Source organism: Phaseolus vulgaris, chromosome 9 (genome assembly GCF_051622355.1).
Source record: "Phaseolus vulgaris cultivar YP4 chromosome 9, ASM5162235v1, whole genome shotgun sequence".
NCBI lineage: Eukaryota > Viridiplantae > Streptophyta > Magnoliopsida > Fabales > Fabaceae > Phaseolus > Phaseolus vulgaris.
In genome coordinates, this window is record NC_143506.1 from 19,118,537 (window position 1) to 19,190,625 (window position 72,089).

A 72,089-nucleotide genomic window follows, 5' to 3' on the forward strand; every position below is an offset into this window, starting at 1 on the left:
GTGCTCCAATGCCAAAATCAAAATTGATATTAGTTAATTATCAGATAAATTCACTGTACTTACCTCTTGGATTGATCACCTATTTATAACGCCTTCTATTCTAATATCTTCCTTCCCTTTCATTTGTTTTCTTCTCATTTCCTACATCCACCCTCACCTGATTTCGAAACTCCCTCAACTCTTCCATATACATAAACTTTGATACATGCTGCCTTAACTCATCAAGGTTTGTTGTCGGTTTTTTACAAAGGCTATCGATGAATAGTCCCGACCTTAGTGTTGTAATGATATGATGTATAGTGATCTCCGGACTAAGATTTTGAATACTCAACACTACTTTTCCAAAGCACTCCATGATATTCTCAACGATTCTCCTTTTTCCTGCCTTAGGCTATCGATGAATGGTCCCGACCTTAGTGTTGTAATGATAAGATGTATAGTGATCTCCGGACTAAGATTTCGAATACTCAACACTACTTTTCCAAAGCACTCCATGATATTCTCAACGATTCTCCTTTTTCCTGCCTTATATTCACCAAGGCAATTGATATAAGATGATGTGGCCGGTTTGTAGCAAATTGAGCTCCAATCTTTTCTACTAAAGTGTTAAAACAATCGATAGTAGAGTGAATTTATCTGATAATTAACTAATATCAACTCTGACTTTGGCATTGGAGCACCTTTCAGATACACGCACCCATCTGTGAGAGGAGACCGAGACCAAGAACCGAGAGATCCAGTTAACCGAGTCCAAAGAGTAAGAGTCTACAAACCAAGCCCAAGCCCAAATCAAAGGAATAATAGACCGAAAGCCCAAACCGAGAGAGAAGACCGAGAAGTCAGCATGTTCAGAAGAAAGAAGACGATTGTTTCTAGACTGTTACAAGAACATATTCATATGCTAGTTACATCACATGATCCTAACATACACAACATAAATTATGATTGAATAACATTCAATACGAGTTGATAAAAAATTCCTAGCACTTTGAGTCCCCAAAAAAATTCTGGCACTTCGAGTCCACAAAAATATCCTGACAATCCTAACACTTTTGATCGAAAACTAATTCCTGACATTACTAGTGAAAAAAAAAATCGACAAAAAGTGCAAGTCGAAAAAAAATTCCTGGCACTACTAGTAAAAAAAACGTGAGTCGAGAACTAATTCCTGGAACTATCACTTGAAAACAAATGCCTAACATTGCTAATCGAAAACAAGTCAAAAAAATCTTGGAACTATCACTAAAAAACAAATGTCTGACACCGCTAGTTGAAAACAAGTCAAAAACAAATTCCAGGCATTGCGAGTCGACAACAAATTCGGCATTGATTGTAAACAAAAAGTTCTGGCACAGCCAATCTAAAAACAAACTACTGGCATTGTTAGTGGGCAAAAATTTCGACATTACCAGTCAACAAAAAGTTCAGACATAGCTAATGGACAAAAATCCTAACACTTCCAGTCCACAAAATTTCTAGCACTGCCAATCGACCAAAAATATCATCAAAAATTGAAAAAACAAATTCCTGGCATTACTAATCGTCAAAATTCTTTGTACAACTAGTTGACATTCGTAGTATTATCAAGTTGAAAACATTCCTTTCATGCCACCTTAAAAAATTCCTTTCACTACTAGTTGAAAAATTCCTAACACTGTTAGTCGACAAAATTTCTAACACTGCCATTCGACAAAATTCTTGGCAGTATGAGTCAACAAAAATTTGTTGGCACTGCTGATCAATAATAAATATCATGGCACTACTAGCCGACAAAAAATTCATGGCACTATCAGTCGACAAAATTGTTGACACTAGCGACAAAATTCCTAGCACTGTGAGTTGACAAAATTCCTGGCACTATAAGCCAAAATTAAACTAATCGACAAAAAAATCTCAAAATATATGGCTCTGCGAGTCAAACTTTAAATGGGTTGACCATTCAAAAGGCATAAGAATGACTCTTTGGGTTGACATAAAATGTTTTGATTGTTTCATGATGTTTTATGGAATATGAAGAGTTTTTTTTTCTGATGAATCGTGCTCCTAGCTCAATTTGTAATTTTATTATTGAATTAGTAAAATTTTAAGGTAATTTAAATCAAGGGAAGACGATAAGTAAGATTAGGACTTTAAATCGATTAGACAACTTCCATCATCATTTATTGGTTTTTCACTTGACAAACCTCTTTACTTGTCTACTTGACTTAAGATAAAGAGACTTTGTATCGATAGTTGGTCTAATCTCTTATTAATAGGAAATATATATCTAAAGTTTCTTATATGACCTATTAATTATTAACAAAAAGATTCAATAAAAATTATTCAAAATCTTAGCCAAAAATAAATAAATATTTTAATAGTAATACTTGAAATGTAAAATATAAACTTTAAAAATTAAAAAATATTAATTAAGATTCAGACAATAACAATAAACTAGCTATAAGTTATAAATATATCCCTCAATATATAAGCAAGGGATTTACATGTGCTATTTAAACCTTTTAAGCAAAAGAGTTTCTTATAATAGTGTAAATTATTTTGGGAAGCTTCGTGAAGACTTTTTGTAAAAGGGTTTGGGTATTACTCAAATACCCTTATTTATTCATTTTTATTATTTGTTGATAAAAAAAATAATAGTGTAAATTATATCATCCAATTACATCATGTAGGTAATTTATTGAGTTTAACAATATACACTAAAAAAAAATTATTAAATAAAAGTTAATTTTAAAGATAAAAAATAATTAGTCACTATATTAACTAACTAATTTAGAGAGACATACAGTATAATATGTTTTTGATTGGAGAAGTACAGAGAGCATGAGTGAAACACGGTGAGGTTGAGGGTTTTCCGGTGAGGTAGAAAGCAAGGTGAGGTTGAGGGTTTCCGGTGAGGTAGAGAGCAAGGTGATGGCTGATGTATCGTTTTTCTTCACTAACTTCCCTGATCATTTCTTTGAAAGGGACCTGTGGAAAGTTTTTCAAAGATGGGGAAGAGTTTTGGATGTCTTCATATCCAGAAAGCTCAATGCAAGGAAACGGAGGTTTGGTTTTGTCAGGTTCCAAGGAGTGAGTGAACGACGCCCTTTCTCTGGAAAGGGAGTTAGATGCTATATGGATTGGTACTTGGAAGTTACGGGTGAATATACCCAAGTACCGGAGGAACGAGATGATAAGGAATGTTCGGCATGACAATCAGAGACCGGAGCGTCCTAGGAACATTTGGAAGCCGAAGGTGCAGCAGAAACAGGAGGCATCCTATGCTCAGGTCGTCTCGGGAGTTTCAGTAAGTGGTTTAAAGGAGAATGCGAGTCTAACTAATTTTACTCTGGAAGAGATTTCTTCCTCTTGGTTAGAAGGTTGTTTTATTGGGTGTATTAGGGACCACTCATGCATACAGACGATCAAGGAAAGTTTTGTCTTGGGAGGCTTAAGCATTGTGAAGTTACGATTTCTTGGGGAGAGATTTGTGTTGCTATCTTGTGATGATGCTGGTGTTCTTAGGAAACTTATTTTGGATAATAAAGCTTGGTTCGATGGTTTGTTTCTGTCGGTCGTCCCTTGGGATGGTGCGTTTTGCAGTCACAGATAGGTTCATCTGGGTTCGTTGTAGAGGTATTCCTCTACAGTTCTGGTGCTCTCAGTGTTTTATTAATATAGGGGCTCTGGTTGGAGAAGTGATTCAGATTGACGAGGCAACTATGGAGAAGGAAGTTCTAGAGTTCGCTCGTTTTCAGGTGAAGGTTCCCGTCGCTAGCCCAGTTAGTATGGTGTTAGATGTATGCATTAACGGTCTCCCTTGGAAGGTGCTGATTGAAGAGGAAGTAAGTGCCCTTGACCTTGAGATTAAAAACCTCTTTGGCAAGTGGGATGGTGGGTGCTCTGAGGAGGACTCAGAAGCTGGGTCAGAAGATGGTGGAGTGAGAGGAAGCCTACGTGATTCAGTGGGCTCCGTGGTCGATGAAGTTCTTGGGAGTGGTGAGGGCGAGGAGGTAACAGTCCAATGTAAGGAGGATGTGGTCTCTTTAGGTCAAAAACACCAGAAATACGGATCTGAAGGGCCTCAAGAGAGTGTAAGAGGTGTAGTAAATGAGGTAGTTGGTGGACTTGCGGAAAACGAAGCTACATTTAATGGAGAAGAGGCTTTTGGTTTAGAGGCTTGGCCAATGGTTGAGAGGGGTTTATTACGTATTAGCGTGGGCAATGAAGAAGCATGCGTGACCATGAATAAGGGTGCAAGTCACGAAGAAGAACATGTAGTAAATGTGGTGGGCCCCTTCGAGAATATTCACCCTGGGATTAATGGAGAAGAAGCGAAAAACGAAGCTGTATTTAATGGAGAAGAGGCTCTTGGGTTAGAGGCGTGGCCAATGGTTGAGAGGGGTTTATTACGAATTAAAGTGAGCAATGAAGAAGCATGCGTGACCATGAATGAGGGTGTAAGTCACGAAGAAGAACATGTAGTAAATGTGGTGGGCCCCATCGAGAATATTCACCCTGGGATTAATGGAGGAGCAGCGGAAAACGAAGCAGCATTAAATGTGGAAGTGGCTCATGTAGTGGAGGTGGTTGAGAACGAATTAATGGGTGTTAAAGCTGCTAATGAAGGCGTGACCAACTCTTTAAATGGAGTTCACGTAGAATCAAAAAAGTTGGTTGGTTCAAAGGTTGGTATTAATGAGCAGGGGCATATAAGGAATGTTGTGGTTGTTGGTGACGAAAAAGAGGGAGAGAGTGGGTCAATGATGGCATGTGGTTTGCCCCCATTGAATGTGGAATGTTCCACTCACATTCCCAGCATTAAAGTAGGGCATGCAAAAAGCCATCCTGGCTTAAATAAGGCCATTTCAAACACGTGGCTGGAGGAGTTTGAAGAGAGTCTCGGTGGTGTTGGTGCTTTGGACCACGAGGAAAGCGTGGGCTGGGTAGGAGATTCGGTTAGGCTAGGCCCAAGGTTGGGAGAGTTGGAACAATCTGGTGTGAGGGAGGTAGGAATGGGTGACGTGGCATCTATAGACCATGGAATAAGTGGTGAGATATTAGGTCATGTGGTAGTAGCTGACGGAGGAAATGTGCAGGGATTGGTCAGTGGTCAGAAGAAGGGCATTGAAGGTGTTCTGTTGGTTATGGAGGGGAAGGGTTTAGATAACCCTTCAAGGTCCTTTGGTGGGACGGAGGCAAACAACTCCTTGCTCCTCGTTCCCAGAAAGGGGTCGAATCTAGAAGTGGATAAGTCTGTCCTCTCAGATTTCCTATGTGACAATAATAATCTGGTTGATGTAAGGGTGGATCAGGCAATTTTTCTGGTTCAACAACCTACTATGAGAAACGATTCTCTAGCCATGTCTGACAGTGCAATTAAAAATTGCAACAGAATTTTTTGGGTGAAAAATGACGAGAACGAAGCTTCTAGTGTGTGGAATGTTGGTAAAGAAGCTGGGTATTCCCACCCTGGGCGAGAAAACTTAGTTATCAGTAGTCTACAAGCTTTGACGTCTCGGGATGGTCGCAAGGTGAGGAAGTCAAGGGGGAAACAGTCAGTTTGTCGATGAAGATAATTAGCTTGAATGTCAGAGGGCTAGGAGGCACTGTGAAAAGAAAGTATTTAAGTAATTTGATAAGCAAGGAAGGGGCGGATATGGTGTGCTTACAAGAGACAAAGTGCTCTGAAATTAGTAGGGAGAAAGTATGTCTTATTTGGGGAAATAACGATGTTGATTGGATTGAAAACAAAGCGGTAAACAGCGCTGGAGGGGTTCTTACGATCTGGAACAGTACGACTTTTCAGATAATTAGTTTTGTCAATGGAAGGAATTACTCTATCATTGAGGGCCTTTGGAAGATAGGCAATGGGTTACATGTCTCCATCGTGAATGTCTACTGCTCTGGCTCCCTACGGGAGAAGAAAGTGATGTGGGGAGAGATCATTGGGTTCAGGTCGAATCAACTTTCTAAGGCCTGGTGTGTTGTTGGAGATTTTAATTCAGTTAGACGACAAGAGGAGAGGAAGAGTATGATCTCAGTGATAGATTATTTTAGAGAAATAAAGGGATTTAATGAATTTATAGAAAGATCTGAGTTGGTAGATATCCCGCTGGTTGGTAGGAAGTTTACTTGGTATAAGCCTAATGGATTGGTAAAAAGCAGAATTGACAGGGTTCTTGTGTCTAAGGAGTGGCTCGAAGCTTGGCCACTTTGTCAACAATTCGTCCTAAACAGGTCAATCTCGGATCATTGTGCAGTTGTCCTTAAGCAAGTGTTTGTTGACTGGGGTCCGAGACCTTTTAGGAGTTTGGATGTCTGGCAAAAAGATAATAGGTTTAAAGAGTTTGTGAGATTGAAGTGGGAAAACTTTGATGTTCAAGGAAGTGGAATTTACGTCTTCAAAGAAAAGTTGAAAAAGCTTAAAGCAGAGTTGAAAATCTGGAACAAAGAAGTGTTTGGAGATGTGAACCTTGCTAGTGAGGAGTTACAAAGGAGGATTAATGAGTTAGACGCACGGGATGATGATAATGGTTTAGAAGAGTAGGGGTTTGTTGGACAGTGTGCTGGTAGCGAATGAGGTGCTGGAAGAATATAGAAGGAAAAAGAAGAGTTGTGTGTTCTTCAAAGTTGACTATGAAAAAGCATATGACTCGGTTAGCTGGGAGTTCCTATATTATATGTTGGAAAGATTGGGTTTTTGTGCTCAATGGATTCGATGGATAAAGTGTTGTTTAGAATCTGCTTCAGTCTCTGTATTAGTGAATGGCAGTCCAACTGGGGAATTTACTCCTCGGAGGGGACTTCGTCAAGGTGACCCGCTTGCTCCGTTCCTCTTCCTTATAGTTGCAGAAGGGTTGGCTGGGGTGTCTAGGATGGCTGAAGAGAAGAATTTGATTGATAGTCTGGAGGTTGGAAGAGATAAGGAGAAGGTTAGTATGTTACAATATGCTGACGATACATTATTCTTTTGCGAAGCGAATACCAAAAGTGTTTTTAATATTAAGGCTATCTTGCTTTGCTTTGAGCTCGCTTCTGGGCTTAAGGTGAATTTTTTAAAAAGCAGTATTGGCGGGATGGGGTTGGATCAATGTTCGCTTCAGCGTTTTGCAGCTACTCTTAACTGTAAGGTGATGGTAACTCCTTTTGTCTATTTAGGGTTACCGGTAGGAGGATGCCATAAGCGCAGTGTTTTCTGGAACGGGGTGTTAGAGAGAGTTCAGGGCAAGCTGTCGAGGTGGAAAGGCAGGTGTTTGTTGATGGCTGGGAGGATCTGTTTGATTAAGTCAGTCCTCTCCTCAGTTCCGTTATTCTTTATGTCCCTATTCAAACTGCCATCTGGGGTGGTTGACAAGTTAGTTCGGATCCAAAGAAATTTCCTTTGGGGGTGGGGTTCTGACAGAAGGAAGATTGCTTGGGCCTCTTGGAATAAGGTTTGCGAGCCTCGGGACTACGGGGGTCTTGGAATCATTGACTTAAAGACTTTTAACCTGGCCCTGCTAGGCAAGTGGATTTGGAGGTGGGGGTCGGCCAAGGGAGGTTTGTGGAAAGAGATTCTTGACTCTAAATATGGTGGATGGAGGAATTTGAGAGCGGAAGGTAAACCCTGTAGGGGTTCTCTTTGGTGGAGAGACTTGAAGGAGGTTTGGGCCTCGGTGGGCTGGGGCAGAAGTTTTGAAGATGGGGTTGAGTGGAAAGTTGGTGATGGAGGAAATATTTCATTCTGGGAGGACAGCTGGTTGAATTGTGGTGCTCTGAAGGGAATGTCTCCGAGATTATATTCGCTTAGCACGGCTAAAGCTGCTAAGGTGGCCGAGTTCGGGAACTGGTTTAATGGTGTTTGGATTTGGCATTTGTGCTGGCGTAGATCCCTCTTTGACTGGGAGAAGTTGTTGGAGGAGCAGTTGAGTCAGTTGTTGCAAGGGGTGAAGATGGATGTGGGAGGGGTGGATAGCTGGATCTGGAAGGCTGAGGGGTCTCAAAGTTTTACTGTTAACTCAGCTTATAGCAAGGTAAGGAGGGTTAGTGATGGGGAGTCCTCTCTGACCTACTGTAGGTTGTGGAGGTGTAAAGTCTTGCCTTCTGCTGTATTCTTGGCCTGGAGAGTTTTGGAAAATAGGATTGCAACTAGGGTTAATTTGGTAAGGCGCGGGATGGTGGTTGAAAATCCTGTATGTTGCTTGTGTGGGAAGGTCGATGAGTCGTCGAGTCACTTGTTCGCCGTTTGTGACTTTGCTTGGAGGGTATGGTGCCTTTGCTTTGAGTGGCTTGGAATGTCGTTCGTAATCCATTCGGATCCAATGCAAAATTTTATTCAATTCAGGTTGAGTCAGACATCTGTTTCGGTTAATGATGTTTGGGGGGCAATTTGGGTTGGAATTGTGAGTGAAATTTGGAAGCATAGGAACTCGGTCGTCTTTAATGGAGGAGTGGCAGATGCGTTAGAAGTTTTTGCCTCAGCACAAGTAAAGGTGTGGTCTTGAATTGCTGCAAAGTCCCGCGAAGTTTATTTTTCCTATCCCTGTTGGGTTCTGGATCCTTTGGCCTGTATACGGCTGATTCGGTAAAGCTAGTTAGCGCTTGGTTTGGTTGGTCTTTTGACCGGCGATTTTGGGTGTCGAGTTAAGAGTTAAATTGTATGTGTGTTTGTAAAAGGGTTGGACCACCCCTGAAGTGGTTCTCATTTATTGATTTTTTATTGCTGATAAAAAAAAAAAACTAATTTAGAGAATAAAAAATTATTCGTATTTAAAGTGATTTTTATTATTAATAAAAATTTATAAATAATTTATAAATAATTTATAAATTGGTATTTAAATTAGTTACTAGGTTTTAGTTATTAATATTTTAGATTCTAAATTAATTTCTAAAAGACTAATAGAGACTAATTTAAAATATAAGATAATAAGTAACTAAAATCTTGGTAACTAATGGTTAGTACCAATTTAGAAACTATTTTATAATTTTTTTATTAATAATAGAAACTAGTTTAGATTTCAATAATTTTTTTAATTTATAAAATAGTTTCTAATTCATTCAAATAGTAACTAATTATTTTGGTTTCTAAAATTAGTTTTAATTTTATGAGCTTAGTGATAATTACAATCAATACAATTTTTTATATTTTTCATATTTCGTACAACGTTAAAATTTTGCAGAAAAAATTATAAAAAAATTAATTTCTTGTAATTTTGTTACAGAAAAAATCTCACAATTTAAATATTGTAATAGGGATAAGTTGAGAATAAAAGACTGTGTATAAAAGTTAAGCTTTTGAAAAAAATACTTCATTGTTTTTCTAGTTATTCCTCCACAGTTGGGCATCATATAAGGAACCAAAACCTAGTTCAACTCAGGTTAGGATAACATGGCAGATATATAACCAAAAGGGCACTGCTTTGTGTTTTACTTTACCATAGTTACAATAAATTGAAAAGGAAATCGACCCAAGTTCACTGAAAGTGTATTTCGTTTTTCGAAGGTGTAGAGGTTGATGTGATCTTTGACCCAGCACATTAACGAATTAGAGACAAACCAGGTCTTATGGTGGAAAAAAAGTTGAAATTGCAGACAAAAGTAAAGTATCTTTTAGATTCATTACTATAGAATCACTACATCGCTACTTTCATTTGACTAGATTTGAACAAAGCAAGATCTGTGTAACCATTCTATTTGCTACATCGGATTAAGCGAAAGTCACAATAATTGGGGTATCAGTAAGCATTTTCAGCTAAGCACAAGTGCTGCTACATGCTCAAAGTCAATGATTAAATATTTCAATCCTCATTTATTTTCTCACTATAGTTTTAATTCTAACTCCAACTCAACAACTCCAAGTGAACGTTATAAGTGGATATATTCTCTAAGCAGCATTTTCAAATTAGATGTTCACATCTTGTTTCACTACCTCACTACAGTACCTATGTATTCTTTTCACTGTAGCGTACCATGCTTGGTTTCACGCTCAAGAATGACCATACCTTTCATACTAGAACTTTTGTAATGCATGGGACAATAGCACTAACCCCTTTTCTCCACTTTGAACTCAACAAATTGTGTCAAGTGGGTGGATGTATGCAATATCCGATGGGTTGCACGTGGAGCCAATACTATCATCAACTACATTAAAGTCTGAAAACAAAAGCCAGCTGTCTTTTATGAAAGAAGCATTCATGAAAATTGTGTTTGTTGTGATCTACTAAGTAAGAAAAGTAGAGAAAAATCCCAAGACATTAACAATTCAAACACTTCCTACTACTAAAGAAGAAGACTTTAGCAAAAAAATCAGAAGAAAAGGGGCTTTTTTGACTTGAAAGAATGAAGCCAAAGAACCTTTTGCATGGTCTCCGAGGGCTATAATTGAAATCTTGGGGGGCTTTTGAGAAAAACAAACATTGCAGCAGATCATATCCATGCCAGCCAGACTTAGCTGGTTTGCCCCTCATAATGTCAGCTAGTTTTATATTTTTATGCTTAGACTCATCTTTACTGATGGAATCTTCTAACTGTGGAAACCCTCCAAGAGTTCTGATTGAACAAAAGGGAAAAAGGATTCTTGCATAACCATCATTACTTAGAGGCCATAGCATGAGAGAAAAATTGTTCAAAAGAAAAGGAGGAAAAAAAAAGGCAAAATTTATTAAAAAAAGGGAACTCTCAGCACTATCATCATAACATGGAAGGAAGGTGGGTCACCAGAAAGTTTGTGGTCTGGCCTGGTTGGGAAGATCCCCAATGTACCACCACTTTACCTTATAAGTGGAAAGCATGTAGTGCTTAATCTCACTAACCCAAATTAAGATAAGGATTACTCAACTTATTATACCATGAGAAAGAAGAAATCTTAAGAAATGTATTTGGTCTAGGGTACATAATTATGGGATAAAATCTCCTTTCCCCTATATCCTGTTCTCTGTACACTCCAGTGGAATTTTCACTTTCCTTATTTTTTTCAATTAAATATTTTAATTAATCACTTTTTTCTCAACTGTCTATTAGTTAAAATACACAGGATAAAATACAGTTTTTATTTATTTTGTATGAAGCCACTATTAAACTGGAGGTACAGAAAAGGTTAGGAAATAGGGGTGATTAATTTGGATAATCATGATGGGCTTAGCATGCGTTCATATATGTAACAAGAGAGATACAATTAGCAAAAAGAACTAGATGAGTTGTTTGAGTATGATTTAAGTTTGTTATGTATGAAAGGAGACCAAGCAGTGATTATGAATGTACAGGAATCATAGATTCAAACTTGCATTATCAAGAAAACAAAGAAAGGGGTCTCGTCCCCCAGAAGCAAAAAATCTAATCGATGTCTTTTATCAGTCCTATAATCATAACTTGGCGAAAGGTGATTTACAGTATATATGCATTCAAACCTAAAAAGAAAAAATGCGTCGCCTTATCATTGTCATTGTATTTAATATCAAAAGTTTCTGTTCAATGTCTGTCTGCTGGTTAGATTTTGTGATTGTATTATTATGACAATCACAACATTGAATGTGATTGAATCATTAGGTCGCAGCAATACCAAATGCAGGGTATATTTTAGAATAAACCATTTTCTAAATTATCTCTTTTTGGAAATTGCGTTTAACATACACCAACAAGATAAAGAATAGTGAAGCATTTGAAGCCAGTATTGAAATGTTCAATGAGTTGGTTGTTTCGCTGTCAAACTGAGTTTCTGCATGCAACTTTGAGTTGCGTGATTGTATGCCTATTGGTATAGTGCAATTGTTTTGGTTTGTTTTTCGGCTCTATACTGTGTAGTAAATTCTTGAAAAGAGTGTTCTGCAAGAGGACAAAAGATATCATGAAACCAGTATTGAACAAATAAATGGTGGTCCCAGAAAATAAGTGTAATTGTTGGGGTTCCACTCTATTGTAAAGATGAAAGGAGCATTCACTTTCCGATTTCTGTGATCATCAGAAACTCTTTTCTTCCATTTCCATATGGGGTTGGCATATACTGTGTTTTCCTTATTTTTCAAATTAAGTTCCAACCCTTTTTTTCTTACAATATCCCTTTCAAGATATAGTCTTGTGTTTCGGACTCACATGTATATTTAAAATATAAATAAATTTCACTACTTTCATTTATTATATAAATATTATAGTTCTTTCTTTTATTGATAAAATATACTTAATATTTATTGTAGTTCTTTCTTCTTTGATAAAAGAATAAGTATTTAATTATATTAAAATTGAAAATGAAATTATTAATCACAATATTATTTTAAAATATCACATTAAATATATCTTACACTTTATGTTGACGTTTTAACAAAATAAAATAAAATAAATTAGTATTAGAGATAAGATGTTTACGTTTAGAATGAATAAAACGCTACAAGAAAAAATAGTTTTAGTGAGAATTTATTTTTATATTATTTAGGGTTAAAATCTCAATTAAGTCATTTATTCAGGGTTGTAATTTTGTCCCTTAAACCATCCATGAGGAACATGTTCCTCGGGGTTTTTTTACCATCTCTAACAATCCTCCTAATTTCTCTCTTCCACCGTTTTTTTTATCGGCAATAAAAAATAAATAAAATAAAAATAGAACCACTTCAGGGGTGGTTCAACCCTTATACATAAAAAAGCTAAACCAGCTCCAACTAACGCCTTCCAAAAACCAGACCAACTCTTCTACCCCTTACAAAACCAAGCAAAAAACCTCAAGAAACTAACCTCGTACACTCCAAAGGAGCCAAACACCAATTAGAATAAGAAAACGAAACTAATCGGGAATTTGTTGAAACCCAAGACCAAGCCTTTACCTGTGCCAACGCAAAGACCTCTTTCTCGTCTGCCACTCCTCTATTAAAAATTATACGATTCCTGTGGCTCCAAATCTCACTTATAACCCCAACCCAGATCGTATTCCAAGCAACCAGACCCGTCTTCGAAGGTAAGCACAATCTAAATTGATCAAAGTTGCACCTTGGTTCAATATGAGTCACAAACTGGATTCCTAGCCACTTAAAACATAAACACCAAACTCGCCAAGCAAAAGAACAACCAAAGAACAGATGGCTACTCGACTCCTCCTCCTTCCCGCACAACACTCTCTCTTCCACCGTAGACACACTCCTATCCGTTACCAGCGCAATGACCGCCAACGACAGTCCTAGCAAGGAATCACAATTCAGCCACACTTATGTCTATTATATCTAAGGAGAAAAAATACTAAATAAGACATTATCTTCTTCTTACTTCAATATTGTTTCTTTCATCACCTTACTGCCCTAACTTGTGTCACAAGCCAGTGTTACCTAGCTCAGCAACAATTGGTGTTTATCAATACTTTATATATCCTAAATAATTGCATTATCTAGCAGATGTGGACTTCAAAGTCATGTGTGTTCTTGACCAAAGATTGCAAGAACATATTGTAAGGAGAAATTAACTTTATTACCTCCCACTTTCATAGGGAATTAATTATTAGATGCATTTTAAAATAAAAGCCTTAATTTAAAATGTTTAAAATTATGAGAATTAAATATTAAAAATTATAACTAAAACTAAAATTGCACATAAAATATACGTACATCAAATGATAAAACAAAATAAGTCAGGTTTTTTTGAAGTATGAGCTCGTAACAAAAAAAACTAGGAATTATATAAACAACGTACCATCAATCATAAAAAATATGCAAATACTGTTGAAATACATATTATCCAAGATTAGTTGTTGAAATACTTATTATACAAAGTTATTTTTTGCCGAGTTTTCAAAATAAATTTTTTAAACTTTAAAAGCCTTATTTGTAATGTGAAGTTACACTTTCAAAATGTTAGAGAATTTAGTTATAAAATATATTAAAACTATGTATTTTTTAATTATTTATTTATAAATAGATTTAATTATATTTATTTATAGGAGTTTGAGAAATTTAGAGTGTTTTATTGAGGTTCTACAATAAATCTTTGAATTTTAACGAAAGTTAAAAGAACCTCCGTTATTGTGCTGAGGAAAAACCGTAGTGAAAAAATGTAGAACTACACTGTAGCAGGTGGGCTTCAAAGCCAAGTCCATTGAGAAATGTCCCAAAAAGCTTTAACCAATACACCAGTCAAGTTTTATTATCATGTTATGATTATTACTATACTTATTAGTATGATTATCAATATTATAATACAAATTAATAACATTATTCATATATTTAATATCATTAATATTATTAATATTATTAATATTATTAATATTATTAATATTTTAAATAATATTAAATTTATTAATAGTATTTATATTATTTATGAATATTAATTATGATTTTAAATTATTCATATTTTAATAATATTTTTAATATTATGTATATAATTTTTATGATAATAGTTGGTTGGTAATACAGATCCGTGGGTGATAGTTCGTAGGTAATAGAGATTCATGGATAATAGTTGGTAGGTAATAGAGATCTGTGGGTAATAGTTGATATGTAATGCTGAATTTACCTATGGATTCAGAATTTGTGGGTAATATCCGTATGTAATGTTGTTCGTGGGTAATATTCGTAGATAATGCTGAATTTAGCTACAGATTCAGATTCGTGGGTAAAAATTCGTAGATAATACTGATTTTTGTAGTGTTTCTGGATAATGTTGTGTATAAAGGTTAAACTACCCCTTAAGTAGGCCAACATTTATTTATTTTTTCTGAAACAATAACAAAATCCTTGAATTTGCTAGATGGTCAAAACAAAAAAAACTTGGATTGCAATCTTCCAATTTGTTTTTGTTATGAAATTTAAGAAACTAATTCAAAGTATTTGTAATTTAAGAATTATTTGTAATATGGGTTAGTAAAAACAAAATCAAAATATAATTAGAAAATTGTTTCATTCCAAATAATCCTCATGCCAAAACACAAAACAGGATACTTGGAATTTTCAATTTATTCAAATTGCTTATATTTAAAAAAACTGAGAGATATTCACAATTTATTGATATTCACAAGATTTATGTAAACAGATTTGTTTAGGAATAGATTGATTTTAAAAAAAATTATTTTTGGAAAATGTTATTTTTAAAGATACATGTCAAACAAGGACAAACAATTATTGTGCAAATTTAAATCTTTTCATTTTTAGATATAAAATCTCTTTAATGAAACACAATTTGAGTATGAATTCAAAAAAAATTGTTTAACAATTATAATCAAAACATTCGTTTAAAACATTAATGAGACAGTCTGGCATGAACAAAATTGCAATACTTAATTTTTTTCTTCAAAAAATAACAATAAAATTAAATGGATCCATTTGAGAGGATGATCAAATCCTTTTATACCAATGCTTAGTATTTTATTGTTCAAATATATTTATTGTTATCGATCAGAAAATCGAAATATAAGAATATAAGTACAATATATGTAATCAGATCATATAATTGTTAGACCCTCTAGTATCACAACAGATTAGGGATTCAATAAATCCTTTATAAGATACTTTATTTCATAGGTAATATTTTATTTATTATATGAAAATAATTTTGACTTAAGTTTTAAAACAATTTTGAAGTTCTTTAGAAATTTCAACTTTTAAGAACCGGTTTTAATTTATTGAGATTTATAGTTTACATACTCTTCAGAAATAATTATATATTTTTCACATGTTTATAAAAAGACTCTAAACCTATACTTATTATGCAAAACAGGTGGTAAACAGTTAATGGGGTTAGACAAGAGTACACATGGGAACAAAAAGTGGAAGAAAACAGTCTCTCTACAAAAAGAAAAGAGATATCCAGCTGTTGGAAAAAGGCAGAGGCCATAGCTAAATACACAGGAAATACAAATTATATAGATGTTCCATTGCTTTCATATGATTAATTTATTAATCACATTCAATTTATTTACATTTACTTTTACACTCATCAGCAGTATGTCATGAGCATGCCCTTATAATATCAAGCAAACATTTCCCTAACAATCCCTTCATCAACAACTTACGCTAAACTAGAAACCTTAAACAAATTAAGGATTAAAACAAAAAAGGCAAAAAGTGAAAACTCAAATTAAAAAAAAAACGAGTAAATAAAATCTATAACCATATAGGTCAGCGGAATGCTCATCAGATTTATGGAAAATCACAGAGTTGAGGTTTGAGTGCTGAAACTCAGCAAAAAGTAGTTCTGTGAAAACTCTCTAGGGCTTTGAGTACATCTCTAGCGCATGGCCTTGCAGTGGGATCAGTTGTGGTACATTGCAGTGCCAGATTCATCATCTCAACCATGTCGTTCTGATAGCTCGATGCATCTCCACCTTTCATCACAGGATCGATCCACGTGTCAAGATGACAGTCAGAGTAACAATAACGGGCCCACTCCACAATACTCTTGTGCATGCCATTGCCTGTTTCTATGTCTATGGCGTTCCTTCCCGTCAATAGTTCAATCAGCATAACTCCCACCCCATATATCTCACTCTTCTCTGTCACATTTTTCCTCTCTCTTGCCTCTGAAAATGTAGAATCAAGTATCATACTCACACGGATCCAACAAGAAACATTAACTTATGTTATTTAGTACGTATGGCACAACATAAGACATTGTGGATATTATCATGAAAGCCTATAATCCTATATATGAATATGTGACCATCATGGCAACATGTTTTAGCTGTGTGGAAAGATCATATGGTATGTATATAAGCAATATTAGTAAGCTGTAAAACAGTGATTTAGTTTAGTACCTTGGGCAAGGTAGGGTGAAGAAGTGATGCCCTTGACATCCAAGCATGTCAGTATGGGAGGAGTGACCTTAAGGCGAGGGACACCTTTGCTGTCGATACTAACTATCTCCCGTGCAACCTCTCCCACCAAAACAATGGATGAAGCTCGAGAATGAAGGAATTTAATCGCTTTTGCAACGCCAACAGCAATTTTGCATCGTTGTTTCCAATTCAGACTGTTCACAATTTGGCTTAGTTTCTTACCCTCCTCGTGTTCGTACACCAAGTACCCTTTCTTCCCACACCTACACGTCCCAATAAGATTGAAGATATTGGGGTGATGAACCTTTCCAACTTTCACTGTCTCTTCCCACGTACTCATCGAAAGAGAATTCAAGTCACTGATTTCTATCACCATGAACTGCATGTCATTCTCCATGCACTTCCCCTCGTAGGAAACCCAGTTCCTTCCTTTGGAGACAACTGTTCCCTCTTTAACCGCAGACAAAACATGATCTACCTTCATCAACCTCGCTGCTTTGGAATAAAAAAACTGCACTTCCCAGGTTCCGTCTTCGTTTTCCACTTTTCGCACTTCCGAGAAGCTCTTTCTCTTATGAATATAAAAGACGAGTAAAGAAGCTGCTGCGAACGCAACCAATGCTAGTAGAAAACACAGCATGATGAGGAGCCAAGTTGGGTTCTGGTTGTTGCTTTTACACAGTGGCAACCCGCTTGAAGAGTCACCATCACGGTCACAAAGGTTGTTGCCGGTGACTGCACTAGCGTTGATGGCGAGGAAAGCCTCGGTAGAAGGTAAACTTCCACGAAAATGATTGTGCGAAATGTTGATCTGAACGAGAGACTCGGTGCTTCCCAAATCCTGTGGAATCTCGCCGGAGAGTTGGTTTTCTGACAGGTCAAGAAGGCCCAGAACCGGCATCTCGGAGAATTTCATCGGAATTTCACCATTGAGCTGGTTGTGATTCAAATATAAGGCCACGAGCTTCTTGCACGAGCAAATTTCTTCTGGGATGTTACCAAAGAGTTTGTTATAGCTGAGCTTCAATTCCACCAGCTCTGACAGGCTTTTATAACCTAGTGGAATAGAACCTGAGAATTGGTTGTTTGATAAGTCCAAGTCCTCGATAATTTGTGTCCCGAAAGAGCTAGGGATTTCTCCTGAGAAGTTGTTGTTGGCCAAACTGAGCATTTGAAGCGACGGCATGTCCCATTTTCGGTCATCGATCCTTCCTGAAAGTTGGTTTCCAGAGATATCCAAGAAGTATACCTGAGGCAGTGTGGTTAACTCCGATGGTAATTTCCCCGAGAACTTGTTGTCTTGGAGTCTAACTCGGCGAAGGCTTCTGCAAGAGGTTAAGCTCTTTGGGATTTCTCCTTCGAAATAGTTGGAGAAGAGGATCAGCTTGAAAAGAGTACCTGAGTGGCATATGTTATCTGGAATCTTCCCTGCGAGGTTGTTGGTGGAGAGGTCTAACACAGTGAGGTTGCTATGTTTTCCTAGCTCTTCAGGAATCTCACCTGTTAATCCATTTGACCATAGCTGAAGAACCTGGAGCCGAGGCAAAGATGCAACACCCTTTGGAATCTTCCCAGTGAAGTTGTTTGAGAAAAGGTGGAGAATCTCCAGTCTCTGGAGCTGAACCACACGCTCAGAAATCAAACCCGAAAGAGAGTTATCACTTAGATCGAGTGAAAGGAGCTTTTTGAGTTCGAAAATGGATTGGGGAATTGGACCACTCAGTTTGTTTTGATAGAGAAAGAGATATTGAAGCTCGGTGAGGTGTCCGAGAGAATGAGGAATAGGTCCAGTGAGGTTGTTGTAAACAAGGTCGAGATGATTCAAAGAGAGTAACTCTCCAATGCTACTTGGTATCTCACCTGAAAGGTTATTGTAGCCCAAGTAAATCCACTTCAAGCTCTTCATTTGGCCAATTTCTTGTGGTATCTTATCCACTAACTGGTTTGAAGCCAACGTAAGGTATTGCAAAGTGGTCATGTTGGTGATGGAATTCGGAATCTTTCCTACCAAAACGTTTCCTCCAAGATCAAGATACCTTAGGCTGGAAAGCAATCCAATTTGGTCAGGTATGTTCCCCGAAAACATGTTGTTGGAGAGATCCAGAGTTTCAAGGTTTGAGAAAAGCACGGAAAACAAGGGTTGAGGCAAAGAACCTGTGAGGTTGTTGCTGCTGAGGTTAAGGTAACGAAGTAGAGACAGATCATTGAGAGAGTAGTTAAAAGTAATTTCCCCAACAAACTGGTTATTGGAAAGGTCGAGTTTTGTGACGTATGGAAGTTGAAAAATACAGGAAACCTCGCCAGTCATGTTTTTTCCCGAGAGCACCACAGCGTTAACGTGGGAAGAGTTAACGTTGTTGTCGCAGGTGATGCCATGCCACCTGCATATATTGGCAGAGGAAGTTTCCCAGTTGGAGAGAAAGTGAAGCGGGTCATCGATGGAAGCTTTGAAGGATAATAAAAGCTCAACCTCTTGTGGATCTCCGTGGGATGAATGGAAGTAGAGCATGAACAAGAAGAGGCATATAAATGTAATGGATTTTGTCTTTGAAGATCCTTTGGCCATGTCTACACCTTCCTGCTGAGTTTTATTTTTTGTGAAGCAATTCAGTCTTCTATCTTCTGCCTTGGATTTATCTCCTCGGATCCCAAGCTGTAAAAGTGCATACATGATTAACGTAACTTTTTAATTATGTTAGTGATCAGTGATCAAAGTTCAATAGTATGTCAATTAAAATAATCATGGGCAGAGAGAAAAACATATATATTAAAGTATTATGAAATATTCTTTATTCTATGTGTGTGTGTTTTGGAAAAAGACAAAGGAATATATGTCTTCTTGTAACAAAAATGAAAAACATATATGCAGCTTTTGCAGTTGGGTATGAGTGATGTGTTTGACTTCTAGCTACCATTAATTTCGTGTGAGTCAGTTCATGTGTTAAGGGACATTATGCATGCACCAGGATATGAAGTTAGAAGAGAATTTGTAAAAGTGGCATAGATAATGAAAAGATATTATTACGTACCTAACTATCATAATTGGAGGAGTACTTAGTTTGTGCTGACGATGGTGGTCGGAGTCAAAATGAATTGAGGATAGAGAAGAATTGGATTGGAAGTAAAGAAAAGAGAGAGAGAGAGAGAGATGATGAAGTATTCTTGGAAATACTATTTGAAGAGGATGGGTTGGACGTGAGGGAGAGAGGTGTGTGCGTGCTTAAATAGATGGCATGCTGCAAGAACTGGAACTGGGCACTGGGTTCAGACATAACTACGAAACTGCCCCTTGACTTCTTAGAGATTGGCGTTTGAACACAAACGGTTGAAAGGAAACAGGGACAGATGTTGGAAAAAGGCTCTGATTTTGTCGGATTCTTACCAAAATGCTCTTTTTTGACCGACTCACTGGCAGAGCACTTGAGAAAGTGACAAAGAATTTCTGTAACCGTTGAAAACAAACTCTTCAAACTCTTGCTATTATTATATTTAAAACACTAATGAAAAGGTTCAAATGTGGAAAGCACACACAGGTTTTGATAAATGTAATTTGGTGAATGATCATGTGTCATATCAGCTTCACGCTCTACTAAGCAGTTTCTATAATTTCCATAGATGAAAAGCATACGCTTAATTAACGGTGTGGGTCGATCTGAAGTACGCTTTTGATTTTGAGGTATATATTAAAATTTACTGGCCCGACTATAGTAATTATAGTTGGAATCGCGAACAAAGATATGATATGGAGGATGCTGCAAGTGGTTAATTTACTTTTGGTAAAGTATTGGTTACCTTTGGTACTTCAGCTCTTGTTTTGTTTTTTGTTGTCAGAACCTTATATGTTTGGTTTCTATTTGATGTTTCAATCCAGTGTTTCATCTGTCGGACAAAACAACCATGCAAAGAAGGAGGGGGTATTTGAACAGAATAACTGATTCAAAACTATCTAAGACGAGGACAACACGTCCATGCATGCCAGCAATCTTCTTCACGACTTGTTTTCTTTACACATTGTGTTGTCGGAAATGGAAAGGAAGCAAGAAGATTAAAATGATGAATATTGAAGATTTAAGAGATTATTACGCAGTTTTATAAGTAGGGAGATTATTCACGAACTAGGTAATTAATGGTTTATTGTTTCTTTCATTATAATTGTACTAATCAGTATCTGAAATAGGAATTAATGACGTATCTTCTATTAAATACTTATCATTTTTTTATCAGCAATCAAGAAAATATATACACAAAAAGTACTTTAAAGGTGATTCAACCCTTATACAAAAAGGTATGAGCAGTCTAACTGCATAATACCTTTTAAACATCTAAAAAACAAAGCAGCTCCTGACAAAACTTGACAGAAACTTCCTTCGACATCTCACTAAAGCGAATACAAACAAACCAAAGGGACAAGACATCAATCAGAAAATGAAAAACTAGTTGAGGGAAACTTAGACGTGAGCCAAGCCCAAACCTTCAACTGAGTCAAAGAAAAGATTTTTGGACAAGTCTAGAACTCCCTCATTAAAAACTATCTTATTTCTATGAAGCCAGATTTCACTAACCATTGTTATCCATATATTACTCAAGCCAAGATTTATCGACTCCAGAGCATTACACAACCCGAATTGCAAAAAAGTAGTGTGAGAAAGCATGAAAATAAACAACCCTCAACCTCGTGCCTGAGTATATTAACCTTGGTTGCATACTTTATGGTAGTTTCTCTCGGCTAATTTTTCGTTTTCTGATTGATATCTTGCCCTTTGATTTGTTTGAATTCGCTTAAGTGGGATGTGAGAGTACTTGTCATACTTCATCTTATATCTTGGAACTACTCGTGAAGTAATCTTAATAATAAAATATATTTGGGAACTACCATAAAGTTTGCTTAAATTTATGAATGAGTGAAGAAGGGTGATTGGTGAGTTATTGAGATTAGATTATAGTGAGTGAAAATTAGAATGGAGTGAAGACACATGGGTGCAGAAAAAAAAGGAAGAAAGTGATGGGTGGGTGAGGGTGTAATTTTGTTATGACTGGAGGGGCAGACGTTGGTGGAGCGCAGGATAGAGCAGCTTTCCATTGGCATGTTAAAAAGCAAGATTCTTGAACCCCTTTTGCTTGGACTTTATTTTCTTATCTTGGATGCTCGTTCTCAGAAAGCAGAAAGAGGTGCAGAGAGAAAGAAAGAAAACTTTAAGGGAGAGAAATAGGAGTTAGAAGTGAGGCAAAGGGGAATGAGCAGAGCCATGGGCCAAAAAAGCTGAAAGAGAATAGGGAAAATTAAATAGATGCACAAAGTAGAAGAATGTAAACAAATAAAAGTTGCCACTCTTTTACGTTACATAGACTCATCATTTGTACTGAGGCCGTGGGCACATTCACTTTATAACACCAATAATAATAATACCAATAATAATAATAATCTTTGATTTTTATTCAGTAGTCTTCAACCTGTGCATCTATCCCTGTGTGCTATGAGAAGTAAGGGACCCAGTGTGTCTTTCTCGAAGGAATATACAGTGTGTGGTCTTTGTCACACCAGCATGCTTTGCCCATCTCCATTTTCTAGGGTTCTACATTCAAAATTCCCAATTCACCAATCTTACTCTCATCCTTTCCTTTTTCTTCCCTTCCTTCCCACTATCTTCATTCTTTATAATAAAATCATGGACTTTTAACATTCACAATAAATAAACACACAGAATTTCCACACTCATGTTTATTTTAGGTAGTGGATATACTCTCATGCATATTGTATGCTAAATTGGAGTGTATATATGTTTCTTAACATTTTTTGTATGACACTATAACCACTTACGCAAACTTTATGGCATATGTAATACACTAAGATTTAATTAAGTTTATGATAATTTGTAATTCTTATTTAAAAAAATTATTATATTGATTACTTGAAAATTTATATTTTTCTAATTGAGTTTCTTTTGTTTAATTTTACTGTTAAATGGATGATATGACTATTATCTCGTCACATGTTTAGTTGTTTTCAGGTATTACTTTGTATTAATATTAAGCGAAGTAATTATGGTGATAATATAACAAATGATTTTTATTATTGAATTAGAGTAAATAAAAAATGAAAAGGAAAATCTAAGTGTTGTGTTGGGAGAGAGCGAATAAGCGACTAGTTGGATGAAATTATTTTAAATTTTTAATCTCGATTAACGACAAATAAACAATTTCACTTTTCCACATCATATTACATAATATTTTTTAAAGGACAAGTCCAAATTAGATATCTTACAAAAGAACGATAAAACAAAATGATAATGATACTTGATTCTATGATTCTACAAGATGTAAGACAAAACTCAATTCAAACCTAGTAACTTATTAACATATAGAACACCACTTTAAAGGAGTAACTATTATTCAAGTACCTATAATAACCTATCAACTCATCTCTTAACCACAAGATTCAATAAACAATGAACATTGAAATTTGGTTGGAATCAAAATCACAATGGTTCAATTAACATTCAAAACCACAACTATCTCAATAATACCGAAAGAGTAACATATAACAGAGGGTAATTTGGGAGAACATGACCAAAACAAAATAAAAGGATCCAAAATTATGTGTCATATAACACTTGTTTCGTAATCTCCCAACACACTAATTAGGTTTTTGTTATTCTTTTCTTTTTGTTTTCATATTATTTTTGTTTTCATTTTCAAATACCTTCATCCAACAACAAAAACCACTTCTTATATATTATAACCACAAAATTACGTCTTTTAATATTAACATATAATAACACATACATACAATTAAGTAAAATGATAAAATAATAATCGTCTTATCCAAATTAAATAAGGTAACAAAATAATAATCATTTAGGTTTAGGGTTTATGATTTTTAGAGTTAAATAAAAAAAATCAATTTAAAATAGTCAAATTTATAATGTAATTAAAACTTAATTAAGTATATATATAAAAGAATTGAAATTAAGTAGCAGTGATGAGACGAGGGTTGGGAATAGATGTGAATACGAGGTGATCCTATGGCATAAGGTTGAACTGGTTTTGACATAGCTGTCAGTGATGATAACGATTGTAGGTAAAGTAGAGATATTATGGTGGTAGTGGCCGAGACTGGGAGTGTGGTGCAGTTACCTAGCTAGCTACCAAAAGTAACGTTGATGATGCTGCTCACTGCTCATGGTTATGGGCACCAACCACTACTGGACTTTAATTTCTTGCCATTTAAATTTAAATTATTAACCTTGAATTTAACAATTTTGCACTGGATTTCAAGGGTGTAGTATAATATTATCAATCATTTTTTATTTAGTGAACTTCTCTTTGTTTTACTTTTCTTAAGAAATAATCTCAGAAAATTCCTCTCACAATTCACCAAAAATAATTTTTTTTTTATGAATTTCAACATTTTTTTTATCGGTAATACCAAAAAAAACATTTAAATTTTTTTTCAACCTATAATATAAAAGAAAAGACTAGGAATGTTTAAGATTATTGAGTTAGTGGTGTGTCACTTAATTTTGCTTTGATTAATTTTGCTTTGATTGCTTAAACTATGAATGTTTCATGTATAAGGGTTGAGATACCCTTAAAGTATCTCATTTTATTTTATTAATTCATTGTTGATAAAAAAAATATAAAAGAAAAGACTATATCTCTCTAAGTCAAATTCAAAATAAACCAACAACTTAGCAACACAAAATAACCTTTAAATCTTATATACACTAAAGCAAACTAGATTAGAAGGAGATAAGTATGACTACTATTATGTGCTCTCAGTGCGAAGAGGAAAAGGAAACCACGTCTCATCTTTTTTGTACTTGCAAAGTTGTCTAACTAGTGTGGGCTAAGTGCTACCAGTGGATAGAGATGGCAGCGACGAATCATAGAGAGTCAAAGAAATATTTTGAAGGTTTTAGGCTGAATGGGGTCAAGGAAAGTGTTAATTAGATATGGAGAGGTGGGTGGATAGCTGTTGTGGTAACTTCTACAACTGTTTCTGCTAGTGGTGCATTGATCCTAGAGCTTGTATGTTTTCAATAAAGTGAGTTTTTATAAGAGTTACTCCTTCGGTTGGGTTGTTTGTTGTTCTAAGCTTCTGTTGTTCTTTTTGTCCCTTGTTGTGGGAGATTGTATTGAGTTTGGTTTTGAGTCTGTTTGGGTTTGTACGGGTTAGATTTGATTTTGTACGAGTTAGTTCTGTTTTTGTATGGGTTAGTTTTTGAAATTGTACGGGCGGTATGGGTTTTTTAGTGGTAAATCTGTTTGTCTCTCTATTTGTTGGTTTGGAAGACCAGAGAAATTGTCTCATTTTTTTTTAGGTATGTATAAGGGTTGAACCACCGCTTAAGTGGTTCCTGTTATTCAATCTTTATTGCTGATAAAAAAAAAAGGAGAATCTTTGGAGGTGGAAGGTTAGATCATTCCGAAATTTTTACCATGGCACAGATGAAGGCTTGGTCATGGGTTTTGTCTTAAGCGTATGATGTAAGTTTTTCGTATTCAGATTGGTGTCTTGAACCTTTAATTTGTATGAAGTCAGTCAAAGTATATAGGAGATAGGTAGGTACAATCTTCTAAGTGTCTTGTTGATTATCCAATTATTGTCAAGTTATTTGAAGATGAGTATCTATATGTATAAAAGTTGAGGTATTCCTGAAATAACTCATATTATTTCATTTGTTTTTTTTATGGATAAAAAAAATACACTGCGTATAAGTTAACTTGTTCAAAGAAACCTAACTCATTGTCTAGACAGAAAAAATACAGTACCACTGTGTCCACTAACAATATGAACTACCCAAAAGCAGAGAAGTTATGGTACGTTCCATGATATCGCCTTGCATTTCTTGGCATCCTCAAAGAAATAGGTTCACCACTGCTGCATCTTTACACTCCAACAAAAAAATCCAGAAGATGTTTGTACTAAGAACTAACTGGTTTACAGAAAACAACCTGCCACAACCATGTATTCTCCAATATTGCTAACCACACCATGGCCTAAACTGCTAATGTATATGAACTTCAGCATAAGTGATCGAAGTCAAACTTACCATGCAATGCAATGTGGTTCTTTCAACGTAGATAATCAAAGTCAAATTTACCAATTTGGACTGTTTCTAGCTATAAACTGACTACTAAATTGGTATTAATATGAGAGACTTGTAATTAAAGTAGTGAGATTGATGGCACATCAGTGATGCAAGTCAAATTCGTCTAGTAGTCAACCTTGTTCTCTACTCCAATACATACCTAAGTAGATTTAGCTCCATAGTGGGTTTAGCAGCAACATGATACACTCTTAGTTGCTCTTTCAATAATTGATCCATTCTAATAATAAAAATTGATTAGTTTATCATATACTTATGTCATGAAGAAAAGTGGAGTTGTGCCCATATGCTGTCAAAGATCAGTAGTGCTTTGTCTTGGGTTAGTGCTTTCATATGTACTAATATATGAATTAGTATCACGAACTTTTCACCTATATGTGTTGTGTTCTCCTAAATAAATTCATTCACATTTTTTAATTATTCAATGTGATGAGGTTTGCATGACGCGAAGCCGATCCATTTTCTTTTGATGGGATCTGAGTCTCTTTAAAATTTGTAGGGTTCCATGTTCTTCTTTAGTGGTCCAGTTCAATCACTCAGCTATACTTTAATAATGCTTTGATAGATTAAGCACCATTATGTGCTAGAAAAAGTTTTAATGCACTTTCAAAGAGAATAAATTGAAGTAACCCGTGCAGAAATATTTCTTTTTTCTTTTTATAAAGGGCACTAATTTATATATATATATATATATATATATATATGTTTGTGTGTGTTAATGTTGAACTAAAAGGTCCACTAGGATGGTGACTAACTCACTAAGTATTAGGGAGATGAACCAAATTGAGCACCACTTGGTGTTAACCCTAACAATGGTGTCAAAACTCCACAGATTCCACTTAGAAAAAGGGATGAATTATAGTCAAATTTTTCTTTGTTAATCATTCACATGAAACCCATCTAGAAACACTTGCAACTGGGATTTAAGCTGGCAAAGATCCACAAATATGTCAATCAATTTATGGAACAAATAAAGTTGATGGTGATGGGTTTGCACTTAATCCGTTTATTTTACTGTCAAATAAAACTAATTTTGAATAGTTAAATGTGGGATGTTTGTACTATAAATTTGCATTGGAACTGCTGCTACAATAATTGATTTGAAAATGAATTAATAAATCAAGCACTAATTAATTCTACACTTTCCTGCCTCATCACACTCCTTTGTATTGGATCATTTCTTGATATGGGCTAGCTTAATTGATTACGGCCCTACACCATTTGGATTTAAAGATATAACCAAATTAAATTGAATCGGTATAAAATTAGTTGTCAAATTCTTCCTTAACCTTTCTGAAATTTTTTGATTTTAACCTTTATAATTTTTTTAAATAATCTTAAATCAAACATAATTCATATTTTAAAATAATTTCAATTGCACCATCAAACTTCTATACCTTCTTTTATGGCTAACCTCTTTCAGTAGTAAAACTTCCATTATTTTTCGATTACAACTTTTGAGATAATAGTTTCATAATTTGATTGTGTACAAGAGAGTTAGCGAGAAGATTAGTTCTATTCGACATTCATTAGTATGAAGATAAATTATTATTATTTTTAGTTTTATACTCCATATTTCACCTTGTTGGTTTTTTTGTTTGAATTTTATAACTTCTAAAAAATGAAAAAAAAAACAAACGAAAACACAATCAACACTCGTAAAAGTGTCATAAAACTTACCTCAACCATCAAGAGTTCATCACTTGTCACTACAAACAACCACCGCAACTTGAAAATGAAGTAGAAAACATCACACTCTCAACATTCTTAAAAGGATATTGTTGAATTTTTTTTTTAAAAAGTATGGTTTAAAGTTACGGAGGTGCAGTGAGAATATGCTAACTAATTTTTTTTATCAGCAAAAAACAAATGAATAAATAAGAGGTATTTCAAGGATATTCAAATCCTTATACAAAAATCCGTCCTCTCTCTCAATCCCTCCAACCTCGTTACACAATTAACTATAAGACAAACAATTACTATCAAACCATAAAAGCTCATATACTTATCAGTTAAACCTCCTAATAATTTCTGATAGACTTCATACAGACTAGAGGCTCAAGACACCAACCAGATAGGAAAAACATACTCCACATGCTTTGGACTTTACTCAAGACCAAGCCTTCACCTGCACTAAAGAAAAAAATTTCATTATGACTTATCCTACCACCATTAAAAATCCTCTTATTCATGTGCTTCCACAATTCTCCTACAACTACTATCCACACTGGACCCCATATTTGATTAACCCTTTCATTGACACCGCTCATCCTAAAGCTTAAAAAATGTTGTTTTGTCTCCCAGTGACCCATCAATGCCAACCCCATCCAATCATAGCACTTAGACCACACAAGTCAGGCAACTCTATACGTACAAAAAAGGTGAGACGAAGTTTCCTCTTCCTCCCCACACATACTACAAATATTGTTAATCATACCTATCCCCCTTCTCACCAAATTCTCTTAGACGTTATTTTATCTTCCAAGACCCTCCATGCTGTAATATGAGCTGATGGTTGTGCATTTATCCTCCAGAAACTCATGAAAAGATCCTTCTCATCCGCTTGAACCATTTTTTTAAGCATTTTGTGTGCAGATTTGACTGTGTACACAATTATCTCCCCATATTTCCAAACCCAAGTATCCTCCTTATCCGCCCTTATCCTCTGCTCTCTCAAAAGATGCATCAGTTGTTGTTCCTAATTCTTTTCCCATTCAAACAAGTTCCTTCTCCATTCGATCCTCCAAGTTCACTCTGAATTATCAGCCATCTCCCCTCCTTGTCAAAGGAGAGATTCCTTATTAGAACAAATGGAGAACAACCTCGGAAAATTGTCCTTGAGAGTCATTTTTTTATCAGCAAGAAAAAATAAATAAATGTGAAGCACTTCAGGGATGGTGTAACCCTTATATAACTTGGCCTAAATGCCTACAACAGTCCAAACAACAACAACAACCCTTCACAACCCACAGAAAGAATCACCAACCCAACCTACCACTACTTGTTTTTTTATCGAAAACATACAAACCAATGGGTCAAGGCACCAATCAGAAAAGGAAAACACAAGCAGAAGGAACTTTGGAAGTAACCCAAGGTCATACCTTCAGTTGAGCCAAAGAGAAAATTTCAAAATGATCCATCACTACTCCTTTGAAAATATGTTTATTCCTATGACGCCAAATCTCACTAACAAAAGGAATCCAAATATTTCCAAAAGCTAAGTTGACAGCAGTAGGAGCACCAATCAAGTTAAAGTGCAAGAAATGTGAAGTAGGCTCAAGATGATCAACCGACTTCACCCCTACCCAAACATAGCAAAGATTCCACAATAGCCAAGAAAATCTACATTCAAAGAACAAATGACTTACAGTCTCCTCTTTCTTCCTACAAAAGCAACAAATTGTACTATCCATCGCAACCCCACGTCTTGCCAGATTGACCTTGGTAGAGATCTTGTTCTCCAGGACCCCCCAAGTAGTAATGTGAGCTAATGACAAATCCTTAATCTTCCAAAAATAGTAATAAAAACTCGAAGAATCCCCTGCTAACAAACCCTTTAAAAAATCATACGCTGAGTTCACTGAATAATCAATGCTAGCACCATCCTTCCATACCAATTTATCCTCGGAATCAATAAAGGGACTTGAAAGGTGTACAACCCCAAGAAGCTAAGTAATCAGTTTTGATTCCCAATCGAAAAGACCCTTTCTCCAAGACAAATTCCACACCCAAAGCTTAGTATCTTTCGATACCGACAGTGAAAACAACCTTGGAAAAATACTTTTCAAACTACTAGAACCCAACCAATTATCTTCCCAAAAGAGTAACTTCTTCCCATTACCGATCTCCCACCTGAAACAATCCTCAAAGGACGAACCCTAGACTTCTTGCTTCCAGACCTCCTTCAAATCTCTCCACCAGAGTGAATCTGAGTTGAGTAGTCGTTGCTCTTTAAGACTACTCCACCCACCATATTTAGATTCTAGAATTTCCTTCCAAAGCCCTCCCTTAGTCTGTCCAACATGTAGTAGAGGAAATCCCAGCGTATCGAGTCGTACGCCTTTTCGTAATCCACCTTAAAAAAACATAGCTAGCCTTTTTCCTCTTCACCTCCTCTAACACTTCATTAGCTACTAGCACGTTATCCAATAAACTCCTTCCTTCGAGGAAAGCAGATTGCCTAAGATTAATGACTTTATACAACATCTTCTTCAACCTTGTAGACAAAATCTTAGAAATAATCTTATAGGTGCACCCCACCAGCAAGATTGGTTTGAACTCACTCAAATGTTGAGGATTTTCAGATTTAGGAATGAGACAAATGAATGACGCATTTGACCCCTAGGCCATTTTCCTCTATTAGCAAAGTCATTCACTGCCGAGAGGATATCCTCTTTTAAATAATCCCAACAAAATTTTATAAAGCCAAAAGTTGAATCCACCCGGGCCATGACTTTTCGAGCTACCACAACTCCACACTGCCTCTTTACCTTTCTCTTCAGAAAAAGCACCTACCAACATCAAGTTATCAGAACTAGAAATTCTGTTGAAATCTGCATTATCCAATCTGACTTGTGGCCCACAATCCTCGTCAAATCTGGCTTTGAAAAAATCTCTGACCTTATCTTTAACCACATCCTTGTCTTCATACCAAATACCATTCTCGAAGATTGCATTAATCTCGTTTCTCGCTCTTTTCCACTTAATTGCCAAATGAAAAAAAACTTTGAATTTAAATCACCTTGTTTTAACAACTTTTTGTTTAAAAAAGTTCTAACTTTGATGTGCCAGTAACATTCTTCTTTCCTCCCTCCCAACATTGTCCAACTCGCTTTCATCATCTCTTGCATCTAGATCTTGAATTTTCTTCTGCAACTCGTCCCCTTCTTGATTTACATTCCCAAAGACCTCTCTATTCCATATTTTTAATTGAGTCTTCATCCACGTACTGAAGCATTCCAATCTCCACGCTTTGTAATAAATCTTTCTCTACTGCCTTCCTTACAACCCCAACTAACTCTTCTGCCACAATAAGAAAAAGAAACAGAGTTAGAGGATTTCCTTGTCGCAGGCCCTTCTTTGGCTTAAATTCTTGAGTAGGAACTCCCATTTACCAACATAGACACTGATGAAGACTCAAGACATGCTCTTATCCATCCAATCCACTTCCCGCACAAACCTAGCCTTTCCAGCATATAGTAAATAAAATCCCAAATAACTGAATCATATGCTTTTTCGTAATCAACCTTGAAGAAAACACAACTGCTTTTCCTCCTCTTCACTTTTTCCAAGACTTCGTTTATTACTAGAACACTATCCATTAGCCCCCTGCCCTCCAAAAACATAGATTGTTTGTCGTTTATAACCTTGTGTAAAACTTTCTTCAGCCTCAAAGACAATATTTTACCCACAATTTTGTACAAACATCCAATCAAAGAAATAGGTCTAAATCTATTCAAATGTTGCGAATTGTCAACTTTAGGAATCAGAGAATAAACGAAGCATTCATCCCCCTTGGCCATCTTTCGTCTTTCTCGAAATTATGAACAACTCTCATGATGTCAACCTTAATATCTTCTCAGCAAAACTTTATAAATCCAAAGTTGAAGCCCTTAGGTCCCGCGCTTTTATCGTTATTACAACTCCACACTGCAAGCTTTACGTCCTCTTCGGTTATCCTTCCTACCAGCGAGGCATTGTCTTCTTTTGTAATTCTATTCAACTCTATTAAACCTCAAGTTTAACGTCCTTCGTGTCTCTCTACCGATTGGAACCAATACACGCAACCTTGCATACTTGAGCACCTCTTGTTCTGACATTGCAACATCAACTTCTACCAAAGACCCTGTAACCGTAGTTATTACTTGTTAAAACAGTTTTTGTTCCAGACTATTAGAGGGATTCTCTGCATCTGACCCAAACTAGCTTGTCCACCAATAATTTCGTTAACCAAATATATTTTATAAAGTAGATTACTTCCAGACTTTCTTCAAAACGATTTCATTCTTTTATGATTCAATTTTATTATCTATTTAAAATTTACCTATGGTTCAATTTTTAAGAGCATCAGCCCATTTTATAAAAACAATTCGATTAATTAAATCTTTTATAAAATGTGGTTTAATTGAAATTAATTTTAAAGTTGTATAATTTTTATAATTAGGTTCGGCTTGATATTTGATATGATTAGGTGATTATTTTTCACACCCCTGTAATTAAAGTCTAACTGCACTGCACCTTTTGTGAGATCAACTACTTTATATGGGCTCTCTTATTTGCTGATGAAAAAAAAATATGGGCTCTCTTATGTTTCAGGGTAGTAAAACATCAAACTATCTTTGTCCCATAAAAAAACTCCACTGCGATTAATTTATTAAAAAGGGAGTTTAACTTATTTTTATAAAATAAATTTATAAGATTATAATTCTTCTTATTCATATATTATAAAATAATTTTATTTTTAGTTAGTCTGATATTTTTAATAAAATTATTTTATATAAAAAGTTTCTTCTTTTAGGATTATTTTTGAAACTAATGTTAAAATACTATTTTTACTTATGAAAAACACAATTCCAAAAATAGATTTATGAACAACAGAACATTATATTTATTTTATTATTATATAATAAATAATACATTTTTTAATATAAAAATACATCAAAGTGTACTTTCTCCAAAAAAAAATTGTTACATGGGCCAATTCCAAAAAAAATCGGTTACTAATCCTTTATATTTTCATTTGATACAATAAAAACGTAATCTCTTCATCTAATTATCTCTTCTTCTATTTTGTTCACATTTCTTTTATTAAAAACCTTCACTCGAATTCTATTAACATTCACTTTGAACTGATTTGTGGGTTTTATATAGCAGGGAATACGCCGATCAAACAAAGAGAAGAATAACTAATACGAGAGAGGGATTATTTTCAAATTTATTCATAGGATAATCAATTTAAAAATAAAAACTTCAATTTTAAACTATTTGATTCAAAATTCGATTTAAGAGGTGTTTTTCTAAAAATAAGTTATCTCCTAAGAATTAATTTTAAATATTTTAAATCAGTATCAAAACCAATTGATTTAAAAAGTTGCCTTTTATAATAACTATGTTAAGAAGTGGGTTTTAACTCTAACTCATCCCCATAAAACCGGCTCATGGAGATGAGGTTTGCACCTATTTATATATTATGAAATGTCCTTATCTCTAGTCGATGTGAGATTTCCAACACACCCCTCACGTCGAGGCTACCAACTCGTGCGTGGAGATATATGTTATGGGTGGTCCGGTAACGGTCCGATAGCGGGTGGACTGATAAACCCAACAAATACTCGCTAGGATAGGCTCGAAATGGCTCTGATACCATGTTAAGAAGTGGGATTTAAGCCTAACTCATCCCCATAAAACCGGTTCATGGAGGTGAGGTTTGCACCTATTTATATATTATGAAATGTCCTTATCTCTGGTCGATGTGAGATTTCCAACAAACTAATTTAAAAAGTAATTTTTTTCATAATTCTATGATTATGATTAGGAAATTGAATTTTCACTTTTTATTTGATTTTTTTTTCATAATTCTATGATTATGATTATGATCCAATAAACAATATTAAGATGTAACATGATATCAATTTACAAAATCTAAAATCTAAAGTTAGCTTTGAAAATTAATTTATAAAATAAAGTTTACATATTTAATACAGTGATATGATTTTCTAACTTAAAAATTTGCATTTTGTATGCCCTTTTGAATAAATCGTTACTTAGTTTTACAATCTTCGATCTATCTGCATGGTCTTTCATGCGAGAAATAAATAATCAAAATTTTAACTATAAACAAAGTTCTGTATTCTAATGTACATCCAATTGAATCAAGTCATTAATTAAACCTACACACTTCCTAATATTGCACTCAAGATTATTGTGATCTTCATTAATGCAGGAATTTACCTCTGCTAAAATACATAAACAGAGCAGATCTGGAAAAATGAAATCAAAGCTTCAATATCTTGCTGCATATACTTTCAATAATGAAGTAAAGCTTGATCCTACAGAAAGAAAATAATGAGCATAAAGGAGGATATATATTGTTTTTACATGTTCATTCTTGTAAATTTTGAAAACTGAGAAACCAAAAGCCCTGGAAGGAGACTTCAACAACCATGAAGACACATATAGAGTAAGTTTATTGTTGGAAATCCCACGTCAACTAGAGATTAGAGTCTTTCATAGTATATAAGTGAATACAAACCTCACCTCATTTTATGGAATTGAGTTAGATTTAAAATCCACTTCGTAATATTTGTTCCTTTCTTTTTCTTTGTACAGATGTTAGTTTCCTTTTTATGATGGATTGTATATTGTAATTGAGAAATCTATGACTCCCAATTTTACTAGTCAATTCCTAATTTTTCAATTCATTCCTATTCGTGATATTCCAGCAATTACAGATATAGTGGAAAAAGTTGATGTCTTGATACCAGCATGTACATTTTCACTCCTCATACGACATATTTCATTGTTCTTATTACTCCTATTTAGCAGACACCACTACAAAGATTGCCAAATGTGTGCAACCACATGAGACCTACTACTAGTATTAGGTTTTCTAACTACCAAAACTACACAATCCTACACTAAAGAAGGATATGTCGGGTTCGGCATAGTGTCTACCCTTACCACCTAACTACTATATCGTCGACCACAAAACCTAACATACTTCAGCTAAACTAGCCCCATACTCAACTATAATACAACACTTCTATTGTTTTAAATATTGTACATAATTGATTATATGTTAATATCAGAGTGTAATTTGAGTTGCTTTAAGATTGAATTCATATAAAATCTTGGGTACGTCTTCTTTAGGGAGATTTTTCTAATCCAGTTATCTTTTCAAAACCTAATTTTATTCCAAACCAACCTCTTTAGGTACAACAAGATCCAGGACTCGAACCTAAGTCCTTCCAGTAAATGGAGAAACATTAATCACTAGACCAGACAAGTTCTTTGATCATATTATCATTTTTATTATTATTAATATTATTAGTATTAATATTATATTCATATTATTAATGTTGTTAATATTGTTAATATTATTAATAATAATAAGTATAATAAAAATTATAATAATATTGAAGAATTTGTTTGGTGTAGTGGTTAAATTTTCTTTGGTTACTGAAGGAACCTAGCTTCGAATGCCAAAAGTTACATACGGATTCCGTATGTAACACCTGTTTACATACAGATTTTAATCGGTATGTAATTCGCGTTTTTCTTGTAGTGAAAGTTGTTAGTTGGTTTAATTGTTAGCTATACATAAATAATTATAGGTATATCTAAAGTAGTTGGATATATTTGAATTATTTAAATATAGTTAAATATTCTATAACCATATTAATTGATTATAATAACTATGCTATAGTATCAGTTGGATTTAATTTTGATTTAATTTGTACTAGGTAAGAAATTGTGTAAAAGAATGTGAAGTTAATGACTGCATACACCAAATCTAGAGCTTTAAACACTCACTCCCCCTCTAACTCCCTCTCATCGAAAAATTGTTGGTTTGAAACTTAATTATTGTTTTTACTATTATAGTGTTAAGAAAGGTTAATTGGTATACTACTAATGAAATTAAATAATCTCCAAATAAGTTAAAACTTAGAGAATCCTAATTTGTATTATTCTTGGCCTAATTTTCTAAAGTGAAATCATTTAAATAAAGAGTATAATATATATAGAGAGAGATATAGATTATCAGTAAATTTTCATTGTTTTTTTTTAATGTTTCATTCTCTTATTCTCTATTATTCTCTTATTCTCTGATTGATGTTTATGTCCCTTTACATGTATTTAACTTATATAATATAATAAATATGTAGATGGAGAACATTTTTAATGTTTCCTTACATAAATATTTTACTTTCACATGTTTGACAAACAAGGGAAATCTGGTTCAACAAGGTACATAACAAAACAATATTAATAACACGGTTTTACATATAATGGATAGAAAGAAATATTTTGAGGTTTTTTAAAACTACATAAACATATTTGATAATTTTAACTGCCTATATAGTTTAAAAATCACATATAGGGACAAGTTTAGCTATCATATCAACAGAGTTTGGATTTTTGAATTTTATCGATGAATTTGTATATTTGTAATTGTGAGCCTCTCAAAAATAAAGTATCACATTTCTATTACTTTTTTATTGTTTCAATTTCAATGTGGGATCTTTTATTTCTTATCATTCTTTATTTTGAAGAGATGATATACACAAATCTAAAATAACATCACAATAGTGTAGTGTAAAAGGGTTGAAACATCTTAGTGTTTTATTTTAATTTTTTTCTGATAAAAAAAAAGAGTATAATACATATATAAATCATGGTTTGATAGTATTATTTTTCTCTTACATCTAAATTACAATTTAAAAATTATTTTATTATAATATTTATTTATTATATATTATTATTTTAATATAATATTTTATTATAAGAAGTAGTTGTTAAATGAAAATGGACGAAATAGGAAGTGTCAAAAGTACATTTCTCCAAGTTGGACGTCTATTGTTTTTCATTTAATGAAGGTCTTACTAAATAGTAACAGCTGCAGCACTTGTTCACAGAACTTTTTATTGAGAGAAAAAGGTGATATAATAATGTAAAGAAAATAATATTCCAGGAGAATAATGTCAATTATATCATCTCCTCTAACTCAGTCTAATTAAAACCAACTATTTTATTTTTTTATGGGAAACAAATAAATAGTTTAGAACAATCACAAATATTTGATTTCAATCAATTTTTACATGACACATATTTAAGTTTTGAAATTTGTAAGAAAGAAACAATGAGTGAGTATTAAGTATATGTGTGATGTAAAAATGAGTAGAATCATGATAATCACTTAAACAAATAGCTATGATTTTTCAGGGATAACTAGTGGTGCGACTAAGCTTTAAACCCTTGGAATTCCTATTCTCTAAACTTCTTTTGGCTATTTCCCTCATAGAATGAGTTAATGAGAGTTGAGGGTTAAGTCTGGTGGCGTTATATTCCTGGCAGAAATCCCTGTGCGAGTTCAAAGCATCTTGCATGGCTACTGTAGGACTTCGCCCTACTCTTTCTTTAACAGCTTCAGAACAAAGCCCACAAACCCAATTCCCACAGAAACATTCTTCAACCTCTCTGATATAAACTTCAGTGCACTCCTCCTTCAACCCACAACATTTGCATTCAGCTTGTTCCACCTCTTCAATACCACCAAGTTGCCTCTCCAACTTCAACTCATTATAGTATCTGTCAATTTCCCTCGACACATCCGACACAGCCTTTCGAAGCTTCTGCTGATTCTGCTCCTGTGTTGAAAACACATACACAAAGTGTCAAACTAATTGAGAACAAGACAAGAAAAGAAGCAACAAATGTAAGTAAATCATATATAGATTTCATCCAACGTAAAACGAGACAAGGAGAAAAGGTAATTGTAAAGATAAGACCATGTAGGAAATTAACTAGCCTGCTCTTAACTTGCCTCAGTTGATACCTTCTTTGAGAAGGGTGCATGTGGTTATTTATACCTAAGATGTTGGTGAGAGCAAGAAAAAAAGTTAGTTAGATAAGATTTTCAAGTAACGATGCATTTGATTGACAAGTGACAACTCAAATGCCTTTACAGAGCAACTGTATTTGTACATGTAAAGTCCGCTATCAATACTTATTAATTGGTCCACTAGCTCTGCAACAAGCTTATGAATTAGCAAAGATGTAATAAAGAAATGTTACATCTGCATGTTGAGCAATAAATCTAATGCACTTCACACACTTATAGCTAGGTAGCTAGCTAGCTAGCTATCTATTCCCTGTTTGCCAAGACATTTGGAACTAGCTCTAATCTTATATGTCTCTGGCTTTAACTCGTGAAGCTTCTGAAATGCTGCATGTACAGAACAAGTGGCAGCATACCCAACTTTTCGCATACGTGAACACCTCTCTGTGCCTTGGATTTAAATAAAGAACCATTCTAATTAAGGAAATAGAAAAACAGCTCTATCAGTTACGTATATAGTCATGAAAACAAAACAGCGGCACACATTACAAGACCAGACAAATGCCCAAACCAGAGGCTTCTTAATTAAGATATTCATGTTACATTTGTCATGTTATGCCTATAAACGGGTGATCGATGGATTTACCACAAATTTCTTGTATAATTTTAATAACAATTTGGTCATAAAACCTAATTCATGGTCACCAAGCCTCAACGTCACAATGGTGTGAGGTGCAAATTTATAAACTACATTTGTTATATATCTTTCATCAAATTTCAAATTTCGAGTTACATTACAAGAAAATCATGAAATAAAAATCAATTTTAGAGACTAAAAATAATTAGTTGTTATAGTGATTAAATTAGAGACTATTTTAAAGATTAAATAATTTTTTGGTTTCTAAATTAGTTTGTATTATTGTTAAATAGTTTTTAAATTGATATGTAATTAGCAACCAAGGTTTTTGCTACCAAATTTAGAAACTAAATAATTGGTAGTTAAAACTTTGGTAGCTAGTTAGATACCAATTTAGAAACTATTTAACAATAATAGAAACTAATTTAGAAACCAAAAAAAAAATTAGTTTCTAAAATGTTCTCTAATTTAGTTACTATTGCAACTAATTATTTTGGTCTCTAAAAATTGGTTTCTATTTGATGATTTTCTTGTAGTGTTACTATCTATTTCCTTTTTTGAACTGAAATTAATAATTAAGTGTCACGATCCTTAATATGAAAGTTATTCAAATAAATTTAGATTAATTTAGTTTCTAAAATTAATTGTTAAAATTTTGATAGCTAATTAGATATCAATTTAGAAACTAGTTTATAAATTTAGAAATTATTTTATATATCAATAATCTTTTTAGTCTCTTAAATAGTATTTAATTTTATTAATATAATAATTAATTATTTTTTATTTTTAAAATTAATTTTTATTTAATAATTTTTTAGTAGTAAAAACAAAAAATCAAACATCTTTCCGGCCAACAAAGAAGACCATGTACTTGTAGCATGATCAATTTAAGATGTGACATAAAAGGGAAATCCATTACCACCAAAAAGAAAGACTTATTTAAAAGATTTTAAACATAAGATTGGATTAAGAGACCAATTAGAGAAAGAATAAAAAAATACTTTATCAAGTTTTAAGTTGGATCATGGGCAAAATTTAGTTTCTCATATGTGTAATACAATTGCAATCCACATGACCTTCCAAAACAAGTTTTGTTCTTTGTTTAACTCAGACAGACAAGTAAAATTGCTCAAAATGATTTAAAGATATTATCCTAATATCCTACCCACCCACCTAAGATATGAATTTCAATTTGTTAGAGCAATGTCATTACTCATAAATAAGTGATTCACAGTTTCTATTTTTTTTAGCACATCCGACACATAATATTGTCTAAATTAACCCCTCAAGATTGAACATTATATTGATCATTATAGTACTTTTCCTAACAAAACCTCTCATACTAATCATAGCATTGGGAATAACTTTTAAAAACATAGAAAAAAAATTATTATTTCCATTGTTGTTTGTATTCCTTAAAATTGCATAGTCATATAGTCATGTCCATGTGTCATGTACATCCCTTTTAAAATTAACATTATTTAAATTATTGATTAACACTTTTTTTTATACTTTCTTCCACTCTTTTAAGTTACTGATTATTATTTTTTAAAATTAACATTGTTTAATTTATTGATTAACACTTTTCTTTTACACTTTCTCCATTCCTTTAAGTTACTGATTATTATTATTTTTTGTTGCTGATAAAAAAAATTGTACCTAAATATTTAAGAGAGAGCTTGTGATGAAGACTAAACGGTCTTTAAGGATTCTACTGAGATAAAGTAAATGATTAGATGAGACTATAATATATAATAAAAAAAATAAAGATGAAAAAACTTAGAATGTGATATACGTGACACATTTATATACCAGATACAAAACTATAACTATAATATATAGAATAATACTTTATCAATTACAGCTGCAATCAACGGAGAGAGTGTGATATTTTATATTGGATGTGATCAAAATAGATGTAAAATATATAAACTTTTATACTAATAAGACTACTTTATGCTAAATTTGATTAAACATTTATAAAATATTATATTATATTTTTTTTTTGTTAAGAATAAAAATTACATACTATAGTATATCACTAATTAAGAGTATTTCTATTATTAATTAATTATAGGTCATTTTAAGGATTGGGATACCTAATGTCTCTATTATATTATATATTTTTTCTTGTTAAAAAAATACATACTATATCACTCGATAATTTAATCAATGTAAAATATAAATATACAACGTCAATATGTAACATATGATCTATTATTAATTAAAAGTTCACCACATTTTATTCTAATAATGATTATGTGAAGAATAATGTTGTTTGGATGATATGATGTGATATTTCTAAAATAGTGATTTTCAACGTAATAACGTAACTATATTTTATTCGTATATTCTTTATTTTACGAATTAAGTATATATAGTTACAATGTATGTATTGATGATGAAAATATTAATATTAGAATGTGAATTATTTTAAATGAAGTCATTATTTTTAGACTTGTATATTAAAGTTGTTTGAGAGATTATAATTTTTATTGGGACTTAAGTTTCTGAGTATTATTTATTTGGTTACGTTTTAAGTAATTTTTATTCGTATTTATGTTTTCGAGAGCTTTGCAATTTGGATTTATATGGTAATTTTTAGATAATTTATTTAAAACTACATAAAATAAATTTGAAAAAAAATCAATATTCATGAATACTCGCAAGTTTAAAGTTACATTTTAGTATTTTTCAAACAAATAACCTGCAGGTAAATGAGCTAACAAACATAATTTTTTAAGTAGTGTTGTCATGATCGCCGGTCGATGAAGCGGCGATCTCCATGCGTGCGTAGTCAGTGGTTGCTGAAGTTGTGCATCATTGCCGTATCCGAAGAACAGAAGATCAGATAACTGGAAATCGCCGAGGTAGACACATCGTCGGGTTCTCCAGAAAGCTTATTTGAAGTTGGAGATTTAGGTGAGTAAGTCTAGATGTGTTGGTTCGATAAAGATGTCTGTTAAACCTCAACATGAGCAATGAGATGAAGGGAACAACTCGCCCGTCGACGAGGGGATTTCCCGAGTGGATCCTCGTCAAGAGCGGGGTATCCTTAGGTCAGAGCATACATGGCGAGTAGCATTGGCGGCAGACAATTTTGCAGAGATTGTGCTCCTCGTGGCACTTAGTGCTCACCAGAGTAAGCTACATGGCGAGTTATTCCCTGCATGGGTAACTTATCGCGTGGCGAGGTGAATGTAGGTGGTCTCGGTTCTGGGCGTTTCGGTAAAGTTGAATGTTGCTTTGAAGTAACTTGTTGGTTATATTTTTGGGTATGTTTTTCTCACTTTATGGTTGTTCTGCTCCAACCATAAAGGAGAGTTTCTTTTGTGGATGATATAGGAAGTCCACTTGTGGTTACTGTATATGGGTTGGGATACCCCTGAAGTATCCCCTTTAATTTTATTTATTCATTGTTGATAAAAAAAAGAGTAGTGTTGTCATCCTTTTATATATATATATATATATATATATATATATATATATATATAATTTTAATAATAATTACATTCAATCTTATTTCTTATTTTTATTTATTTTTTTATCAGTAATAAAAAATAGAATAAATGAAAGCTTTAGAGATACTCAAACCCATTAAAAGAAGATTTAATATACATTTTTTTATTAAGAAGAAACATTTAAATTAAAACAAATTTACTTAAGAGGTGGTCCAACACTCATACAAAATAAGAGAAACAAAGAGTACCTTTCCACATACACAACAAAAAACCTAAATGAAACCTCCTACTGCCTATCCCAATACTCAATGCTACCAATTACAGAGAAGCTGAAAGATCAAGGACCAACCTCACCGCCCTTATAGTAACATTAAATCGAATGCATACATATCAGGGGTTCTAGGCACCAGTCAGGGAACGAGAAACTCATTGACGGTACCTTTAAAGAGATCCAAGACCAAACCTTAACCTATGCCAGGGAAAAAATTTCAGTATGGTCAATCACTCCTCCTTTAAATAAACAAGTATTCACGTGTCTCTAAATCTCGCTAACCAATGCAATCCACACATTACCCATAATAAGATTAACTAAAGTAGACACATAAAGAATTTTGAAATATTCAAAATGTGACTCAAGGACAATAAGATCAACCGAACTCACTCTAACCAATTGTAACAAAGATTTCAAACTAGCCAAGTGACTCTGCATCCGAAGAACAAATGATTTGTTCACTCCTCTAACGCCCTAACAAGCAGCAAATGTTGCTCTCTATCCCTTATCTCTCTAGATTTACCTTATAAGCAATACTGTTTTCAATCACCCTCCAAGTTGTGACATGAGCTGAAGGGAGAACCTTAATCCTCTAGAAGAACTTATACATTCGCGAAACTTCCTCGATTGCCTTCTCCCTTTAAGTCGAAGCAGACTTGACTAAAAACATTGCTCACTTGTTATCCTTCCAAACCCATTTGTCCACGATCTCCAACTCAATCCTCTTATTGGAAATCATCTCTAAAAGATGACTTACTTGATCCTCCTCCCAAGAAAAAAGACCCCTTCTCCAAATTAAATTCCACTCCCAGATACCATTAACCCATTTTCCACAATCAAATAGATTTGTCTCCTTAAGAACAGACAAAGAGAAGAGTCTCAAAAATCTACTTTTCAAGACTCCTAAGTCTACCCAATTGTCTGTCCAAAACAAAATATATCTCTCATTTCCAACCTCCTAATTAAAACGATCTTCAAACTTCCCTGCATTTACAAACCTTATCCCAAGCAACCCATGCAATTGTCCTCCCGTCTGACCCCAACCCCACAAAAATTTCCTCTCCAGGCACACAATCTTCTTCAACACATTAGACAACATCTTAAACAGAGAAAGATAAAACAAAGTTATTGACGATAAAACAAACTTAATCAAGCATATTCTCCCAGCCATCGAAATGTACCTACCATTCCACCTACCTAACCTGCTCTTTATTCTATTGACTACTTCATCCTAAAACTCGCCCCTCTTATAACACCCCCTACTGGCATCCCCAAGTACGTAAAAGGAGTTCTCATTACTTCACAATTTAAAGTTGTCGCAAAACGTAGAATCATCGTCTGATCAACCCCAACCCCAGCCCCACCAAGTCTACTCTTGAGAAAGTTCACCTTAAGACCAGATACCAACTCAAAATAGTTCAAAATCACCTTTATGTTAAACACATTTTTTATGTTTGCTTTGCAAAAAAAAAAAAGTGTGTCATCAACATATTGTAGCATGTTTACCTTAACCATCTTTTTCCCGACCTCCATGTTCTCAACCAAGTCTTTCTCAATCGCAGTTCTAGACATCCAAGCTAGACCTTCAGACGCTATAAGAAACAGGAACGAAACTAAAGGGTCACCTTGCCTCAAACCCTTCTTCGGAATAAACTCCTTAGTAGGGCTCCTGTTTACAATAACTAACATCAGTGTTGATTCCAAACAAGCTTTAATCCAAGAAAGCCACTTTTCGCAAAAGTCAAGCTTGCCTAACATATAATAAATGAAATCCCACCACACAAAGTCATAAGCCTTCTCGTAATCCACCTTGAAAAACACGCAACTTTTCTTCTTCCTTTTCATCTCTTCTAAGACTTCGTTGGCCACTAGAACACTATCCAAAAGCCCCCTTCCTTCAAGAAACACGTTGTCTAACATCGATGACTTTACTAATTACCTTTTTCAACTTGATTACCAAAATCTTCAAAACAATTTTGTACACAGACCCTACCAGCGAAATAGGTCTATAGTCAATAAGTTGTTGGGAAGTATCAGACTTATGAATCAAAAAGATAAAAGATGAATTTGACCCTCTAGGCCACTTACCATTGACCATAAAATCATTTACCGCCAAGACGATGTCTTCCTTAAGACAAACCCAACAGAACTTAATGAAACTGAAATTGAATTCATAAGGACCAGAACTCTTCGAGCTATGACAACTCCTAACAACATTCTTAACTTCCTCTTCAGAAATATCTCCAACTAGCGACTTGTTATCTTCATCGGATAAAGAGTTGAAGCGAACATTGTCCAGCCTAACCAAGGACTCAAACTTCCCATCAAATCTGCCTTCGAAGAACTCTCTGGCCTTAGCCTTAACCACCTCCTTATCGTCAGACCACTGACTGTCACTACTATCCCGTTGATCCCGTTTCTCATTCTCCCCCACTTCACAGACGAATAGGAAAATTTTATATTTAAATCGCCTTGTTTCTACCACTTTAGCCTTTCTTTTTTATGCAAGACCGCTTCTTGTTTGAAGAGATTCCAACTTTGTTCAGCTAGCAAAAGTCTCATCTCCTCCCGCCCAAACTTATCTAAAACGCTTGCATCATCTCTTGCGTTCAATTCTTGAATTTTCTTTTGTAATAATTCTCATTCTTGATTAACATTCCCGAAAACCTCTCTATTCAACCTCTTCAAATCTGATTTTAACTTTTTAATTATTTTTTTTAATATAAACATCCCACCACCAAACATCTCATAGCTCTGCCATTTACTGCGAAAAAAGTCTAAGAACCTTTTATCTCTTAGCCACACATCCAAACTCCTAAAAGGTGTCGGCCCCACATCCACCAATGAAACTATAAGTATTAAAGCACAATGATCAAAGACCGATTTGCTGAGAAGAAATTGTTTACTGATCGGCCAAACATCCAACCATTCCCTAAAGATAAAATCATGTCAATTCTACGACAACCGATCACCCTTCCTGCACTAGCGCCCTGCACTAGCGCCCTCGCCAGTCACTGCGTAGTTATTAGTTTTCAACGTTGAGTTGTTGATTTAAATTTTAGAGATGTGAAAAAGTATTTTGCAATAGTGACTTATTTTTCATCTTCTTTCTTATTTGTTAACATTGTTGTTTTGTTTAATTTTTTTCCTTTTTTTATCAGTAAAAAGAATAAAATAAATAATTATAAATAATAGGGGTACTTCAACCCTTTAAAAAAAACATAGTAGTATCCTACAAAGAAAGATGACTGTAGTTTGATCTGCATAAAGTTACATAATGTCCCCATCCATGTCCACTTAAGCCAACCAAAAAAAAACCTATCTATGTAAACATTGTTGTGTTTCACTACAAGAAAAACATGAAATAAAAACCAATTTTAGATATAAAAAATAATTAGTTGTTATAGTAACTAAATTAGATACCATTTTAGAAACTAAAAAAAATGGTTTCTAAATTAGTTTCTATTATTGTTAAATGGTTTCTAATTAGCTACCAAAGTTTTAACTTCCAATTATTTAGTTTCTAAATTTGGTAGCAAAAACTTTGGTTGCTAATTAGATACCAATTTATAAACCATTTAACAATAATATAAACTAATTTAGAAACCAAAAATTTTTTAATTTCTAAAATGGTCTTTAATTTGGTCACTATAGCAACTAATTATTTTTTGTCTTTAAAAATTGGTTTCTATTTCATGATTTTCTTGTAGTGTTTTGCTTGTATTAGATGCGTTGTTTATAAACATGTTAAAGAGTATTTGTTCACTTAGTTATAGTTTATCTAATTTTTTATTTAAATGACTCATGATTATTATCCTTACATTTAGGGTTTTCCACGTTAAAACATTGTACTCCTGTTATTTTTGTTATATGGTATTTTATTTCATTGCTTATTACTTATTATAAAAAATTTATTTTGATATATACTATCATCATAACTCAATTATATATATAACTCAATTATATATATGGTCACTACCTACATACATATTTATTTATTACATTAATATCATTTTGGTTATTACTGAAAAATATTACATTATATTTAATATCGATACATTATTCATAAAATAATGTATTTATTAATCACATTTTGAGATTACACAACCATATTTTTAATCAAATTATATTATACATATGAGTTGGAAATAATCAATACTCATCTAAAAGAATCAACATAAATAGTTCGAGGTAACACTTTTATTAATACTTTGTTCCCACAATAAATATCGACTTAAGAAACAACCTAATACTAACAAATTTCAACACAAGAAAACATCCAAACTAGTTTCATCAATTATATTCATTTAACAAGGTTTTAATATTCAATTATACTAGGTAGAATTTTTGTAAACTCCTACTAGTATATCTTTTAACTATACATATTAATCTAAAGTCTACCATTACAATCACATAGAAGATAGGTTAACTCCTCTTATATGATAGTTGTTTTCCTTTCAAATAATATTTGTAAAGGAATGGTGGGAAGCTGATCATTCTTTATTTTTTTTATAAAGGTTAAATCATTCCTTAAATGCTTCACTTTTATTTTTTTTATTTTTTGTTGATAACAAATATATTTGTTTCAACTAGTATGTAAAAATACAAAATATCTAAAAAATTTATATAATACTTACTAAAAACTAGACCAACTAAGAGGAAATGTTTTTTTTTGGTGATTGGACATATGGAACCTGAAAGTATTAACAAAATAAAACTAAAAAAAGATTAACAAAATATTTAAGTAAATGAGAAATTTATATCAAATTAAATTTTAATTGAATAAAATTTGTATCACTGCAAGAAAATTAATAAATAGAAACCAATTTTAGATAAAAAAAATAATTAATCATTATATTGACTAAATTAGATACTATTTTAAAGACTAAATTTTTTTTTGATATATAAATTGGTTTTTATTATTAATAAAAATTACTCTAGATACCAATAACTTTTTAGTCTCTAAAATAATATCTAATTTAGTTAATATAGTGACTAATTATTTTTAATCTCTAAAATTGATTTTTATTTAATGATTTTCTTATAGTGTATAGATATAAACAAATAATTGGAGAAAATATATTGGAAAAAAATAAGAGATAAGTTTAGAAAATTAAAGAAAGGACAATGAAAAATTATAGAATACAAATTTAAAGAGATGGTGAGTTTTTATAAATAAATAAATATTTAATTAAAAAATTATTTATATTTTTAAATATAATTTAGTATTTCAACGCTTATTATTTTAAAAGAATAATATTTTTTTACCTAAATTATTTTTAATACCAATAACAACTGGTTCTTGTACATATAGAACCAACGAATCCTTATGAAAAAAACTTCATAAAAGACCGAAGAAGAAGATCAATAACGGAAAAAATAATTATCCATCTAATTTAAGTAAATTGTATATACACTAAAAAAAACTGCCATTTCAGGAAAATTATTTTTCTTTTTTACCACTACAAGAAAACACGCAATTAACTGTCAGACATTTGCATCGATTTGGTGTGAACATGTTTTTCATCGACTAAATTCACAAAAACCAGCGCAAAATTGATTTTCATGGTCATTCTGACGCCTAACGAACAAACGAAGAGATTTCGAAAAAAATAAAAATAAATTATGTTGGTCATGATCGACGCTTAATTTAAGTTGTGGGGTCAACGATAATGTTAGAGAAAAATATGTTGCGTCGAGAGTAACCAACGCAGTGTTATATTTTAATATTTTAATATTTTAAAAATTATTTATTTTGAATTTATTAATGTGTAATATTATAATAAATATTTTATTTTTTAATTATTTATTTTATTTATTTTAAATTTAAATTTTTTAATTTTATAATAAATATTTTAAATTTTAAATTTTTTTATATAAGTTTGTTAAATTAAATTGATTAAGTGATTGATTTTAAAATTATTTAAAGAAATTATGTTTAGAAAGAATTGAAGAATGTAGAAAAATAATAATTGAGTAAAAGAAAATAGTATTTAAATTTTGTAAATGTTATATAAAATATTTTAATTTTTTAAAGATTATTTATTTTAAATTTATTTAATTTATAATATTATAATAAATATTTTAATTTTGAAATTTTTTATATAAGTTAGTTAAATTAAATTTATAAAATTGATTAAGTGTTTAATTTTAAAATTATTTAAAGAAATTATCTTAAAAGGTTTAGAAAGAATTGAAAAATGTAAAAAAAAAAATTGAGTAAAAAATATACGTATTTAAATTGTGTAAATATTATATAAAATATACATAAATTTAGAAATATAAATTTAAAATGAAGTAATTAATTAATATAAAATGTAATGGATGTATTAAAAAAATAGAGAGTCAATTTTATCTTAAAATCTAAAAGTAAACTTGGTTACTAATTACATACCAATTTAGAAACTAAATAATTGGTAGTTAAAACCTTGATTGCTAATTAGATACCAATTTGGAAACTATTTAACAATAATAGAAACTAATTTAGAAATCAATTTTTTATTTAGTTTATAAAATGGTCTCTAATTTAGTTACTCTTGCAACTAATTATTTTGGTCTCTAAAAATTGGTTTCTATTTCATGATTTCCTTGTAGTGGGCGTTTTATACATTTGTGTCGGTTTGACCCACGCATAAGCCAACGATATTGCGTCACTTTTACGTTGGTGTGGCCGACGACATTTTCGTCCATTTTTTGTCGACTTGGCCCACGCAATGTGTATCGCATACGCTAGTCGACAAAAATGTTACTTTGCTTTCATGAGTTTTTCGTTGGATGGTTGGTCAACGTAAATCCGACATTTAAGCGTCAATTTTTGCTCATTCATGTCCCTTTTTTGGTCGACGAAAGATCATATTTTTCTTGGATGTACACAAACGCTACCAGGGCTAATTTGGAAAGGCGTGGGGTTGTGGTCGAAAGTCTCTTGTGTAGTTTGTGTGGGATGGAAGAGGAGACATGTCGTCATTTGTTCTTTGAGTGCAGAATAGTTTGGCTCGTTTGGAATCAATGTTATGCTTTGGCTAGGAGTGGCATTTGTTATCACAATGAATCATGTTATCATTTTTTACATTTTAAGTTGGGTAGAGCATCATAATTTGTTAATAATGTTTGGAAGTGATTTAGATTGTTGTAGTAAGTGAGATTTGGAAGCATAGGAACAAAGTTATCTTTAAAGGTGGTGTGATTAATTATTCAGAAATGTATACTCTAGTTCAATTGAAGGTTTGTTCGTGGGTCACTTTCAAGACATTCTCTTCTTCTTTTTTCTCTGTGACTGGTGTCTTGATCCTTTAGTTTGTATGAAGTTTGTTAATTGATGTATTTCTATAGTGTTGGTTTGTCCCTTTGTTGTTTTTTGGGGGTTTACAGGAGGAGTTCTATTAATTTTTTATAGGAGTTGTATTGGTACGGTTAGGGAGATATTAAAATTTTATTTTTTTTAGATTTGTATAAGGGTTAGAGCAGCTCTCAAATAATTCACATTAATTTATTCTTTTTTGTTGATAGAAAAAACAATAACGTTGATAAAAAAAAATTATTTTTTTTTCTTGATAAGGATAAAATGATTATATTAATCCTACACTAAAACTCAAATTATAAATGGATTGGAGGATCGAAAGTGTCCTATTAATTTTATTTAATTTGTTATTACTAATAAAAAAAACACTCAAACTGGGACTATAAGTAATAAAATACTTAGTTATGGGCCTTGTGGAGGAAGACATGTGAACTTAAATTTGTATATTAAAAAGACAGTTTGAGAAATATGCTTCCTTTTATAATAATTAGAGTTTAACTTTTACACTGCGTAAATACTTTTACAAATATTTCACTAAAAAGTTTTTCGATATTTTACATTTACTTATATATTATAAAATAACTTTATCTTAACAACAATAATATTTGAACACTATTTTTTATTTTTTTTAAAGAACAGCACACCATCTCTGATGTATCTATTCTGTTATATCTCTCAACAAGTATTAAATAGCGTCCGAAAACCATGCAACATGTTTCAAATGTTTCACTTTCAAAGTACGAACATATAAATTAAACTTCATTTGTATTGCCAGAACCTAATAAATTACCTTCACTGTTGCATATATTAACAGTGAAGATATGATGTGTACACATGCCTACAATAGAAAACTGAGGTGGTATAGCAGAAATCCGAAACCAAAAGTTGATGAAGATCAATGAACGCACCACCATGCTTATATATCCTTGGAATCCTTAGAAGTGGTGGACATGGCCCTGCATCATAAACTCTTCTTCAAGATCTCTTTCACGTCTTCAGCTCGATACAAAGCAGGATACGACCTACCAAGCCAGTTAAACTTCACACAATCGCTCATGTGCTCTTCCAAAGCCTTTTCTCTTTTCCCACCATTCTTCTCCATCTCCACATGCACAGCTTCAGCACACAATCCGCATATCATGTTCCCTGAGAACATGTCACGCACGCGCCCTATGTACTCCTGGCTGCACTCCTCGCACATTCCACAACACTCGCATTTCGCATTCTCTACCTCGGACGCGGTTGGTATCTCATGTCTCTCCTCTACGACCACTTCTGTGTTGCCTTCTAAGGTTACATCAGAAACCGTGCTTTGGTAAACACCAGCCATGTTGCTGATGGGGGAACTGAATTGGTTTGGGGGCATCACTATGTATATGTGTATCTCCTTATTCTATATCAAAGGTAGAGTTCAATGATGTTGTGGTTTTTGTTTCAGTTTGGAGATGTATTTATACGAGTGAAGGGAATATACGTAGGCACTATATACTACCTATGGTATAGGATACTGGGGTTTTGAAACAGGTATTAGAAACCTAGCTAAGAGCAGATGTATGTGGACTTCAATTGTTTTTTCTAGTTAACGATGAAAAGACAAGATAATAATAATAAGGACTGAACTTTAAACCAGATATTTCACCAACGAGTTGGCATGCATGCACAGGGAACGATTTCAAGTTCCATCACTCCAATATTCTCAAATGTCACATTCTGTTAACTTAATCTGAAACCCAAAAGCTCACTTAAAATTTTAAAACACTTTATTATTCAGTCACGCCTGCATTAATTCCATATAAAGCATAAAAACAACTTTGAATTATTAAAGATAAATAGGGAGTAACTTAAAATAGGTTAAATAAGTATAAAAATATACATACATGTAGAAAAGAAATATCACATTGTAGAATAGTAAGGTATACCATTAATAGAAATATATTACAATAATAGATAATTTTACTGTATATATCTATATATTACTATACTACATTTTCATTGTTACATTGAACAGTGCTTACTGGCAACTACTAATCTTGACATTTGTTGTGTATTATTAACAAACACTCTTTCTTTTTGTAATATATGCCATGATGAGTCTACAATAACTTGTTAATATAAAAAAAGGTTATGCATGTTATTGGTACAAGATATATATCATTGTTTATGTATAATATATATCGACAGAGATTAAAGATTGAAACTTAATGACATAACTAGACAGAAAAGTTTAATGGTCCAAGTGTGATTGTATAATTAATATTAGTTTACCTAATTAACAGCTTTCCTGAATTCATTGTCTCTGTGGCTAACTCCATCTGTACTGTGAGAGAAAGAGAGTAAACAACTGAGACCCGCAAGGCAAGGCAAGGAAACTGTGGGAACAGTGGAAACTGTGGGAAGAATCCCCAAAGAAAACAAATACCACTTGTACCTGTTGATTGATGAAAAGAAAGTATAATTTATAAATGCTGATGTCGCCGGAAAGATCAGCAGAATTAACTAACGAAATCCGAAATCATGTGAGAAAAAGATCCACGGACGCCCGTGTAATGTGATGTGATGAGGGAAGAAAGTAAAGGTAATTAACCTTCACGAGTTTCTTGGAGTTTTCAATAAAGAAGTCGTTCAAAACGTTCAGTTTTTATATCCATCATGGTTAATCTGTCGCATGAAAAATAGTTACATTTTTTTTAAGAGAAAACAAATATCACCAGGTGTTCTTAATTCTTTTAATAAAATCCTGAACTCTGTCAGAATAAATTGCTTCAAGAGCTTAAGTTTCCGTTTACCAAGTTCACCATTTGATCATATCTCTTTTATACTGTGAAATCTGAAAGCATGAAATCTGAAATCATTAGGAAATGAAATCTGGAATCATATAAGAATAAGCATATTTTTTAAATGGATTCATCGACCATTCAGAAATGTTTATCTTAACTCAATTAAAAGTTGAGTTTTGGATAACATTTAAATTTGATTATGCTTGTTTTACTTATTTTGAGTGGTGCATTAATTCGGTAACTTGTATATTTTCAATTAAACGAGCTTTTGCAAAGTTTATTCCTTTAAATAAAATGTTTGTTGTTTCAAGTTTATAAAAATTATATAGGTTAAAAGGGATTTTGAAGATATGTTGTGTTATAATTATGTATAAGGGTTGAGTTATTTCATATTATTAATTTATTTTTTCTTGACAATAAAAAAAATTACTATAACTTTTCCCTTAAATTTATTCTACTTAAATTTCTCTAACCTTTTTCGAATTCAATGTCCAAAGTTTAGGAACCGTGTAACCAAAATATCATTAGTACTTTTAAATGTCTAGTCAAGTCATTGACAGCGATATAAAAATATTCTTATATGAAACAGATATAATATGAAACCTCATTTAAAAATTATAATTTAATTTATATTTTTTATCAATAAAAAAAATATTTAAGGAATGCTTCAATCAAACGAATATAACATAGAGACCTCAAAACCCTTCCAACCTAAAAAAAAATTAACTCATAAGTATTAATCAGTTCTAAAAGGTTATATTCGTTACAATTGTACTTGACACTACTTTAAACGGTTTTATCTCTTTGAGATGGATATAACATCGAAGTCTCATTAGTTGCAGTCAGCGTCCATCATTTGATAGGTCTTTTAGATGTTCATTGGTTTGAGTTTACTAATTCCAACTAATACACAGTGTTTTTTTTTTTTTTGCTTTGAGCAAAGACTCCATCCACCAGATTTCATTGAAACTACTAAGAATTTCTCCATCATGCTTTTGAGTGACTTAACATAATTAGCAGCTAAAGAGAGATAACAAGCATAAGCCTTGTAAACATATTCAAAGAGACTTTCACATTAAAAAAAATCATTATATAATAATTAAATTTGGAAATTAAATATAATTAATCATTATATTAATTAAATTATATATTAATTTAAAGATCTAAAGTGATTTTTATTATTAATAAAAAATTATAAAATAATTTCTAAATTGATATCTTTTAATTACTTTTTTATATCTGAATAAATTAAAAAAAAACATTTTAGGATGTTCCAACTCTTTAACATGCCTACAAACTTTCTCTTTTTTTTTTTTATCAGCAATAAAAAATCAATAAATGAGAACCACTTCAGGGGTGGTCCAACCCTTTTACAAACACACATACAATTTAACTCCTAACTCGACACCCAAAACCGCCGGTCAAAAGACCAACCAAACCAAGCCCTAACTAGCTTTACCGAATCAGCCGTATACAGGCCAAAGGATCCAGAACCCAACAGGGATAGGAAAAATAAACTTCGCGGGACTTTGCAGCAATCCAAGACCACACCTTTACTTGTGCTGAGGCAAAAACTTCTAACGCATCTGCCACTCCTCCATTAAAGACGACCGAGTTCCTATGCTTCCAAATTTCACTCACAATTCCAACCCAAATTGCCCCCCAAACATCATTAACCGAAACAGATGTCTGACTCAACCTGAATTGAATAAAATTTTGCATTAGATTTCCCTCTAACCACCTTACTAATACATACACACAGAAAAAAAAAAGTCCTTGCAACAGAACCAGTAGCCTTAGCAGATAAGCACCTAAGCTACAAAAAATGGTCTACAAAACCATTCAATTCAACCTATCTAGACCAAATTCTTAAACTAGATTTTCGCTCTTACTACAGGGATTATTTCCCCCTTTTCACAAAGGCCACGCCTCGAACCTGGTTGCTTGATTGCTAGCCAGGATGGACCAACACCCTTGCATCACGATGACTAAAACCTGGTGTAAGTTTTAACTACTAATATTATTTTATATTCTAAAACTAATTAATTTAGAATATAAAGTAGTAAGAAGCTAAAATCTTGGAAGCTAGTAATTAGATATCAATTTAAAAATCATTTTATAAATTTTTATTAATAGAAACTATTTTAGATACCAATAATTTTTTTAGTTTATAAAATGGTCTCTATTTTAGTCAAATAATAACTAATTTTTTTAATCTCTAAAATTAATTTCTATTTATTGATTTTCTGGTAGTGTGAGAAATAATAACAAAACACAAATATAATAAAAAAAACAACACTTATTTATCCCACACTTTATTAAGACTCTGAAGTTTTTTTTGCATGTAACCCTGAGATTACAAAGTTTTTAGACACTCCTTTTGACACTGTACTCAATCCAAATAAGAAAACTTATCTCTAGGGTATCATATGTGACAACCAAACCTAAGCATTAAGTTGTTCCATACAAAAAAAAACTTCTTCGTCATCTCATTTCCCTTCTTAAATATGATCTTGTTCCTATGGTTCCAAATCATGCATACAATACCTACCCACACTCCTTGCCAAATCTTATTTTGTTTATCATTCAATTCCATTAGATTAAAATTTAGGAAATGTTTCATTATCACACAAACACCAGACAAAATGATTTTGCATCCTAGAAGTAGGTGTGTAGCAATTTTATCAGCTTGTGGGCAAAATTTGCATAGGGTACTGAAAATCCCTACCCCCTGTGTACCAAGTTAACATTTGTTGGTACTCTACCCTTTAACATTCTTCATGTCACATATTTGGTTGTTGGGGACGTATATTTGTATCCAAAGGATAGGATACTTGCTAAAATTGTTGTTTCATAATTATGGTGCAGAAAATCATATATGCTAACTTTACGCTCCCCTTGCTCTCCCCTCTCCAAACCTATGAGTCCTCTTCTACGTTCTTGAAGATTATTCCCTTTATAATTTGTATTAGATGAATTGAACAAAGGTAGAACTGACAACACTAAGTTTATAAGGCCAACTCTACCAACAAAGGATAAGAGTTTATCCTTCCACTTTGTGAGCTTCTTCCTAATACCAGTTATCACATGTTCCCAAAATTGGGACTTCATAAGATTCACTCCCACTAATATACCTAGATACATAAAGGGAATGGTCATCTTATTACAATTTAAAATTGTGGAAAAATTTCTCAATTCATCTCTCCTAATCTCAACACCTCCTATATTGCTTTTATGAAAGTTAACACACATTTCAGATGTCAATTCAAACCCTCCCAGAATACACTTTATAGTTACAACATTTTGATACCTAATTTGACAAAGAAAAAGGGTATCGTCAATAAACTATAATAATTCTACTTTGACATTATTTTTCTCCACTATCATCCATTGAAAGATATTTTTATTAAAGGTTTGTCTCACCATGTCTGCTACTACTATTAACAATAAGAATGGTGTCATCGGATCCTCTTGTCTCAATCCTTTACTAGAATTTATCTTTTGGGTAGAACTCTCATTGTCCAATATAAAAATAGTGGCATATTTTAAGCATGCTCTAATCCAACGGATCCACTTAGCACAAAAGCCTAATCTACCCATCATATAGTACAAAATGTTCCAACTAACCGAATCATGAACCTTTTCATAATCCATTTTTATTATAATTCTACTTTTCTTAACTATCTTCGTTTCACCAACCACTTCATTGGCTACCACTATATTGTCCAGCATCCCTCTCCCTTTTAAAAATATAGTTTGTGTATTGTCATTTAATTTAGACAACATATGAAATTAATTTAAGCAACACGATTTCTAAAAAAGGATTTTTGGAACAAAAATTTCAGAACAAGATTTCCATAACATATATGAAATGCATTCTAAAATGATCTTTCAATAACGAGCTTTCCATAACAGAATTTCTAAAATATGAGATACTTTCCAAAATAAAAAATTTAAAATATATAAGATGCATTCCCGAACAGAATGCAAAACAAACTTTCCAAAACATATGCATCATTCAGAATGAGCTTCCATGAACATTTTCTCACTATATATATCTTATTCTTTCTTTCAAAGAGTGCAACAAAAATATAGAACAAAGGTTAGTTGGAGGTTCAGTGCGGCAGAGATGGTGGCAGCGGAGGTGGTACTGGCGGCATGATGCAGTGAGAGAGGTTATTTTAATCTTCTTCTATTAATATATAGATGCATTTAGTAATTATGGAGGTTGCAGGAAGCAAAACCCTTATTCAGCAAAACCGCTAACTGGGCTGAAAGAAATTTGACTGCTTTTATTAAGGCTGATTCTTCCTGCACCCTAACAAAATTCTTCCTACACCCCATCATTTTCGAAGAAAACTATTTTACCCATTTTTAAAAAAATAAAACTATTTTACCCTTTTTAAAAATGACTTTCAGATTGCTTTTTCCGAAATATTTTCGAAATATATTTTTCAGAATATATTTTATTAATTCTGGATTTACCAATCTGAAAATAAAATAAAAAATATGTTCCAGAAAGGATATTCTGGAATGATTTTTTGTCTATTAGATATCCTATTCTGGAAACGCCATTTGCTTACAGAACTTCTATTCTGAAAATATTTTTGCTTATGGAACTCCTATTCCAGAATCATCCAAAACTGTAAAAGGATATTTTTTATATTTTAAAGACTGTAAAAGTGCAGGAAAAAAAATGTAGGGGTGTAGGAAGAAACTCCCTTTTATTAATTTCTTGAATTTGTAACAAACTCTAACTCTCTGTGGCCCATTAATCAGATAAAGTATGGGTAAAACCCGCGCAATTAATTGTTAAAAATAAGCTAAGCTTGAAAAAACTCTTTTTCAGAGTAAAATAAATTATTAAAACATCATATATTAAATTATTACTTTAAATTTAATTTGACAATATATGGAAATGGTAAAGATTGTGTAAATAAATAATTTAAGAAAATTAAATCAAATTATTTGGATATTAAAATAATTTAATTTCTATTTTTAATTAATTAATATAAATATAAAAGTAAAACAAATAGGGAAAAGATTAGACGGAACGGAATGTTCAGATTTTTTTCTATATATAGTCATTAATGTGAAATATTTAATTCACAGATATTATTATATCAAATTAATTGAAATATTTTTTTACTGAAAAAATCATCAATACGATTTATAAGGAAAGCTTTATTTACGTCTTTAAGTATAATTAAATATAACTTTACAATAACTATAAAAAAAAAAGCTAAAATAATTCCTTTAAAGATAAGTTAATTTTAAGATTTTTTTTATATTCGTTCTCAAACTATTTAGGGGTTGGTAAAAATAATTTTGAATAATCAAATATAACTTTATTACAGTGTAAACCTATATCCCAACCTGGATAGTAATTTATGTTGGTATAAATTTATGTTTTATATAAAACTATTAGAAAAGAGATCAAACTACTTTAGTTATGATTTTAAAATAATTTTTTTGTTTTTGTTTAATCTGACAAGTAAATAATTAGATTAAGAGAAAATAAATAATGTAAATGAAAAACAACTCTCTTAAAGTTTCTCTTCAAAATACTAATTACATAATAGATATTTCTCTTACAGAATACTTAACATAAATCTTACTTCATAATTAATTTTTTTGCTTATTCTCTATCTTATTTGATAGTTCTACAGTTCCTACAACATTCCTTTCAAAGTGCAAACTTTTGATACAGAATTATAATTAATTTGACATTGACGTATAACAAAGACCAAATATTGAAATATCATTTTCCCCTGTCAAATCTTCCACCTCCAAGTGTATTAAATAGAAATATATAAGAAATATAGATAAAATATTTTAAATACTATCAAATTTAATTGATTTTGGTAAAAAGAAATAAACCAATATCTAAACAACCATTGTTTATTTATTCTTTCCTCTTTATTAAACATGGTGTAAGATAATAGAAGAGAAAATATTTGAATAATTTTGAATTTTGTTATGTATGTACATTTTATTTTATAATTTAAAGATTTTTTTAATTAGTTACTTTCATTTCTTCTTCTTTTTAAAACATTGGTATCATTATTAAAGAGGAAATTTTTTAGTAGCTTGAGAAAATATTGAGTGTGACCTTGTCTTTTTGTGTTAATTTGTAGGGGCCCTCCCAGCTCAACCATTTTGAAAACTATGATATTGTTGAAATGTGTTTGTTTAATTGTAACCAATTTCAATAATAATGTTTTCTTTTCTTTGTTCCCTAATCACCTAGAAAAGTATATTGTTATTTTCTTATTGATATTAGTAAATTACTTTTCTTCAAAAACAATTGAGCAGGGTCCATATATGGAATTGTTTACTTTTTGTAAGTTGATTTGGCCAACTCATTTAATACTACTTGGTGGTGGACCAATAACATGAAATGGATCAACTTGTTTTTATTTTATTTGTTTAAGTTAAATATGTAATTATTTATAAAATTATTTTTTCATGTTATTTTTTAATTCTATTACATGTTCAGTTATTCAAATATTTTAAACCAAATATATTATTTACAATTTTGATTTCTAAACTAAACAAAATTGATTTCAATAATATGTGATGCAATTTCAAGTGTTTTTCTCAAATTCACATGTAATAATTTTCTCTCTTCACTTTTTTTTTCTTTTAGGACTTATTTACTTTTATGGATGTACTTTTCAAATGTAAATATGTGAGAAGATACTAGTTATTTGGATTCAGGATTTTGTGAGAAAGAGAGAAATAAGATATAAGTGTAAACAGTAAATATCTCATCCATTTATAATGAAAAAAAAAATAAAGAAGAAATCACGTCAGCATGAATTATTTTTGAATTTATTCTTGTTAATTAAATTTAATTAAAAAAATATTTTAATAAAATGAAATAATAATATTAATAATAAAATAAAATTTTAATACAAAAATATATACTTATTTATAATAAACAAATTATATAATAATTATTATTATAAATATAATAATACTATTTATATTTAATACAAAAATAAATTTTTTATTATAATTTTAAAATTTATAAATATTTAAATTGTAACACCCTATAATTTATATATAACTATTACAATAAAAGTTGTATCAGCTTTTATACAAACTTTGAGTTTTTCAAAACATTCCTAATACATTATTAGTACTTATGGAAACACAAATATTTACAATATACAGTTCAAAAGAACATCCTAATGCCCTCCAACCTCCAACACCTGTATGGCCATTTGCTCGTGTGCGTAGTACAGTCATTGCAGTTCAAACACAACAAGAAAAGAAAGAGTAAGCTAATGAAAATAAATTTCATATCTTATTTAATTTTTGCAAAAAGAACCAATCAAACAATCATTTATAGAATTTTTTTTAAATGTTGTCATATAAAATTTCAATATCAATTTCATCATTCATATAGACCACACATGGATCTATTTTCAATCTCACTTCATCTTCTGGAAGACTCATTAAGTATGACCCTACTAGAGACTAACACCTGATCCAAAGATTACTAGCGAATCCAATAGAAAGGATCAAGGTAAGTTCAAACATCCAATATCGAGTGTCTACAACGAGACCCGGTGTGTATGAACTCCCTCTAAACTTCTCACCACCTGATATCTTAGTCTACATGACTTAGATCATCAGTGAAGCAAGAGGATCTTCGATAAACATAGGTTTTTCATACTTAATGTACCATCAAATAACAATTCATACATTATCCCAAATGTATGACATCAATTTCATACAATATCATTCAAAACGCAATCCACGATATTCAAAATCCTATTTAATAGAACAAAAAAAACAACACTTAAATACTAAACCACCAAAATCTAATATTTTTACTAGTTTAAATAATATATAAACAAACAACACAATATATAAACACACAACATCCCTGCAAGAGAAATTGAATATTGGGACCACGTCCCCTCCGCATTCAAATCTTATATCCTAGGGTGCTATTAAAAATTAAATTTAGCTTCCCTTACCTCAATTGCTTGCTTTCCAAGCAACTTCTAGAATTTTATTCTTCATAGTCTGGATAAGCTTCAAGATTTACGGACCTAATGCAAGTTATCCAAACAAAACAAAAATTCAGTATATAGTAGAATAAGTTGAGAGTATTAAACTTCTCAACGGACTCCACCAAGATTGATAACTAATTCCTAAGGAAAAATATAGAACAAAGGATCTTTAGAGCAAAAATGAACTTACTCTATTTGAAATTCTGATCGGGTAGAAATGTTCCTTAACCCCTCGGCTACAGCGTGGTATGATCAGATTCTAAAAGAGATGAGGTATGGAGTGAGAAATTAAGAGAGAAGGGAGAGGAGAGAAGTTGGTAGAGAGAGAAAGTGATTTGGAAGAAAGAACAAGAAAATGATCGTGTGGGGTGGGGGGAAAAGATTATACAACTTATAATTTTAATTCATCCAAATTTACACAAAAATATCTAATATTTGATTATTCTATATTTTTAAAGACAAGGGTAAATTTGTAATCTTATATTTTACACATTTAAAAAAAATAAAAATATTCTTACAATCATCATATCACTCATAAACTTCAATAAACTTTTCTTATAAATCCACTTTGAGATACCCCAATCCAAACACACTAACTTTCTTCACACACCAACTCCCTCGAATCTTCATAGTTCCTCTCTTCAATCCAAACATAACAACCTTAGGGTCTGTTTGTTTCAAGAGAAGTAGTATTGTTCACGTGGATGGAAGTGCAGTGATATCCCTCATTTGGATCCACTGTATGCAGAAGAGGAAAGGAGGATCAACGTGAATAGTATTTTCCATACTTCTCCTCATATTGCAAAGAACCATGCAGAAAACCATGTAAGCAGGTGTGTTTTTCCCATTTTAGCCTCATTTTTTTGTCTTTGCATAAATATTGTTCTGGACTGGAGTGCTTGGGACCTCGATTCAAGTATTTGGGTGTGGTCGGGTCGGTTTTGGGCCCAAAGGGTGGGTCAAGAGCCCAAGCACGATGAAGAGCAATTAAAATAGAGAAAATAATGAGTCTGGTCATACCTTAATATAAAAGTTGTTAGTTGAATATATATATTAATAAATATATAAGTTGTTAATTAAATATAAGTCAAAGCTGTTGGGGATAAAATAGTTAGCACCTAAGAGTGATGGTGCACATGTAAAACAGAATTTTTTCTATTGTTAGCACCAGATCAGAGGTGCACGTGAAAAAATGGTTTTTCTATTATGATTAAATGCTTTCAGTTAAGATTATATTATCGTGGGTGAAAGTTGTTAAAGTGATAACTATAAAAGGGGCTTGAGACCCCTAGAAAAGGTGTGATGTTTCTGAGTACTTTAAATTGAAACTGATTACTTATTTTGTATGCTCTCACTATCTTGATCGTTGGAGTGTGATTCCCTCTATGTCTCAGTGAAGTTTTATTTTAGTGCACCAAGAGGGGACAAACTAGAAGTGGAGCTTGCCCATTCAGTCAATCCGGGGTCAATCGGCAAGAACAAATATAAATTAAATAATAATATTATTATTAAATTATCAACTTGCATTTTTTATTTTTCTCTATTGTCGAAATTTTCTATTCTTTTTATTTATCGTATTATTTTGTACTTTTGAATTATTGTTTAGTAAAATAGGTTTTAAGTCAATTAGCTAGCTAGTGATGATTTAAATCAGTTATTTAAGTGAATGAGTTAAACCTTAAGTTATATAAAAAGATGGCTTATTTGAAAGGCCTTACATTATGTTGATTCACTTTTACAAACAAACCTAGTGAATCAACGTAGAGTACTTGAGTTGATTCAATTTGACATATAAAAAAACTAAAAATCATGATTTAATATTACAAAAAGCATAATTAAATTACCGTAAAGTTTAAGTAAATGTTAGGCATCGAATAAAGAATCAAATTAAAAAAAGTTATGAAAATTTATACTACTTAAATATTATAAATTTACTCTGGGCATATTTTTTAATATATTTTATTAATTCACTATTTACATAAAGTGTCATTGAGACCATGGTTAACTTAATTCATATTTTAAATTCAGTTACGTATTTATTGAAGAAAAATTCCGACAATCGAATATGAGGGATTTGCTGAAATTAGAAAATAACTAAGTGTAACCTCCAAAAATACATGCAATACACTTAATATTTATCATAAATATAATAAAAATAAAAAATAATTGAAATTATTATAATTAATTACAAAATATTTTAAATACATGAGTTTGTATTTTTCTAATCTTCAAAAATAACATTCACTCATATTTTACTAGGTAACAACTAATTCAACATGTAGTACCATTTTTATACCAAATTAAATAATTACAGTCATAATAATATAATATAACAAATATAATATATTAATGTAATTTAAGTAATATAATTTATATATCACATTACTTTTTATATACATATGTAATACTTATCGCATTGATTATATTTTGAATTTCAATTAACACCTCCAAAAATTAAATGAATCACAATTAAGTTTGTTAGTTCAAATAAAAATCAATCCTCTCAATAAATATAAGAAATCAAGATAAATTTTTTCATAATTATTGAACTACAAGTAAATTATTAAATAAAAATTAAATTTAGAGATAAAAAATAATTAGTTATTATTGACGACTAAGTTAAATACTATTTTAAAAACTAAAAAATTATTGTACTACAAAAAAATATTAAATATTTAAAAAAAACAATTAGTCACTATATTAACTAAATTAAATATTAATTTAGAGATTAAATAATTATTTACTTCTAAAGTGATTTCTATTATTAATAAAAATTTATAAAATAATTTTTAAATTTGTATCTAAATTAGTTACATAAGTTTTTGCGACTAAAATTTTAGATTCTAAATTAGTCTCTAAATGACTAATAGAGACTAATTTAGAATATAAAGTAGTAAGTAGCTAAAACCTTGATAGTTAATGGTTAGATGTCAATTTAAAAATAATTTAATAAATTTTTATTAATAATAGAAACTACTTTACATCCCAATAGTCATTTTAGTTTTTAAAATGATCTATAATTTAATCAAATAGTAACTAATTATTATTTTGGTTTCTAAAATTAATTTCTATTTAATGATTTTCTTGTAGAGTTGATATCTAAAGTTTTTATTATTAATTAAAAATTTTAAATTAGTATTTAAATTAGTTACTGAAGTTTTGTTTACTAATATTTTAGATTTTAAATTAGTATTTAAAAGACTAATAAAAATTAATTTAAAATATAAAGTAATAAGTAACTAAAACCTTAGTAACGAGTGATTAGATACTAATTTAAAAATTACTTTATAAAATTTTATTAATAATAAAAACTATTTTATATATAATTTTTTTAATTTATAAAATAATTTATAATTTAGTCAAATAGTAACTAATTATTTTGATATCTAATATTAGTTTTTATTTAATTATTTTCTTGTATTATTATAACAAACACAAAATTTTCATCATTCTCGTTTATATGATTTCTAAATTGGTAAATTTACTTAATAATTTAATTATTTAATACATATTACATATCTCATAAGTCAGTTATCACCTAAATAATTACCATCGTGTTCATTAGATTACACCACAAATAAACAAAGAAAGTTAGAACTTTAAAGGAAAAAAAAAACTTATTTTCATATTTTTCATGAAGAGAATGTGTGTGCTAATAAGTTGGCTAATTTAGAATTTATTCATAGATAATCTTTTCATTGGTATAATAGGCTACCATCTAGTTTGTTCTTAAAATTCTTTATGATTAGGTATAGTCTATATATGTATCATTTTTGTTAACATATGGATTTTGATCTATCCCCATATTTTTATATTTTCTTTCTTTTTTCATTTTAATAATATTTTTTTTCATGTGATGACAAATGATTGTTGTTACTTGAGAGTTAGCATAACTGAGATGTCAAGTTGTATAATGATGTCTAACATAAAATTTTTATTTAAAAAAAGTTATAAGGTTGTATAAATAAAGTTGAATAATTAAAATTTTGATACATATATTAACATGTCCTAGTTTGGGATTTTGACCATGATGGTTTTTTTTTTTTTTTTACCAAAATGGGGTCCGTTTAAAAAAAATTACAAATTTAGGCAAGTCGTGTCAATTTGGCACGACTTCATATGCACAAGTCGTCCCAATTAGACATGACTTCTGCCATGTCATATTGAAGTCGTGCCGACTTCTGTCTTGTCATACTGAAGTCGTGCCAACTTGGCACGACTTCTGTCCTATCATACTGAAATCGTGCCAACTTGACACGACTTATGCCATATCATACTGAAGTCGTGCAAACTTGGCACGACTTCTGCCACGTCATATATATATATATATATATATATTATTTTTATTGTTTATATATAGTAAGTTATGTAATGTTAAAAATTAATTTGATACATAATTTTTTAAGAGTGTTAGTTTTAAGGAACAAAAAATTGGATAATCATGTATGGATCATGTTTGGATAATCAGCTTATTCAAATTTTGAGCCATTAACTCCTGAGGACATTGCCGCCAGACATGGTTTCCCACTAGCCAAAAAGTATATTTTGATATTTAATGTCTCATGTATGCAAAGTTTTTGATATTTTGATATTTAATGGTGTCGGACATGATCTATACATGATTATCCAATTTGTTGTTCCTTAAAACTAACACTCTTAAAAAGTTATGTATCAAAATAATTTTTAAAATTACATAACTTACTACCCAATATATAAACAATAAAATTAAAAAAAATAAATAAAAAAAATATGACGTGGCAGAAGTCGTGCCAAGTTGGCATGACTTTAGTATGACATGACAGAAATCGTGTCAAGTTGACACGACTTCAGTATGACATGGCAGAGTCGTGTCAAATTGGAACGATTTGTGCATATGAAATCGTGTCGAATTGACACGACTTGCCTAAATTTGTAATTTTTTTAAAACAAACCCCATTTTGTTAAAAAGAAAAAAAGAATAACTCCATCATGGTAAAAAAAAACCTCCTAATTTTATTAATTCTCTTAGTTTATGATGTTAGTTTTTTTTTATACGTATAAGGTCTAAACAATCATACATATAAAAGTACTTCGTAGGCAGTTACAAATTTGTAACCACAATATCTTATGTTAACGACTCATAAATAAACTAATAAAACATCAAAACACCTATTTTCAATCTAAAATTTTAAAATAATAAACTCATGTATTTTGTATGTATACATGGTTAATTTTTTCATTTTTCCTCAATATAAAACTTAAAAAATAATCTTAAATTAAACCCATGCATAAAATTCTATAGTAAAAGATAAAATAATATTTCAATAACATTTTACATTTGGTCATCGCCATTAAAATTGTCTACCATTATTCCCAATACGTTGAAGAGTCGTGGTCCATTGTCTTGCAATGTAAACAATTTATAATAATTATTACAAGTTTGAACAACTTATCGAAACACTTTTTATTATTGTTACAATTTAGTTGGGATTTATGAGTAGTAGTTGAGCAAATGGCTTATAGTTGAAAAAACCTTTCACATTTTCCTATGTCGATGCTCAATGAATCCTTTCACTTGTTTTTTATATGTCGGTTCTCTTTTATTCGGCATACTCTTTCTTATTCATTGAACTCAGGTACACAAAGAAAATATTTGTTATAAATTTGATACCCTCTTAAATGGATGATATGCAAATAATTTTTAAATGTGCATGACGTGTCTCGGTCTTCTTGTCCGAGATGACCGAGACACATGCTGGCGTGTTCCAGTCTATTTGACTGAGTCAGCCGAGACACCACGAGCAGCCGGGCCGATTGACACGTACAACTACTAACGCTCAATCCAAGGTTAGTGAAGTTAAACCATCATTAAAGATTAGGTAATGTAATCCTAAGTGTGATCCATTCCGCTAATCAGGCCCAATGAGGTAAGCCATTAAAATAATATAAATAGCGCGATTTCCAAGGAGAAATATACGTAATTTATTATTGTGCACCTACCTAAATATCGATCATCCGCTTTACTGACTTGAGCGTCGGAGAGCCTTCCGTAGGTACCCCATTCGGTGTTCATCCTAGATCGAAAATCGAAGGAGAAGCACGAAGACGAGAAGGATCTCAGTCAAGCATCCAACAACCTGTCCGACCGAAGGAGGAAGACGAAAACTTCAATAATTCTTTAGATCTCATCTCCCTACAAGAACAAAATATTTTGCTATTCTTAAGTATGTTTTGATTTGAACAAGTCTTGTAAGACAATTCACTAACACTTTTCTTAGAATTATTGATTTTATTTATTTACACTTTGAAGATTTTGTCGATTTCCTTTGAATAATAAATTATTTGTGGATTGAATCCCTACAAGGATTTTGAAAGGAGGAGAGAGGAAGTTGAAGAGCAAATGAGACCACACACGAAAACACAAAGAAGTTTAGTTTTTGTCACCTAATTGTGCACAAGAAAACACATTTATTTATGTTGGAATCGAAATCTCCGTCTCTATTTCTCCTAACAGTACTACCACTCAAATTATTTATTTAGTTTAGATTAAACATAAATAATCAAAACGCAGCGTGTGGCATGGACTATTCTAATTCAAAGCGTTGCACAATAAATGCTACATCCGTTTCTATACGCAACCTTTCTTTTTATAGTAAAGACAATCAATACATATCAAATACACACATATTTATAATAATATTTGCTACAAGGTGGTCGTAATCTTAATTCTGATTAAAATTAATAAATATTTTTATTAACTTTTAACAAATACATATATCTTTTATCATACAATATCACATTTATTTTCTCTCAGACAAATCTTTTCATATCCAATCAAATTATTGTTATATATCTAAAATTCAAATTTCGTTGTAAACTTACAATAAATCATTCTCACAAATTCATTTTATCATCCCTTAATCCAAATAATATCGCATATTTTCACACATACTCTATAATCCTTACAAATCCCTTCCTCAATTCAAACAGAGTCTGCATGTTCATTGAGCATGCATGTTCATTAATCTGCTACGAAAAATAATAATAATAAGAAGTGTTCCTTAGATTTGTAAATTCAAACCAAATTTTGTATTTTTAATTTTTTTTTAACCAATATATTCAAAGATACTAGTCATCTAGACTATTTAATTTAATTATCAAGAAGTTAGCTAATAAAATGAGGATAATTTTATTACAATTAATACTTTGGTGGCAATCTAATATTTTATAACGTTAATTTTGAAGGAGAGATAAAAAAAATAAATTTGAAGAATTTTGTTTTATCGATAAAAAATTATAATTAAAATATATTGTAAAAAAACACACAAATTTAGAAGCTTTATTTCTTCTTCTTTTTCTGTTATTTAATGTTGTGAAGTGTTTATCAAAATGGAATTTCTTTCTTGACTGATATTGCTCTTTATGAATGAGGTAAAAAGGAAAATAGAAGCGATTGTGATGCACGCGCAGTTTTCTAGAACTAGTTGGAAAAGCCAACCACAATCACCGCGATTACGCGTTTTTTTGCCCGCCAAGTCTACCTAATGAAAAGACGCCACGTGGAGAATCTCAGCCAATAATCTGAGCAAGTGCAACGAGTATTGGCTGTACCATATAAATCACCGTTCGTTGATTATTTCCACTTCCGATGCGAACAACGGTTTATCAGCATTTACAATTTTTCCAGCTCCTCTGTCATGCAATCTGAGCCGTCAGATGTCAGGGCCCACAAAACAAACGGATCCGGAACAAGTATAAATAAACACCCCACTACGTCAAACCAGATTGCGTTTTTGCATTGTGGTGTGTTTCGCTGTTCTGTTTCTGTTCTTCTGTGTTGCGTGTCCGTGTCTGTTTCCGAAATCGTCTCCGTCGCAGGGGGCGATGTCTTCCGCCGAGACGGAGATGGAGCATCTCACGTCGGGGGCAAGCAACCGCATAATTCCGCTCCTCAAGGCCCTCAGGGCCTCGCTCATCTTCGTCTACACCTTCTTCCTGTCCTTCCTCTTCTTCATCCTCCCCCGCCGCCGCCGCCTCTCCTCCGCAGCGGGTCCACCCTCACCCAAGAAACATTTGAGGCAGCGCTGGCTCGTGCGCGAGGAAGAGGACACGTTCCGGCGAAGAGCTTTGGCGCAGGACTACTTGGGAATGGGTCGCGACGAAGGGTCGTACCGTTGGAGCACTTCCATTTTCTATGGGGTTAGAAACAAGGCTTTGTTTTGCCGCTCTTGGTTCCCGGTTTCCGAAGACGTCAAGTGAGTTTTTCTTTCACTCCTTCGTTCACTTTACGTTTGGCAATTTCAACGCCTCTTCTCCGTTTATTTTAACGGAATTCTGTCAAACTCTGTTGCTTAATGAACTCTTGTGTCTGTGTACTGTTCTTCATTTCTTAGCCTCGTGTGTACACGTAGAGAATTCTAGAGATAGAGGCTGAGCTCAAGTTCTCGAGACATTAAAATTCGGTAATTCTGTTTCAGGGTAAATGGAGAATGAGCTTAAACATTAAAAAATAGAAATGATTTTTGTCATTGTATCTTGATTAAGTAACTAGCGTTGTAAGAGAGGAAATTTTGCAAGCAAGTTTCGTGGTTTCATTCTGGGGGGTGTTTTAGTTTTTCTGTCGTTCCTGTGAGATTACTTGAATTGAACTGGGGTGAAATAAGTGTATCTAGAATTGAGTCCTCTCTAGGTGATGTAGACTAATTGGACAAAGAGAGATGAAAGATGTGAGTGATTGAAATTTTGAACTGATTTTTTTTTAAAAATGGGGTAGAATTATTGTGTTCTCTATGCTGAATGGAATGAAATCTGCTTGTGTATTATTGTGCTAGTATACAGTAATATTATTGACTCGTAGGTTTATTATTAAACTGTTTACAAACAGCAAAACGTTAAGCTTTGCAGATTCTTAATAGTCGTGTTCACAGGATTCAGTGGTTTTGTGTCCTTTCCGACATGATAGATGAGACAGTCTAACAAATGTATAGTTAGAAAGCTCCTGTTTATTGACTTGCTTTCTTTTCTTAATTTTATTGCTTGCCTCTTTTCTTGTTAGCATGTAAAGCCAACTTTCTGTAACATTTGGCTCAACTTATTTTCTTTGTTCTTTCAGGGGCATTCTGATCATCATTCATGGCCTTAATGAACACAGGTAATCTAGCTCAATTTCTTTCTCCTTTTCTTTTTCTTTAAATTGCTATCTTTCAGGACTTAATGAATGTTTTTCATTGTGGGACTAGTCTCCCTTTAATTTTTTCAAAATTTGATTTTTCAAGTGATTGTCAATACATTTATAAGATAATAAGAAATATCCCACATCCCCTCTCTCTCTTCTGACTTAGTACTCATTTTTCAGTGGGAGATATGCGGAATTTGCAAGGCAATTAACATCATGCAACTTTGCTGTCTATGCAATGGACTGGATAGGTAACTTAAGATTTCTTTTTTCCATTCGGTCCCTTGTGATCCTCATTCGTTTGCACTTTTTTTTAATCAAGGGGATCTACCTTAGACTTGGTATCAGTAAAATTCTGTCATTATCATTTTGTGATGGATCTGGAGTGATTTGTTTTACTGTTACAGGCCATGGAGGCAGTGATGGATTGCATGGTTACGTTCCTTCTCTTGATCATGTGGTTGCAGACACAGTATGTATCTTCCTTCTTTCTTTAGTTAAAAATCATATTCTTGTTTGAATATAGACTTGTTGTATTTGTTCCTGTTTGTGGTAATTATTGGAATGGAAAACGGTTTTCGGCTCATCGGGACAGAGATATTGCGTAAAGCACAATACATGTTAACCATTTATTCTTAGAGCATGAAGCAGTGATATTTCCTAAGTTTTATTTTTCAAGTTATGGCATGTTCTCAGGAATCTCATTTCGACAAATACTATAATAACAACGTTATTTTATAACTTTCTTTGAAACAAAAGATATCTAGGAGTATTTTTTTATAAGCATCAGAATAAATTTTCTTACACTTTCGTGGAAATGCAAAAAGATTCCGTGAAACAAATTCAAGTTAACTTGTTAGCTTATTTCTTGCGTTGGCTTTCTGATATGTTGATCATGCTCTCTAGAATATAAAATCTGTATCTTTTGTTCAATTTCATTGTAATTGTTATTTGTAGTAAATTTCATACAACAATTACAAATATCTGTGCTATTCTTTGTTTGTTTTCCTTTGAAGATATATTGCAGTCAGTGTTTGTAGCTGTGTACTTTGCTTACTGATAGTAATGCCTTGAACAGGGAGCTTTCCTAGAAAAGATCAGATCGGAGAATCCTGGGATACCATGCTTTCTCTTTGGTCACTCCACTGGGGGAGCTGTGGTCTTGAAAGTAAGGGCTGAAATCTTCTGTATACCTATTGAGATTAAATTTGTCTTTGTTGAATTTGGAAATTTAATTTCTGCAAATTTGGTGTAGGCGGCTTCCCATCCTCATATTGAAGTAATGGTGGAAGGAATTATATTAACCTCGCCAGCTTTACGTGTGAAGCCAGCTCATCCAATTGTTGGTGTAAGTTTTGCATTTTTAGGTTGTTCTTGTTATTGAAATTCACATGCTTCTGCTCTGTTGAGCTGTTACTACAATGCCCTTTTCAATTGTTAATGTCAATCCTCTGACTCCCAATGAAATATGATATCTAGCTACACAAAATAATCATTGAGTCATTCACAATCTTAAATGGCGCATTGTAATTGTATAGACCCTTGTTTGAATGCATTTTGTTTATTGATGTGCTGATGCAGGCTGTGGCTCCAATTTTTTCTCTGGTGGCTCCAAGGTTCCAATTCAAAGGAGCAAACAAAAGGGGTATTCCAGTTTCGAGGGATCCAGCAGCTTTGTTGGCGAAGTACTCGGATCCTTTGGTGTACACTGGACCTATAAGGGTCCGAACTGGGCATGAAATACTAAGGATATCCTCCTACTTAATGCGAAACTTCAACTCTGTGACTGTGCCATTCTTTGTTCTGCACGGGACTGCTGATAAGGTAACTGATCCACTGGCCTCACAAGATCTATATGACAGGGCAGCTTCAAAGTTCAAAGACATAAAGCTCTATGATGGTTTCTTGCACGACCTTCTATTTGAGCCTGAGCGTGAAGAGATTGCTCAGGACATTATCAACTGGATGGAGAAGAAACTATTCACTATCTAATAATGTAAAAAAAAATTTAAAAAAATGTAATGGTGTTTGATATATATAAACACAAGGGATGCCAACTTTGATAAGTGTAGAAAATTGAAGTCGCCCAGCCAAATGGGGAGGCGCATTATTAATCTTTCGTTTTAGGTTGTTTGATATCTTTAAATATATGAATCTGCCAACATCCTTGTTTTTATCAACAAACCTGTATAAATTTAATAGTCCTAAATTTTGGTAGTTTTTTCATCTCTCAACAATTTAGATCCACCTTCAATCAATGCATCATCATAGTGAAATAAAGTATGAAAATGGTAGTGTTTTACGATTATTTATTTTTTGAGTTACTAATAAAGTGTTTAGATAAATTATGTATTATTTTGAATGAAAATAGGTGGTGAAAGAACTTTTAAATGTTTGTTTTCTTTTTTGAGTTTTTATTTCTCTTATTTTTTTTCTACTATTTTCTATAAAAAAATGTATTCTTATTTATGTGTGTTAATTTAGTGTTATGATGTTATTATTATATAATAATAAACAGGAATTCAACCTGGAATCAATAAGAAAAAGTCAAAGAAAAGAAAAGTATGGATCGTAGACTCTGAAGACACCAATGAAAAAGGTGAAGATACATAATATTTATTATTTTAAAAAAATATACGAAATCTTTTAAATCCATCAAATTCTTTCAAATATTCTGGTTTCATATTTTATACTTCTTTCTTTTTTTAAGGGTTATGTTTTTTAAAGATTTGGTTTCTTCTTAATTATCGTTTCCAAAGTTTAAGAACCTTAAATGACACTTAAAAAAGGAAATGGAAATAGTAAATGTCAAAATCTTAATCATAATAGTTTTAAAAAAATCTTTAAAAATCATTACATTCTTACAAAAAAAAAAATCTTATTATTTCATTTGGATTATAGGTTACATGTGTCTAACTTTTATATCATATTTATGTTGAACTTAGTTGTGTGTTGTAGTCTGATTCTACCTATTAACTTATGTTATGAATATGAAATTTAGTGAGACAACACCATTAGTATTTCTGATTATAATGTGCTAAAACATCTTTATATTCTTACAAAAATATTTTTAAATCTATAATACTTTTTATA

General features: G+C 32.2%; 3 protein-coding genes across 3 annotated transcripts; 2 read left to right on the forward strand and 1 right to left on the reverse strand.

Moving 5' to 3' along the window:
• The first annotated feature begins 5,638 nt into the window (after positions 1 to 5,638).
• On the forward strand, positions 5,639 to 6,529 carry LOC150025204 (uncharacterized). Its single transcript, XM_090295667.1, has one exon. The coding sequence runs from the start codon at positions 5,639 to 5,641 to the stop codon at positions 6,527 to 6,529; it is 891 nt and encodes a 296-aa protein (XP_090151793.1).
• A 9,251-nt stretch (positions 6,530 to 15,780) lies between these two features.
• On the reverse strand, positions 15,781 to 19,899 carry LOC137820786 (Leucine-rich receptor-like protein kinase family protein). Its single transcript, XM_068625030.2, has 3 exons — positions 19,732 to 19,899; positions 16,682 to 19,355; positions 15,781 to 16,447 (listed from the first exon to the last, which is right to left on the reverse strand). Exons 2-3 carry the CDS (start codon positions 19,266 to 19,268, stop codon positions 16,107 to 16,109), a joined length of 2,928 nt encoding a protein of 975 aa, XP_068481131.1. The 5' UTR covers positions 19,269 to 19,355; positions 19,732 to 19,899; the 3' UTR covers positions 15,781 to 16,106.
• A 47,700-nt stretch (positions 19,900 to 67,599) lies between these two features.
• LOC137822950 (alpha/beta-Hydrolases superfamily protein) lies at positions 67,600 to 71,180 on the forward strand. Its single transcript, XM_068627985.2, has 7 exons — positions 67,600 to 68,076; positions 68,934 to 68,972; positions 69,177 to 69,247; positions 69,404 to 69,468; positions 70,075 to 70,164; positions 70,252 to 70,344; positions 70,578 to 71,180. Exons 1-7 carry the CDS (start codon positions 67,706 to 67,708, stop codon positions 70,986 to 70,988), a joined length of 1,140 nt encoding a protein of 379 aa, XP_068484086.1. The 5' UTR covers positions 67,600 to 67,705; the 3' UTR covers positions 70,989 to 71,180.
• The last annotated feature ends 909 nt before the right edge of the window (positions 71,181 to 72,089 follow it).

Bases quoted from the DNA above. Each gene is read 5' to 3' on its own strand.
- LOC150025204 (XM_090295667.1), top strand. From the start codon at position 5,639: ATGGTGTGCTTACAAGAGACAAAGTGCTCTGAAATTAGTAGGGAGAAA.
- LOC137820786 (XM_068625030.2), bottom strand. From the start codon at position 19,268: ATGGCCAAAGGATCTTCAAAGACAAAATCCATTACATTTATATGCCTC. The intron at 16,448-16,681 runs GTACTAAACTAA...CTACATTTTCAG, and splicing joins TTCACCCTACCTTGCCCAAG to AGGCAAGAGAGAGGAAAAAT.
- LOC137822950 (XM_068627985.2), top strand. From the start codon at position 67,706: ATGTCTTCCGCCGAGACGGAGATGGAGCATCTCACGTCGGGGGCAAGC. The intron at 69,248-69,403 runs GTAACTTAAGAT...TTACTGTTACAG, and splicing joins CTATGCAATGGACTGGATAG to GCCATGGAGGCAGTGATGGA. The intron at 70,165-70,251 runs GTAAGGGCTGAA...AATTTGGTGTAG, and splicing joins GGGGAGCTGTGGTCTTGAAA to GCGGCTTCCCATCCTCATAT.